Source organism: Panicum virgatum, chromosome 9N (assembly GCF_016808335.1).
Source record: "Panicum virgatum strain AP13 chromosome 9N, P.virgatum_v5, whole genome shotgun sequence".
Taxonomy (NCBI): Eukaryota; Viridiplantae; Streptophyta; class Magnoliopsida; order Poales; family Poaceae; genus Panicum; species Panicum virgatum.
Window position 1 is genome coordinate 63,718,226 of NC_053153.1, and position 65,730 is coordinate 63,783,955.

The 65,730-nt window shown below is 43.6% G+C and overlaps 6 protein-coding genes across 6 annotated transcripts in view; 3 read left to right on the forward strand and 3 right to left on the reverse strand.

The window, feature by feature from the left end:
- Positions 1–18,962: 18,962 nt before the first annotated feature.
- Positions 18,963–19,502, forward strand: LOC120689247 (translation initiation factor IF-2-like). Its single transcript, XM_039971559.1, has one exon. It carries the CDS (start codon positions 18,963–18,965, stop codon positions 19,500–19,502), a length of 540 nt encoding a protein of 179 aa, XP_039827493.1.
- A 3,205-nt stretch (positions 19,503–22,707) lies between these two features.
- LOC120692135 (chromatin-remodeling ATPase INO80-like) lies at positions 22,708–35,764 on the reverse strand. Its single transcript, XM_039975369.1, has 22 exons — positions 35,422–35,764; positions 34,000–34,084; positions 33,052–33,839; positions 32,758–32,958; positions 32,552–32,662; positions 31,893–32,278; positions 31,706–31,814; positions 31,546–31,626; positions 31,143–31,309; positions 30,916–31,041; positions 30,591–30,752; positions 30,454–30,511; positions 30,125–30,355; positions 29,820–29,966; positions 29,154–29,702; positions 28,694–28,951; positions 28,245–28,352; positions 27,052–27,146; positions 26,452–26,608; positions 25,090–25,290; positions 24,196–24,324; positions 22,708–23,536 (listed from the first exon to the last, which is right to left on the reverse strand). Exons 1-22 carry the CDS (start codon positions 35,509–35,511, stop codon positions 23,258–23,260), a joined length of 4,518 nt encoding a protein of 1,505 aa, XP_039831303.1. The 5' UTR covers positions 35,512–35,764; the 3' UTR covers positions 22,708–23,257.
- A 5,995-nt stretch (positions 35,765–41,759) lies between these two features.
- On the reverse strand, positions 41,760–45,974 carry LOC120690503 (nuclear/nucleolar GTPase 2). Its single transcript, XM_039973176.1, has 11 exons — positions 45,626–45,974; positions 45,258–45,391; positions 44,849–44,978; positions 44,396–44,556; positions 44,204–44,305; positions 43,996–44,100; positions 43,781–43,909; positions 43,556–43,696; positions 42,890–42,990; positions 42,608–42,665; positions 41,760–42,355 (listed from the first exon to the last, which is right to left on the reverse strand). Exons 1-11 carry the CDS (start codon positions 45,876–45,878, stop codon positions 42,044–42,046), a joined length of 1,626 nt encoding a protein of 541 aa, XP_039829110.1. The 5' UTR covers positions 45,879–45,974; the 3' UTR covers positions 41,760–42,043.
- Positions 45,975–49,709: 3,735 nt separating this feature from the next.
- On the forward strand, positions 49,710–52,570 carry LOC120690222 (nucleolar protein 56-like). Its single transcript, XM_039972808.1, has 8 exons — positions 49,710–50,036; positions 50,119–50,333; positions 50,519–50,676; positions 50,849–51,036; positions 51,125–51,377; positions 51,489–51,637; positions 51,735–51,887; positions 52,009–52,570. The coding sequence occupies exons 1-8, from the start codon at positions 49,832–49,834 to the stop codon at positions 52,341–52,343; spliced, it is 1,656 nt and encodes a 551-aa protein (XP_039828742.1). The 5' UTR covers positions 49,710–49,831; the 3' UTR covers positions 52,344–52,570.
- A 4,770-nt stretch (positions 52,571–57,340) lies between these two features.
- LOC120690246 (probable E3 ubiquitin-protein ligase RHC1A) lies at positions 57,341–59,638 on the forward strand. Its single transcript, XM_039972836.1, has 2 exons — positions 57,341–57,571; positions 58,495–59,638. Exon 2 carries the CDS (start codon positions 58,555–58,557, stop codon positions 59,410–59,412), a length of 858 nt encoding a protein of 285 aa, XP_039828770.1. The 5' UTR covers positions 57,341–57,571; positions 58,495–58,554; the 3' UTR covers positions 59,413–59,638.
- A 4,266-nt stretch (positions 59,639–63,904) lies between these two features.
- The window catches only part of LOC120691149 (nascent polypeptide-associated complex subunit alpha-like protein 1), a 2,461-nt gene continuing 635 nt past the window's right edge, over positions 63,905–65,730 (reverse strand). Inside the window, exons 2-4 of the mRNA XM_039974140.1 lie at positions 65,696–65,730; positions 64,517–64,647; positions 63,905–64,445 (exon numbers count right to left, since the gene is read on the reverse strand). The exon at positions 65,696–65,730 is cut by the window's right edge and continues 41 nt beyond it. Of these exons, the coding sequence (XP_039830074.1) occupies positions 64,107–64,445; positions 64,517–64,647; positions 65,696–65,730 (505 nt within the window). The 3' untranslated portion in view covers positions 63,905–64,106. The remainder of the gene's footprint in view (positions 64,446–64,516; positions 64,648–65,695) is intronic.

The window sequence follows — 65,730 nt, forward strand, 5'->3', positions numbered from 1 at the left end:
AGCCCCAGCGGCAATGTATTCTGCCTCCGCGGTGGACAAGGCCATGAAATTTTTCTTCTTTGAGGACCAAGAGACCAAAGAATGCCCTAGCAAGTGGTACCCACCCGAAGTACTCTTACGGTCAACCCGACATCCGGCAAAGTCCGAATCCGAGTACCCTAAGAGAGTAAAGCTAGCACCTTTGGGGTACCACAAACCTATGCTAGGCGTGTGCTTGAGATATCAAAGGATCCACTTCACGGCACTACGGTGAGACTCCTTGGGATTAGCTTGAAAGCGAGCGCACATACAAACACTAAACATGATATCAGGTCTAGATGCGGTAAGGTAAAGAAGCGACCCAATCATAGAACGATAAAGAGTTCGGTCTACCGATTTACCTCCCTCATCAAGGTCGAGATGGCCATTAGTTGGCATTGGAGTCTTGATCGGCTTGCAATCATCCATCTTGAACTTTTTGAGAATGTCTCTTGTATACTTTTCTTGATGGATGAAGATTCCTTCCTTCAATTGCTTAACTTGAAAACCAAGGAAGAAGTTGAGCTCACCGATCATAGACTTCTCCAATTCCCTAGCCATCATGTCTCCAAATTCTTTGCAAACAGTAGGGTTAGTTGAACCAAGTATGATATCATCAACATAGATTTGACATACGAAGAGTTCCTTGTTGATGATCTTGGTGAAGAGAGTTGTATCCACCCTCCTGATCTTGAAGCCTTTGTTGATGAGGAAGTCACGAAGGCGTTTATACCAAGCCCTAGGTGCTTGCTTGAGCCCGTAGAGTGCCTTGTGCAACCTATAAACATGATTAGGATATCTAGGGTCCTCAAACCTGGGAGGTTGTTCAACATAAAACAACTCATTAATGAAGCCATTTAAGAACGCACTCTTCACATCCATGTGAAAGAGTTTCATGTTGTGATGTAAAGCGTACACTAAAAGGATACGGATGGCTTCAAGTCTTGCAACGGGGGCGAATGTCTCTCCAAAGTCCAAGCCTTCAACTTGAGCGAAGTCCTTAGCCACAAGTCTTGCCTTGTTTCGAACCACCACCCCATGTTCATCTTGCTTGTTGCGGAAGACCCACTTGGTGCCGATGATGTTCTTTTCATGAGGACGTTCTTCAAGAATCCAAAGTTCATTGCGGGTGAAGTTGTTGAGCTCTTCTTGCATTGTCATCACCCAATCCGGGTCCTCAAGAGCTTCATCTACATTAGAGGGCTCCAAACAAGAAACAAACGAGTAATGTTCACAAAAAGAGGCATATTGACATCTACGAGTTCTTGTACCACCCGTAGGATCACCCATGACCAAGTCAATGGGATGGTTCCTTGAAGTTCTTGTAAGCCTCTCTTGTGGTTGAGATATTGAATCTTCTTGTGGTTCGACATTTTGTGCTTGAGCTTGGGTTTGTTCACTTGAGATGTGGGTGTCATCAAAGTGGAGTTGTTCTTGTTCTTGAACCACTTGCTCATCTTGGACATCTTGAGGAGGAGGAGGAGGTTGTGGAGCTTCATCTTCTTCATTGGATGACTCATCATGATGAATTGTTGTTGAAGCTTCTTCTTTGGAGTCATCCTTCGAAGGGACTACATCTTGAGTAGATGGTGTGATGTTCACTTCATCCTCCTCCTTTGGCTTGACTTGTCCAATGTCAATGTTCTTCATGACTTCCCATAGTGGTTCATCACTGTAACACCCCGGTGTTAGTTTTGGCGTTAATACCGTGCTTAATAGCTAATTAAGGTTAATCACAATCGTTAGCATTAACCGAGTTCACGCGGTAAATGTCGTTTTAGTAGTGTTCGATCGCGTTTTTGTCTCTGATCCGAGCTTCAAATCAACTTTCGCCCAAAACAAAAGTTGTAGCTCTTATCGTTCTCTACAACTTCTATTTTGGCCAAATTTCACATTCCAATGTAAAAATTGGAGTTTTGGATGGTCAAAGTCAGCTGAAAACCACTCAATCTCGGTCAACGGTGACTGCCCTGTTTTGCTCAGTGCACCGCCGGCCCTCGACGTTGGCATCGCCACGCGTCGGCCGTCGCGGCGAACCTCGTTTCCCGTGAGCCGTCTTATCCACTTCTAGTGCCCGTCCCTATCCGAACCATTCCCTTCTCCAACCTTCCTCGCGTGCACGCCGAGCTGAGCTCGAGCTCAGTGTCGTCGCCGGCGTTCTCCGGCCATCTTCCGCCGCTGTTCTTCGCGCCCCTTCTCGATTCCCCACACCCTAACCCTCTTCGCCTCACCCCGCACCTCCAACGCCTCTTCCCCGAGCCGACTGACCCGCTCTGCGGCCGAATCGGCCTTCCAACCGCCGGCCGTCATCACCGAGCCCGCCGAACTTCGCCCTCGCCGTCGAACTCCCCTCTCCGGCCTCCTTCCGCTCAAATCGAGTCGCCGGTGAGCTTCTCCGCGCTCTCCTCTCCCTTCCCAACCTCATCCCCGCTTGAATCCCGCACCGCCGGAGCCGGAGCGCCGCCGCGCCGCCGCGGAAACCCTGCTGCACCACCGGCGCACGCCGCGCGCCGCCCTCACGCGAGCCTGCTCGCCGCCGCCGCGCGCCCTGAAGTCGCCGAGGACCCCTCTCCGTCGCGCCGCCCCATTCCGCGGTCCTCCTGCCCCGCCACGGCCGGAACGGCGCCGCCGCCGCACGCCACCGTGGGCTGCCGCCGCCACCGCCTGCGCACGCCCTTGCGCCGCTCCGCGGGCGCTCGGGCCCCCCTGAGCACGCGCCGCCCGCGGCCGCCCGGCTGGCCAGCCGGCCCCATTCCCGGCCGCCGCGTGCGCGCTCAGCGCGCCACCGGCGCGCGTGCGGGGCAGAGCAGGGGAGCTCCCCTTTCCCCTCTCTGTTCCCCTGCCGGGTGGGACCCGCGGTCAGGGAGAGTGGGGGAGGTTAGAGTAGATTTAGTTTTCTTTTTTTTATTTCGGCTGAAGCTTTGTAAATACATAATAAATCACAGGAAAATGCTATAAATGCAAACTCAATTTTGTTAGCTTCGTGAGGTTCAGAACTTTAGAGGAAAATTATCCTTGCTTGTGTTACATCAGTGTTGCTTGTGCTATATTTTGCTTTGTGCTTAAGCTTGTTTAATTTATTTCTACAGCTATAGTTGTCAAAAATTTATGAAATTTATTCAGTAGATTACTCTTTGTATGTGTAGTCCACTGAAAAATTTCCAGGTGCATGGCCTATGTGTAGGTTTGTGGATCTATTGTTGTTTGATTTGTTTTCTAGGGTTAAAATAAATACTTTCTGTCGTCAATAAATATTGGAAAATTTATGTGGCATGCTTATCAAAATCATGTTATTTTGGTAACTTCTTGTGGCTTGATCATATCTGCATGTCGAGTCCTTGCTTTTATTTGGCTCCTAGCTACACTTTTCTTTTATAAGTGTGGTTATTTGATTATTGTTTCATGCATGTGTAACCTCAACAAAACAAACTCCTGTCTTATTCCGTGCTGCCCTAAGCAAACTTAGTAGTTGATGTTTTGAAGGAAACACTTCAGGCTAAAATGTTTTAACTTTTTGAATCGCATCAGCAGCACTCATGCATTACTCTGTGTCCTAATTGTTGCATGGCATATTTTTATTCGTGTAGACGCCGCGAACGCAGCTGTCCACGAGCTAGATGCTGAGCCGGTCCAGGAGCCACGAGCAGAAGAGCAGCTGGAGAACGCCGTTGAGCACGCTCCAGTAGACTTTGTTAACCCCGCTGACATGCAAGGCAAGCCCCGGAGCATATCCCTTATTTTAATTACTCCATGTTATATTTAAATTATTGTGCATTTACGTTCAAGGAATTGATTGGAACCATAGAGGCATAATCTTGAATACCCAGTGTCCTTACTAGTGTAGGTATCGCTAGCACTGCTAGGCTTAAGTAAACTCGGTAGAAGACGGGTGATTTCCTGTCACCCGCGAGATATAGGGTTGTTACTTCAGGCAGTGTTGTCAGGAATAAGGCAATGAGAAGGAAATTGGAGACCGGGCGGAGGGAAAGTTGGGCATGATAATTGCATAAAGAAAGTTGAGTCTCCGCCTGTGTCGATTGAGGACCGTTCCGTTGTTGGCCCTTTGACTGAGGATTGAACAGTACTAACCACATACCAGAAGTAGGAGGTAGTCGAAACCGGTGAGCTGTGTACCACTTTACAACGGTGATTTGAATTCCGTCATGCTACGCTGGGCGTGGGAGTTGGCGGGTGTTGGATAGGATGCCGCCTCCGGGTTCTCCGGGAGTTCACTGCGAGGGGCCCATCACCTGGGTTTTAGCAGGCGTAGTTCAGATGCCGTGGTAATGATGGAAACAGTTGACGCGCGTGACCCAACGGGGTTTACCCGCGTCATGTGAGTTAGGTCCACCTTGCAAGGTTAAATCGGATCGATTCGCCGTGACTCGCGGATATGAGAGCCTTGGTCAATGCGTCGCATCGTAGTAAGGATTGAAAGGCAGAAAGAGAAAAGATGAATTTATGTTGATGTTCTTGAAAAGATAATATGATTAACCATGTGTGCTTTAGAGAATTAGGCAAACCTAGTTTCTAGCTATCAACACAATTGGAGCTAAAATATTGAAAGTAAGGATCCAATGTTAGTAGCTTTTCAGCAAAACAAACTCCAGAGCCAAAAAGCTTTGCATGTCTAGATAATGGGCTAAGTATACCCATAGTCGGGTAAGCCTTGCTGAGTATTAGTATACTCAGGGTTTGGTTGTAACCTGTAACACCCCGGTGTTAATTTTGACGCTAACATCGTGCTTAATAGCTAATTAAGGTTAATCACAATCGTTAGCGTTAACCGAGTTCACGCGGTAAACGTCGTTTTAGCAGTGTTCGATCGCGTTTTTGTCTCTGATCCGAGCTTCAAATCAACTTTCGCCCAAAACAAAAGTTGTAGCTCTTATCGTTCTCTACAACTTCTATTTTGGCCAAATTTCACATTCCAATGTAAAATTTGGAGTTTTGGTTGGTCAAAGTCAGCTGAAAACCACTCAATCTCGGTCAACGGTGACCTCCCTGTTTTGCTCAGTGCACCGCCGGCCCTCGACGTTGGCGTCGCCACGCGTCGGCCGTCGCGGCGAACCTCGTTTCCCGTGAGCCATCTTATCCACTTCCAGTGCCCGTCCCTATCCGAACCATTCCCTTCTCCAACCTTCCTCGCGTGCACGCCGAGCTGAGCTCGAGCTCAGTGTCGTCGCCGGCGTCCTCCGGCCGTCCTCCGCCGCTGTTCTTCGCGCCCCTTCTCGATTCCCCGCACCCCAACCCTCTTCGCCTCACCCCGCACCTCCAACGCCTCTTCCCCGAGCCGACTGACCCGCTCCGCGGCCGAATCGGCCTTCCAACCGCCGGCCGTCATCACCGAGCCCGCCGAACTTCGCCCTCGCCGTCGAACTTCCCTCTCCGGCCTCCTTCCGCTCAAATCGAGTCGCCGGTGAGCTTCTCCGCGCTCTCCTCTCCCTTCCCAACCCCATCCCCGCTTGAATCCCGCACCGCCGGAGCCGGAGCGCCGCCGCGCCGCCGCGGAAGCCCTGCTGCGCCACCGGCGCATGCCGCGCGCCGCCCTCACGCGAGCCTGCTCGCCGCCGCCGCGCGCCCCGAGGTCGCCGAGCACCCCTCGCCGTCGCGCCGCCCTATTCCACGGTCGTCCTGCCCCGCCACGGCCGGAACGGCGCCGCCGCCGCACGCCGCCGCGGGCTGCTGCCGTCCTGCTGCCGCCACCGCCTGCGCGCGCCCTTGCGCCGCCCCGCGGGCGCTCGGGTCCCCCCCCCCCCCGAGCACGCGCCGCCCGCGCCCGCCCGGCTGGCCAGCCGGCCCCCTTTCCGGCCGCCGCGTGCGCGCTCAGCGCGCCGCCGGCGCGCGTGCGGGGCAGAGCAGGGGAGCTCCCCTTTCCCCTCTCTATTCCCCTGCCGGGTGGGACCCGCGGTCAGGGAGAGTGGGGGAGGTTAGAGTAGATTTAGGTTTTTTTTTATTTCAGCTGAAGCTTTGTAAATGCATAATAAATTGCAGGAAAATGCTATAAATGCAAACTCAATTTTGTTAGCTTCGTGAGGTTCAGAACTTTAGAGGAAAATTATCCTTGCTTGTGTTACATCAGTGTTGCTTGTGCTATATTTTGTTTTGTGCTTAAGCTTGTTTAATTTATTTCTACAGCTATAGTTGTCGAAAAATTTTGAAATTTATTCAGTAGATTACTCTTTGTATGTGTAGTCCACTGAAAAATTTCCAGGTGCATGGCCTATGTGTAGGTTTGTGGATCTATTGTTGTTTGATTTCCTTTTCTAGAGTTAAAGTAAATGCTTTTATATATCAGTAATTGTTGGAAATTTATTTATGCACTCCTTATCAGTAGTGTTTCATGATAGAAAAGTTGTGCTACTAGATCGTTGCGGTTTGTTAAGTTTTTGTGTTTAGCTAGTTCCTAGCTTTAGTCTTTCTTTATTTTCACCGTGGTTAAGCAATGCCTGATTGCTTCTTTTTGTTTGTGGTGCACCTAGCCTTCTTAATGCAAGTTTAAGTAGTGTTGTTGAAAGGAAACACTTCAGGCTAAGCGCCGTTGGAAATTAAACCTGCCAAGCAGCACCAAGTCGTTTCCTTTATCGCTAGTTTTCAGGGTTGTTCGTTAAATGATTGCCGTCATATCTTCTTTTACTCGCATTGCATTGCCTCCTGAGTACCTTGCACCGTTGTAACTCCTGCATGTCATCTTTTTATTCGTGTAGACGCCACGAACGACGCTGTCCACGAGCTAGTTGCTGAGCCGGTCCAGGAGCCACGAGCAGGAGCGCAGCAGGAGGACACCGTTGAGCAAGCCCCGGAGACCTAGTTAACTCCGCTGACCTGCAAGGCAAGCCCCGGAGCATAACCATAATTTAAAAATTATTCAATGTTTATTTAAGTATTGTGCATTTTTGTTCTAGGAGTTGAATGGAACCATAGTATGCATGTTTTCCCTAGGTACCGTGGGCCTATACTAGTATGCAGGTGTCGATAGAAATGCTTTGCTAAATAGGATTTCGATAGAAGTCGAGTGATTGCTGTCACTCGCGAGTTTAGGATCTTGAACCCTTAGCTTTGGCTTGGAAATGCGTTGATGAGTAAAAAGAATTGGAGACCGGGCAGGAGTGAGTTAGAATAGATGAGAAAATGAACTCCCGCCTGTGTCGATTGAGGACCGTACCGTTGTTGGCCCTGATGACCGAGTTTGAACAGTACTAACCACATACCGGAAGTAGGAGGTAGTCGAAACCGGTAAGCTGTGTACCACATTACAGCGGTGATTTGAATTCCGCCATGCTACGCTGGGCGTGGGAGTTGGCGGGTGTTGGATAGGATGCCGCCTCCGGGTTCTCCGGGAGTTCACCGCGAGGGGCCCATCACCTGGGTTTTAGCAGGCGTAGTTCAGATGCCGTGGTAATGTGGAAACAGTTGACGCGCATGGCCCGGCGGGGCTTACATGTGTCGTGTGAGTTAGGTCCACCTTTCAAGGTTAAATCGGATCGATTCGCCGTCTCTCTCGGTTAAGAGAACCTTGGTCACTGCGTCACATCGTAGTAAGAAGTGAAATAAGTATTGAAAGGTAGCAATGGAATGTTGTATCTGTTGTTCTAAAAGATAATCTGTTCTACCATGTGTGTTTTAGATGAATAGGCGAACTTAGTAATACTTGGTATACTAAATGGAGCTAAAATATTGAAAGTAAGGATTCACTTCTAGCAGCTTTTCAGCAAAAGAACTTCAGAGCCAAAAATCTTTGCATGTCTAGGTAATGGGCTAAGTATACCCAGAGTCGGGTAAGCCTTGCTGAGTATTAGTATACTCAGGGTTGTTGTTGTAACCCTTCTGAGCAGGTTGTGTCCCTGCGGACTTCGAGGAGATCTGTGCGTCCTGGATTGGACAGCCGCTTCCTCCAGGTTGGACCGTTGAGTGGGCCCCGTCTTCCCCGTGAAGATTGGGCAGGTTGGCGTCACATCGGTGGGCAGGATGTGGAGCTCACCTTTTATCGTCGTTGTAGCTATCGTATTGTATTTCGAACTCAGTTTTAAACTTCCGCTGTGCGTTTGAACTCTGTTGTTTGTATTTAAGACTTTTATGTAAAACTGGTGTTGTAAATTAATTTGAAGATTTCTGTATGCTGGTAACACCTGTGCTCGTCTTCGTACGGGTCTAAGTGCAATTGTGATCCTGGAGTACAGTAGTTTAATCGGGATTTTACCCGACAGCCTGTCAGGTTACACCGTTTTAAGTGCACAGTAACTTGATTAAGTATTAAGATGATGGTTAGTGCATTTAAGCCGGTTTAATTTGGACGGTGCTGCTACAGCTGGCATCAGAGCTCTAAATTGCACTGGGGTGATTACCTTGCAACGATTTCGGGTTTTCGAAAAGTTGACGCTAGATGCGCTAAAGAATAGAATAGATAGTTCGTATGCCCTAATTATGTATATAAGTTAGGTGGCAACTAAGTATCTATTTTATTCCAGCACTTCTAGCTTTTACTTTTTGTTAAACCTTACTTCGGTAACGACGCACCTACGCTGAGGTAAGCAAGGTAAGCATTCTGGTAGTCCTTAGAATAGCCCACGTGTTTCATACGTGCGCGGGTCCCGTATGATGAGCATACGAGGAGGTGATAAGGCTCAATTCAAATGAGCCTGTCGCTATCTGCCGCCTGATATGGAGTGCGGATTTCATGCCGTGTGATTGTGATCACGGCCATTTCGTAAGGCAATGTTACGAGATGTAAACCTGTCATGCGGTTGGCCATGACCGTGACCCTTGGGACACGTCTACCCTTGGATGTTCCGTAAGGCGAGTGTACGGGAAGTGAATACGTTGTTATGACGTATGCAGCGCTGCCCATTCAGCGTCGAACGTCTGGAGTGGTCAGCCTCTTCCTCCAGGTTGGACGGTCGAGTGGGTTCCGTCTCCTCCATGAAGTGAAGGCAGGTGAGCCTCACATCAGTGGGCAAGATGTGAAGCTCGTCTTTTGCCATCGACGTTATCTACCGTACGGTATTTTGAAGTTTGTTTCAAACTGTTTGTATTTTCCGCTGCGTTTGAACTCTGTATTCGAAATGTAACTCTGGCTTGTAAAACTTTATTGTAAATTAATTTGGAGACTTTTATTTAACTCTGGTTGTAAGTTAAGTTTGAAAACTTTTGTTGCTTGTAATCACCTGTGCTCGTCTTTTGGCGAGAGTTCCTGTGCAATCGATCCTGGTTAAAGCAGGCAGTCTGAGAGTACTGGTAAAGTGCAGTATCAGAGGAGTAAGTTTAATGGTTATTTAGTGCACTTGATCGGTATTATTTGGACTGTTCTGTGACAATCACCTACATCATCACAAGCAAAGACTTTCCCTTGGGAGCCATTAGTCTCATCAAACTCCACATCACAAGTTTCTTCAATCATGCGGGAGGCATTATTGAATACTCGATATGATTTGGAGTTTGATGAATAACCAACTAAGAAACCAACGTCACACCTACTCTCGAACTTACCTAGGTGCTTCCTCTTCTTGTAGATGTAGCATTTGCACCCAAAAACTCGAAAATAGGAGATGTTGGGCTTCCTCCCAACAAGAAGTTCATACGGGGTCTTCTTCAAGAACTTGTGGAGATATACCCGATTGGCTGCATGGCAAGCGGTGTTGATAGTTTCGGCCCAAAACCTTTGCGAAATCCCATAGTCATCTAGCATTGCTCTTGCAAGGGTAATTAAGGTCTTGTTCTTCCTCTCCACAACCCCATTTTGTTGAGGTGTATAGGTTGTGGAGAATTCATGCTTGATCCCGATTTCGTTGCATAGCTCCTCAACTTGAGTATTCCGAAACTCGGAACCATTGTCACTTCTAACCTTGACCACACTTGACTTGAACTCGTTTTGGGCTTGCTTGATGAATATCTTGAAGATCCCGACGGTTTTGCTCTTGTCCTCTAGAAAAAATGTCCAAGCATATCTAGAGTAATCATCAACAATGACTAAGCAATAAAGATTACCTCCAAGGCTCTTGTAGGTGGTTGGTCCAAATAAGTCCATGTGTAGCAACTCTAGACACCTTGATGTGGATAGGTACGCCTTCATGGGATGTGGTGAAGCAAATTGCTTCCCGGCTTGACATGCACTACACAACTTATTTTTGCCAAATATAATATCTTTAATACCAACCACCATACCTCTTTTGAGTGCCTTGTTTAGTTGACTCATCCCAATGTGAGCAATCCGTCGATGCCATAGCCATCCCATAGAGTTCTTTGAAAAGAGACAAGTAGCCAAATTTGCATCGTTAGAGGAAAAATCCACAAGGTAGATATTACCATGCCGAAAGCCTTTGAAGATCAAACTCTTGTCCTCCTTACTTGTGACAACTACACCATTATCACTAAAGGTACATATCAAACCAAGATCACAAAGTTGTGCAATTGAGAGCAAATTAAAGCTTACCGACTCCACAAGCAACACATTTGAAATAGAGAGATCTTTGGAGATAGCAATCTTACCCAAACCTACCACTTTTCCTTTAGAATTATCACCAAAGGTGACATGCTCGTGATCGCCCACTTCTTCATCTAGTGAGGTGAATATCTTTACATAGCCGGTCATGTGTTGTGTACATCCGCTATCAAGCACCCAATGCTTTCCACCGGCTTTATAGTTCACCTACACACAAATGAATTAAGCTTGAGGTTTGGTAACCCAAGCAAATTTGGATCCTTTGATGTGAGTAACTAAAACTTTGGGAACTCATAGTTGACGGGGCAGCTTCTTCTTCTCTTGTGTGCCAATGAACTTGGCCTTCACCTTGCCATTCTTAAGTTTGCTCAACAAAAAGTGATGGTTATCAAATTGAGACTTATAGTTGAAAGGCAAGCTAGAAAAAGGGCGATTAGGAAGAGGACACTCCCTTGTGTGATGTCCAACATCTTGGCAATGTTGACAATAGGAGCCTACTTCCTTGTTGAAGCAATCCTTGAGCTCCGGAGACCTTGGAACATTCTCCGGTGGCTTTGGGAAGGATCCAAGACCCTTAGTTACAAAGTGCCTTGCATTGTTGAAGAGAATCTCCTTGTGCAAGTATTCTCCTCTCGTCACATTGAACATGTACTTGGTCAATCTTTGGAGCTCCTCCTCAAGTTCCCTTTCCCTATCATGGTTAGTCTTGGAAGAACTAGGGACATCATGATTAATAAAAACTTTGGAAGACTCCACATGTGTTTCACAAGAAGTTGATGCATTGATGTTCTTAGTTTTTAGAGTTTCAAGGTCATCATCAATAGCATCAAAAGCAAACTCAAGTTTGTTCATAGTCAAGCTTAAGTTTCTTGTTGGACTCTTCAAGCGACTTGTTGAGCACAACTACTTCATCATATTTTTCAACTAGTTCATTTGTGCTTAACAAGCAACTTATCATGATCCTCTCTAAGTTGCTTGCTAGATACAACACATTTTTCATGAGTCTCTACTACTTCATTGTGTCTAACAAGTAACTCATCATGTGAAGACTTAAGCTCAACATGCATATTTTTTAAACACTTGAGTTTGGACTTAAGCTTCTTGATCAAGTCATTATATTCATCTAGGAGCAACTTAAGATCACTAGGAGATAACTCATTATCACTATCATCATCACTAGAGCATGAGTCATCGGAATTCACCTTGGTGTTACCTCTAGCCATGAGGCACATGGGAGGTGGAGGTAGCGCCATAGCGGTGGTTCATCATCATGGATGGTGATTCCCACAACGACGTTCTTGGAGTCATCGTCGTCGTCGTCGCTTGAGGTCTCACCATCGGTGATCCACTCCCCAAGGAAAGCCTTGATCTTCTCTTTCTTCTTGAAAGACCTCTTCTTCTTGTACTCTTTCTTGTCATGGTCTTTCTTGTGATCATGATCTTTCTTGTGCCTTGGTTGATTGTCCTCATCTTGCTTCTTGTTAGATTCTTGAGGGCAATCATATGAAAGATGACCATACTTGCCACAAACATAGCATATCTTCTTGATGACATCTTTGGGCTTCCTTGTACGGAACTTGTTTTTCTTGGGGTCAAAGTTGTACCCCTTCTTGTTAAATCTTGACATGAGCTTTGTGGTCTTCCTCATGAGGAGAGCAAGCTTGGTGTCTTCATCACCATCCTCATCATTTGAGTCATCACTAGCTTCACTTGAACTTGACATATGTGCCTTGCCCTTGCTTTTCTTGCTTGACTTGTTTTCGCCTTTAGCTTTGAGAGCAAGATCACCATTGGCTTGAGGAGGATCAATTTCACCCAAGAGAAACATCTCATGTGACCGAATTTTCCCAACCACTTCACTCACTTGTAATGTTGAAAGATCTTTCTCATATAGCAAGGATGTCACAATGTTGTACTTGGGCTTGTGCAATGAGTGAAGAATATTCCGGATGATGTCACTAGAAGACAAAGGAGAAATTTCAAGTGCATTAATGTCTTCAACAAGAATATTCAACCTAACATACATTTGTTCAACTAGTTCACTAGGATGCATCTTAAATTCATTGAGTTTTTCTTTAAGCACTTGGTACTTAAACCCAACATGAATGTTCTCAAGCTCTTTCCACACTTCATGAGCGGTTTTCTTGCTATACACACGTGCAAAGATATCTACACTAATAGCATCAAACATAGCATTTTTTGCTCTAGCATTCCATTTTGTTTGGTCCTCATCCATAACACCCATAGCTTTGTCGGTAACCTCCTAAGCAAGAGGGTTAAGAGCCTCAAGGTAACTCGCCATGCAGGCTTTCTAATAGCTATAGTTTCGCTCATCGAGCTTGGGTGGTACACTACTCCCCGTGGCCATTTCTCTAGGTTGTTAGACCTTAAAAAGAGAACCTAAGCTCTGATACTAATTGAAAGGATCGTGGCCCAAGAAGGAGGGGATGAATTGGGACTTTTTAAATTTCTACCAAGTTCTTAACCTACTTCTAGTGTTGCCCAAACCTATAGTTCAAAGACCTAAGATCTAGAGCACACTAACATGATGAAACTAAGTAGGCAAGCACACTAACAAAACCATTTTCCTTAAGGGATCACACTATCATGCAAAGACTAGCCCGATTGAAGCAAACTATCAAGAGCAAGCCCTAGTCTCAAACAAACAAGCAAAGAGCAAGAACTGAAAAACAACTAAATAAATTGCTTGAAAGTAAATGAAAATGGACAAGAGACAACCGGATTTTTTTCCCGTGGTATCGAGGAGTTGACGCTCCCCCCTAGTCCACGTTGGAGCACCCACAAAGGGTATCGCTCCCTTGCATCACGAAGAGCAAGTATCCACTAAGAACACCCTTTCTCTATCTCCGGAACGGCGGGCATCAAACCGTGTACAACTTTTCCTTCTTGGGGCTCCCACAAACTTTCTGGAAAAAGTTGGTAACGTCGGATAGTCCGACCCAACCCCAGGCAGGAGCTCGGATCATCCGACCCCTCTGCATTTTTCATTTAGCCGTTAACATTTAAACCTTTGCTGATGTAATCACTCTGACGTGTTTATCCGATGTAGACTTGATCAACGCGTCGGATCATCCGGCCTTATATGAATTTTGAATTCCAAAACCAATGGCCACTGATCATTACTCCTGTTGATTTGTCCGAAGCTTAGCATCGAATCATCCGACTCTGAAGCATGAATTCTAACCAAGAAAATAGGCTCTCTGGTACATCATCCGAGTCTTTGTCTGACTCCCTTTTTCTTAGCGTCGGATAATCCGACCCAACTGGCAATTTTTCATCCCAGAAAACATGCTCTCTGAGTAATGCTACCACTCATAATCCGACAAGCAATATAATGCGTCGGTTAATCCGGCTTCTTGGGTGTGTTTATCCGACCCCACTGAACATTTTCTGTTTTCTGTTTTCTGACTTGGGTTGATTCGAACGTCGATCTTTTCTGCTTCCAAGTGTTTTTCTGAGTTTCCTTGGCTGTCTAGAGTTGATCTTGAGCAAGTGTGCTTGAAATCTAAGGCCAACTCTTGAACGGTCAAGCTACTAACTTCGAACCCCCCCTTAATAGTACGGTCACTAACTCAAAGCTATAAAACCTACACTAAATCAAGTGTCCTTCATCTCCTTGTGACACTTGAGTCTAGAAAGGTCCTTAATCTTGTGAATTTGAGTCCATGACTTTGTATGTTGATTTTGAGGGGTCTCCTTTCATTTGCGACTTTAACAAATAAATGATAATCGCTACAAAACACACGTTAGTCACAAACGTCGTCACTAATCGCCGAAACTTACCGATTAGCATCTACGGGCCTAGATGTTTTCACGATCCCAATGCCGCGTGGCAGTCCACGCCTACGGCGGCCCGCCAATCCAACACGAGCAGTGTCGGCGGCGAGAGCGAGCGACAAGAGACGAGGTGACGCTTGTGAGGGAGGAGTTTGTTGGGTGCGGCACGGCATTTTAGATCTTTTTCCATTGTTACGAACCCTACTTATCCAATGTCACTTTTAGAAGGGGCGTGCTAATCCGCGCGCGCGGCGCGCGATCTCCGACAGGAGATTTCTTTCCCTTTTGGGAAATATGTTTTCTGCACAATTTGCTATTTATGGAAAATTATAATTTATAAACATAATTTTTATGTATAACTTTTTATGATCTTCTTTGATGATAAAATTCTCATCATAACTTTTTACGATGTACATAACTTTTTTTCTTAGCAACTTGAAGAATAATTTTTAGCACAACTTTCAGGATACATACAAACTTAATGCATACTTTTTTCAAATATTAATTTTTTGAAATGACTTATGGAGGACAACTTAATGCATAATTTTTTGAAATGACTTTCAGGATACATACAAACTTGCTAATACGTGCGCTCACCAGCAGCGCTGCTCGCGCACGATTTCAGACAGGGGATCACTTTCCTTGTTAGGAAAACAAATTATTCCACACAACTTTCCAATTTTAGAAAATTATAACTTATAAATATAATTTGCAAGTATAATTTTTTGCACATCTTCACTGAAACCAGATTCGTATTATAACTTTTTATGCTGTACATAACTTTTACATATAATTTTTTCGTAATAACTTGAAATTAATATTTTTTTAGCACAACTTTCACAGTGCATACAAAATTTTATGTGTAGTTTTCTAAAATAACTTATAGAGGATAACTTTTCAGCACAAATTGTACGAAGATGTTATCTGGAAAATTTCTCATACAACTTTTGTACACACAAATTTATCATGCAACTTCTAAGCATAAGTCTTGGTATAATTTTTTAGTACGATTTTTATATAAAAGTTGTCAGGAAAACTTCAAACATATAGATGGTAAAAGGAAAAACTGGAAAAGAAAAAAAATAACAACACTTATGCGTGAAAAAAGGAAAAACAAAAAAATGAAAAGAAAAAATAAATACTTGTGACGTCACTCACATGGAGGTGGGTGAAAAAAATCACAACTCACGTGGGTGCGTGGAGTCTCACGTCACGTGGAGACCGGACTGCGGAGAGCGCGGACCGCTCATCGCGCGCCACAAACCGTCCTAACGCGCGATCGCCATAATGGAATCGCGCTTTTAGAATTTACCACGGGAGAGAAATTTTACTCTTGCATTTGTTATTTTTACCCAGTTAGCACGCTACACAGGCAGGACGTATGTGCGAAATGTCCTTCCTCTAGGAGACGAAGCTGACGAGTTGTGCGCCACACGAGAAGACGGGGCCCTGGAGCGGGTTCGGCAGCGGGGGCAGTTTGGTTCGCGGGCACTATTTCTAATGCACACAAATCGAGAAAAAAATCTTTTATGCATAAAGTTTAGAATAAAGTTTATTTGCAAAATATTTTTAGAGATGAGTGTAACTTTTTCGATAAATCTAATGACGGTAACTAATCGATGATTGACTACAGTGATGCTATAGTAATCATTCTCTAATTACGCGGTCAAAGACCTCATTAGATTCTTCAGAATTCCTAGCATAGAGATTCTCGAGTTGATTTTGTAAACTGACTTAGTTTGACACTGTAATTAGCGGTCAAAGTTAGCTACAGTTCCTAGTGCTAGAGAACCAAACAGGACCAAGAGAGAGGGGCTAGGACATCAAGAGAAGCGTGCGGGAATTTGGGTCTCAATCTAAGTCATTGATACGTGGATTAGAGTGTTGAATTCTAAAAAGCTTGTGAATTGAGATCCAATTTTTGAAATTTTTCAAGCGTGGTCGTGACAAAATGGAGGAGGACACCAAAGCTGAGAGACATCGATCTTTGTTCCTCCACACCATCAGCGTTGACTATTGGTTAGTTTAGTAGTGAAAAATTTAGTGCTACAACTTTGTGTTACAATGTGTGCTAGCTCTCTGGCTTAATTACACACATGCGTGCATCATCGCTAGCGTCCCCGCGGCCGTCAATGGATCCATCCATGCGGGAACACGAGCTCAAGAGAGCGGGTCTGAGGTGTCGCTTTGCTGTTCATGTGTAGGTGTTGTAGCTGCTGCTCCAGCATTTCTGCGCCAACCACTGCATGGGCAATTCTGCTGGACGGCGGCTGCATGCCCCCCGTCCTGCTGCCTTCCTCCTCCCGGCACCGCCGCCATTGCCGCCGCTCGCCGGCACTTCTGCTCTGCCGTCCTTGGAGGGATGGTTTGCCTGGTGGCGTGGTGGCTGTGGCTCCCATCGGAGAACGGCAGGAAAACTCCGGTGCCTCTGCTGCCCCGCTTCGCCACCAATTGATGATGCGGGACGACGGTGCCAAATACCGGCGGTCTCGCCGGGGCCGGAGCAAACCTCGGCAGCAAAAGGGTTAGGTCCTGCTGCCACCTCCCCTACACCTTGCATCCAGCATCAAAAATTCATGAGGGGGGCTTCATGGCTCCGGCGGCGGTAGGGGAGGCTGAAGCCCCCCCTGACCCACCGCCAGCTCCGCCCCTGCCTGCTGCCGTTAGGAGACGGCGACGATTGCCGCATCTGCATCTGCGTGTTGCTGCCGCCGGGGAAGCCGCCGCCCTGGCCGTGCGGCAGCCCATTGACCTGCGGGTGTGGGCGGCGGCGGCGCTGGTGTGAGAGTTGGCCGTCGCCCTCGTCGGCGGGACAGCGTGGCATTGGGCTGCGTTAGCCGTGCTTGTGCTACCGAGGACGGTGGCTAGGCGAGCGGCGAGCTCCTCGACGACAGCCAGATGTTGCAGCTCGCCGGCTTTCACAACGCCGATGTCCTCGAGGATCTCCGGTGGCAGCAGCCGGTGGACATCGTCGTGGTCCGCTACGTGGCAGCGAGCCATTGTAAGAACTAAGAACTCAAGGGAGGGAGGGAGGGAGGGAGGGAGGGAGGTGGATTGCTGCGGGGAGGCTTGAGGAGGTGGAGGCCAAGGGAGACGAGGCGGCTCTGATCGAGTGCGGCTTGGGGTCCACAGTGGCGGACCTGGATTGTAATTAGGGTATGTCATATCAAAATTTCAACATACAATTTGGTATTCGGTATAATCTAAAAAAATTTGGTACACAACAAAAAGTTCCACGAGCAATTCGGTATATAAGCAATTAGGTTCAATACTTTCATAGATTACAGTATAAATAGTAGAAGCATATTGAATCCTAAAAATGTATAAAATAAGCTTATACATCTACAATAATTCAAAGAGGTTACCTTATTTGTTCTTATCAGGCCTACACTTCTTAAATATTGAGTTGCATGCACTAACCAATTCAACCCAGAAACTTAAAGCTAATGGGAAGAGGTGGGCAATTAACTTATACTGCAACATTAAAATTCATGAAAATATTATTTATATCATCTTCATCCACTTGAAAGAAAATATCTCGCTCGTGTAGACAATAATCCAAAACACTATCTCCCATATTATTTCTTAGCTTAATTTTCACTAAAGTCGTCAGTGACCCTTTCAACACTTGTCATTGCCATCGGTAAAAGCAAGACCAATTTTAAAAGATTATAAACCATATCATAAATCTTATACCTCCCAGTTTGAACTGGCTTAACTGAGATGTCAACAAGATTGGTAAGACCTTTAGCGTTGTTCTCATGTCTAATGTCGTCAATATAATTACCAAATTACAATTCAAATTTGGCCAAATCCAAATTAAAGAAATCACTAGGGTAGAGGAGGGCTGGCTTAGGGTATGCCAGGGCATACCCTGGCCACCCTGTAGGTCCGCCAGTGCTTGGGGATGGACGGAGAACTAGTGGGAATAAATACCTGGAGACGGTGGAGGAATTTGGCATGTTTTTGTTCTTCCTTGGCTGCTCCTATTCTGGGGTTGCTGCTAGCTTGGATATGAGCTCTTTTTTCGCGACCGTGCCTGAGCACGTATTTCATTAAAAAGAAAGCAGTTTACAGACAATTCTTGATGTGGCCAAACAGTGCTTGACCAACACAAGATCACAAAAGACTAAAAATAGAGAAAAAACTGAAGAAACACAACCAAAACACCCAGCAACTACAACAGACACCCAGCAGCAGAACACCTCCAACCCTGCAGCCCAAACCAAGGCCAACCTAACAACTGGACCTGCAAAAGAGGTACAACGTCGCCAAAGATGCCTAGAGAGGAACCATCCAACAATCAACACTACCACGGCGGCAAAGCATCCGCCAGAAGGAGCACGGCGGCAAAGCATCCGCCAGACGAAGAGCCATGGCGGTAAAGCATCCGCCCAAACCAAGACGCGGTGGCAAAGAATCCACCCGACCACCACAATGGGACGACAAAGCATTCGCCACGACCTAGGCAACAGAGGCAACGGTGTGCAACAACAAGGCGAAGCAGGTGCAGAAGTTGAACCATCCCCAGCAGCTTCCAAGACGACGCCTTCAGCAAGGAAATGACGCCACATGTGCCATCGACGCCCGACTAACAAAGTCTAGGTTTTCACCTAGGAAGCACAGAGGGGAAGGGGCACACAGATGATGCCTCCAACGAGGAAAACGGCGCCCTAAAGCGTCGCCATCATCGGCCCGCAAGCGAGCAATGGTTTTCGCCTCGACCCCATCCCCAAAGCCCCGCAACACCAGCCAAGGTGCAAAGAGGGTAAACCGACCACGGCAACCCCACACAGATCTGGCATCTCCCGACGAGGAACCGACGAACCCGCGGCCCACCCCGGCGAGCGAGGGCGTCGGCAGCGGGGACGCCGACCCCCACCCGGAGTGGCGCCAGGACGTGGCGGAGGCCAGCCCCCACAACCCAAAGGAGGGCACGGACGGGAGGCAGCGGCCCGCGCCAGTGAAGGGAGCCCAGATCCGGGCCCCAGCACCTGTCCCCGGCGAAAGGCGGTGGCGGCCGGCGGGCACCGAGGATGTCGGAAGGTGCGGAGGCAACGCCCCAAGCCGGAGGCGGAGCAGCAGACGACGGCCAGCCCCGCCCGGAGCCCATGGCGCCGCCGCCCCCGACGACAAGGCCCACCCGGCCAGGAAGGCACAGATCCGCGGCATGGGGAGGTGGATCCGGCGAACGGTGGCCGGATGCCGGCGCACGGCGGCCGGACCCCAGAGGAAGACGACGACCTAGGGTTGGGAGAAGGGCGGGATGGGAGAGAGGAGGGAAGGGGAGGGAGAGGGCGCGACACAGGGGGCGGCTTCGGCACCGCCGTTGGCCGCCGGCGCAGCCGGCCGCGGCCGCTGTGGTCGGGCCGGCGGGCTGCTGTGGTGGGTGGGGGGAGTTGCCCCCCGAGCCGCCCTGGGGAGCGACGCGGGGGCGGGGAGCTTTTTTCAGAATAGGTGTAGCCTTCCTTGGATATGAGCTCTCTCCTTTGTGTTATGTAAAATGTGTTCTCTGTGGATGTAAAAGGCAGCCAACGTTAGCTGTGCAACCGAGGTTCGTCTTTATGCGTAATTGGACGTCCAGATGCAGGAAAGATGCTCATTCACACAAAGTCAGATTGTGACGGTGGTGTCTAGTGGATTAGATAATAGTTTGTAAAAGCCCGTCAACACAATATAACTAATGAATATATTTCATTCAGAATAGAAGCACAATATGTTTGCACAATAGTGTGTTGAACAGGGGCACTTACAAACATATGAATTTAAAATCTATTCCGGTTCTAAAAAGGGGTTAAAAACTATCAGCGAGCAAATATATTGACCTCTGCGAAGCAAAAAATAATTTGATTGCGAACTTCATTTTCACTAAGTTTGTTTCCGTATATTTTACTAAACTAACGCCTAAAGTTACCAATTTGGCATTCCAACAAACTATATGTACGTCCAAAGCGGTGCGTGTGATTAGTGTTTACTCATATAGAATGTCAATAACGTCCCCCATGGCCCATGCATTTCTTAATTTTCTTGCACTCTTTGGAGGACATGTGTCCAGTATCCACGCTCCATGGTCTTACATGTCGTTGATAATTCCCGAGCAGCTACGTGCCCATTACACTAGAGTATTGTATGTCTACTAATTTCTAATAAGCAAACCCATCCAAGCAAATTATACTTTAAATAAATTATATTCTCGCAGAAATCAAGTATGGCGAGGTGTGGGATGTGGAGGAGGCTAAAAGCAGCCAAGGCCCAAGGCTTCCGCTCTCTTCCTCTGCACATGGATCTTCGGCGGCGTGGCCGAGCCGAGCCGAGGACGCTGGCAAGACTAGCAACGAGCACCTCGACTGTATCCAGGGTCCAGGCTGCGCAGCTCGTTAATTGTGGCTGTGATGCTGATGGCCTCGAGGATCTCCGGTAGCAGCAACCCAGCCACTAAGAGCAAGTTTTATGATCCCGCCGGTAGCGGGCTGCAAGTCAGGGGTGAGATGGCGCATGTGGTGGTGGGTCCCGTGGAGATTTAATGCCGAGCAGCTCCGTCAACCAATAGCAACAGCGATAGCAGCTCTCCGCTAGCGCCGAGCGGGCGTATTGCCAGACGCCCGCCTCCCTCTCTCTCCTCGTTTCTCTCTCTTCCACGTAGACTCTCAGCCACCCATAATACTTACTCTAATGCTGAGACAGCAGCAGAGGCTGCTGTAATGGTGATTGGTAGCTTGGAGAGGCCGGGACAGGGCTCCTCTGCATGGGAATGGACAATGGAGGGGGAGAATTGGGGAATATGCTGGGCCTTTCCAGCACTCTGTTTGGAAAGGAAGTTGTATTTGGCGCCACTGGCGCCTTGTAAACTCTCTATTCCTGCTTATTAATGAATGCTGGGCAATATGTCCATGTCTTTCAAAAAAAAGAATTGGGGAATCAATTCCAGGAGAGACAGGCAAGGAATTTGGCATGTTTTCACTGTTTTTCCTTTGTCGTTTCTATTTTGAGGCTTTGCACATGTGCCTGTGTTTTTATGTGATCTTTGATGAGTTGTATGCGCATTAACAAGTACAGAGTATTGCGGTGTATCGGTAACTTATTTTTAGAAACTTACGCACTGTACATGTGCACGCTTGCACTAGTGCGCCAGCTTTTTCGATCTAGGCTAGTGTTTCACCTATCAAGTGAGGAAGTATCGCAAAGTGTTTTGATGTATAAAGCACATGCTAGCCTTCTTCACCGTGTCGATCAACTAAAACCCAAAATGCTATTTGCTCATACATGCACTTTAAACCACCTATGTGAGCACCTCCAAGAGATTGGGTAGAAAATCACCATAGGTGTGTCATTCACTACTACTAAAAAAAACTTCACTAAAATAGGCAAAAGTGATTAACAGAGACGATTTTCACAACCGCCTCAAAACAAATATCACAATAAATAACATATTTTATTTGAGGCGGTTGTGTACCCGGCTCAGTTAAACAAATAAAAAAATTAAAAAGAAAAAGCCCACCGAGCCCATCGGTCGTGCTCCTCCTCCTCTGCCGCCGCCGTCGTGCTTCTCCGCCGTTGTCGTCGCCGTTGCCGGATCCTGCCTCCCCAGCCTCCTGCCGCCATTGGATCCAGCCTCCCGAGCCGCGCGCCGCAGATCCGGCCTCGAGCAGCTGGATGGGTCTAACTGAGCTCTGCTCACTTCACAATGAAGAATCCATTTGACTGCAAGAAAAGTATGAACTGGTTTTTCACAATTATAGTTTGCTATCTCCAAAGATATTGAGGTCTAAGTGGGATGGTAGGGGCTTCAATTAATGCGTCTAAGTTATTCTGGCAGTCTGTTGGCTCAAAAGTAGCCTAAAAGAAATAATGAACTAAAAATCAATTTGGATTTCAAAACCAGTTTTCAGGACATCAACATCAATTTATTCAAACATGTTTAGCTTAAAGTTAAAATTTCCGTTATGTTATAATGAGTCAACTCACAAGATTGAACCAAACACACAACTCTTTCAAGTTGAAACAAAGAAAAAAAGAACCAAATTTCATTTGGGGTGCTTGGGAACATTAAGGCGACATTTAGAATCAAGCCTCGCTTTGGAACCCCTCCCATTCACTTGGAAAGTACTCGCATTTGTAAATATAGGTAATTTTATTTGATATATTTAAAAGAAGAGAAAGTACTCACTCCTTCCCATAATATGACTACGTTTAGACTTTTTCAAAGTCAAATATTCTCAATTTTAACTATAAATAGCAAAATAACTAAAGAGACTAACAATAATATAAAAACTATATTAGTAGATTTATCGTAAACCATCAGTTCATGTCCACAAGTAGGTAACGCCAACAATCACGTTGCGGGCTCCACACTGCGATTTAGCTTAGGCGTTTTGACAGAAGAAGCACAATCACAGAATGTATGTTCGACGAGAATTGCCCATCTTGCTTAGGCGTAAAAAGATAGATGGACATGCACACAACTGTCTGCTCGACAAAAACACAGGCACTATGCGCTTCATCATCTTTCAGATACAAATATCTATGCGCTACAGAAATCTACCATTAGCATACTACACGGTCAGAAATGATCAGACACGTTTTGACTCCACGGCAGCTGTTACCAGCCGTGTTCCTTTAATCTAGTTATCAACACCAAATCTATGATCAATACAGATAGCTACACTCTTTACACAAAATTATTCCTATATATGCTGGTTATTGGATCATCTCTTCATGGTTATGTACACAATGGCCACAGCCAGCACAATGAATACTGCAGACGTGGACTGCATGCCTCTGGAGGATAACCCTCCCTGCCTTTAAAAGGCAACCCGCATGAGCTTATTGCCACCACACTGACTTCGAAATCACCGATTTTGCTGATTTCCTCAAGAGGTGCGGTTAAATACTTTTTTCACCTAGAAAACTCCAGGTCTGCAACCATCTCTGATGCCCAGCCTCAGCGTAATAAATTGTTCTCATCTTGCCATTTAGCATCCTAGGTTATCATCTCTCAGTAGATTAAGATGGAGTGCCGTCTTGCACCTCTTCTGTCTCATCATCATGTCCTGTGAGATTTTCCGCTTCATCTGCAGGTTTCTCAAGATCAGCAGCAGCTGGTTCCTTATCATCACTCGTGTCCTTCATCAGCCTTTTTGATCTTTTAGGCCTTGGTTCGGCGATCTGTTCATTTTCTGTGTGACCACCCCCCGTAAGATCACCTCCTGAAGGGGCCTCTCCGTTCTTGTCCACATTGTCATTATCATGCATCTTCGAATGTTTCTTGTGCGAGCTCTTCTTCTAGAAATATTTAAGAAACACTTAGGTAAGTGAGCAGGACTCATACAGCACAAGACCAAACAAATAATCTAAGTGGTGGATAAACAAGGTGGCAAAGGAAAAAATATGAAGACAAATTTGAGGTTAGTTGCTTTGCACAATCTCAGTTACCAATACAAAATGTTTATAAGCAGTGTGTAGAACAGTAGTATTGAATTGCAAGCTAATCCAGCCCAATATGACATCAAGATGCAAGATCATGAAGGCAAATACAAGAAATTCGAAGTAGCAGATTTCAGTTTAGTGCTATCAATTTGCATTAATATTGCACTAATATAGCAATCATATGTTATCATATGGACTAAAATGCAAGTCAAGTTCAACAGATATAGCCCAAAACAAAACCTCATATCAGGTTTCCAACCATAGAAATTGTATTCACACAAAATTGAATTTTGAATGTTTTCCTTTTACTCAAAGTTTGAATTTTCAAGCTTGCATGTTGATTTATTGTCTCAGTGATTTGCATCACGTGTGTGAACAAATGAAGAATGCTCAAGAGACTGCAGGACAGGTACACACATCGAAAAAGAATAATGACCGTTCAGAGGTTCGTGATGTAGTCCTATTACAAATATAAACAGGTAAATCAATAGGTCAAATGTATTTCACAGATGTACCTTTTTGTTGGTTGTGTTATCTTGATCTACAGCTTCCGCAGTAGCATCATCCAAGTCCTCGAGCGTTAAATCTCCTTCTTTGTCAACCTTGATGCCCTTCGCTCGTCTTTTCTTTTGCCGATCCTTTGCCTAAAATGGTAAATTAACAGGAAAAAAACAATATTCTCACGAGACTTTCCAATTGAATTAAATATAACATTTTCTGAAAAAGACAAATGACATTATATAATAATAAGAAATTGATTCTAGAAGCCAGCATTCCAGGGGGGAGGACCAGTATTTTCATAAATAAGTCTAACGGAGGTAGAGTTTATGTTGACGTATAATATTCAGACTCCAGCCTACCAGCAGTAACATTAAATTTCAGGACAATTGAACAATACAGGCCACAATATAAAGACACAGAACCTAATAGCCCAAACACATGATTGATATAGGTTCCCTACGATCCTACCAACAGTAAAAGCTAAACTATGTTGTCTCTGTGTGTTTGACTTTGACCCCTCCCTCCCTCTCCCCCACTAACAAATGAGTTTTCCCCAATTTACACAAGGACCCTGTAACTCCCAGTTGTCTGTCTCTGGCTCGACCTGCCTTTTCCTGTGCAGCTGACCACTAAGGATGCAATCTGAGAAACGTATTGCTAAATCGCGAAGGTGTCATTAGGATTGGGGATGATCAGAAAAATCACAATTGTCCCGATACTTGCTAATATGTATCCCTACATATCGATGCCATAAAAACATTGGACTCCATTACGTGTACAACTATGTGCCACATCATAGCAATTGCTACAAGTTCGAATACAGACATGGTAAAATGCATATTGTTTGGGTATGGGCTAAGAGTGTCAGACAAGTGACCAAAAAAATGGAAATGATACTGTAAAGTTACCTGCATGGATATTTCTTTCAACTTATGTGCAATCTGTGTGTCATCAAGAAGTAACGAAACAACATCCTCTTGTCTCATCAAATGATCGTCCTGGACATGTTTCCCCTTCATGACCAACTCTTGCACTGCATTTTTCTGCTTTGCTCTTTGCAATATTTTCTCCTCAATAGTATCTTTGCATATAAGTCTGTACACAGTTACCTAAAATTGCACATTTCAAGAAAATTTAAGGAATCGAGCTATTATAAAATGCATTCCAACAAACAACAAAGAATTTTGATTCCAAAAACAGTCGAGAATACAAATGACACAATCAACAGTTTGCCAGGTAGCACCAACAGACTTGCTGCTTCCATGTTACCGGTTGATTTGTAGAAGTTTCTGGAGCAGACCCCCTAACAAGCTAAGCAGATTTTGATTAGGATGATTGCTCTGAGGAATTATATCATGGGGGTCTGAATACAAATCCTCTGTCTAAAGTCCGAACAGGCCCTAGATTCAGAATTACAGTTTGCAACATTGCGATGTTATATCCCAAATTGGAAATTAAACAATTACAATATTGCTGATAGCAAAACAAGCACTATACCTAGATATTGAATCCACTATGCTAATACTGCTGTTATTATAGGATAAAATGAAGGAAACCTACTGATGGACTAATGAGTAACAACAAACAACACTATGTTCTCTTTCAAATGTTCAATTCCTACATAACTGATCTTTTATACAATGCAATGCTTACCAACTGAATTAAACAAGATATTGGTACTTCAGTTAATCAAAGCCCCTATATAAAGTTTAGTACAGCTACTGGTCGCAAATACTTGTTGCTTTGAACATACAGCAGTTACTTCCAAAAATTGAACATATATATCCTTTGAAACATATATACATTGGAAACCATCAAAATCACGTGCAGATTTGCCTCGTGAAGTACCTTCATCACCAACAAATATTTGCGACCAGATACACTTTGCGATGCTATTGTCAGATTTGACACGTTGACCCTTGACAGATAAGTCTGACTTTGTTGTAGAACAATGCACCCTAGGGCAAAAACAACAAGATAGGGTGGTGGTCTGGTGGATACTTTCAATCTAAACTGAATGGAAGGAATGATGACTAGAAGTGGACACAAAAGAGTCAAACAACTCACTAGTTTTTTTCGTAACAAGCGATCTAACTTTTTAAATGTCAAACAAGCTAATCACAAAAAATATCATACAGAGGTTAGTCGAATTTCTGAAGCACATATGTTTTTCATAGTAAGAGTGTCCTCAAGAAAGTTCAATGATCACTCAAAAACATAATAATGATAGTCAAGGAAATAAAGTTAGCAAAAACTGATGTTTCACCTACCTCTTTTGTCTGACCAAGCCTGTGTGTTCTATCCATTGCCTGCTGGTCTTGTGTTGGATTCCAGTCAATTTCGTAAAAAATAACTGTATCAGCAGCGGTCAAATTAATACCAAGTCCGCCAGCTCTTGTGCTTAACAAGAAAACAAATACATCATTCCTACAAAAAGAAAATATCGGTTAAGGACATGTTTCAACAGAGTTATATCATTTTATTGTAGCAGCTCAAACTCTGCCTATTGAGTCGCATTCACCAACTAGTTCAACCCAAAAGCTTAAGCTGATAGGAAGCGGTGGGTAGTTCACTTATACTTCAACACTACCACCTACTCCATCCGTCCTGAAACGTAAGGCATTTTGGTTTGTCCTAAGTTAAACTGTTCCAAGTTTGACCAAGTTTATAGAAAAAAGTAATAACATTTTGAATGTCAAATGAGAATAATTGGATTCATTATGAAATATACTTTCTAAATTTACTTATTTGATGTGTTAGATGTTAGTATTTTTCTCTACAAATTTGGTCAAACTTAGACTACTTTGACTTAGGACAAAGCAAAATGACTTACATTTCAGGACGGAGAGAGTAACTATTAATATGCTTACCTATTCTGGAAATCTCGGACCATGTCACGGCGGTCCGAGATAGCAGAAGACCCATCAAGTCTGAAGTACTTGAATTTTCTGAAATTCATGTAATCCTGAAAAAAACATATGATGATCACAATTATAAGGATGAAAATTTTAGTATACCACTCTCAGAAGTACATTCTTCATGAATAATGGACAGAGTTCATTTTACTGGTAAGGTTTTCAACTTTGCTTAAATATCTAGTAGTCTATTTTCAGCTCCTTCACCAAATACAAAATGTAGGTATAGAAATAGTGGAAACAAAAACTGCTACCATGCTTCTAAAGATCATTAGGTACCAAGGCTTTGTAACCTTTAGCTACAAAAGGAATATGAATTTTCCCCCTAATAAGTTTGTTTTCACATTTTTCCCAAATCACCAAAAGGCATTAGTAGATTTTGTAAAAATTACGTGTTATATCTTCACCTATTTCTAAAGCAAGTAACGTTTCCACAGGAAACTTTGGTTTGGTCCAAAAGCGTCACCAACAGGTGGACCGAAGCATATATAATGAGAATTGAACAACACTATATTGTAACCTAAACGGACTCGAATACAAAGAGAACGTGAAAACATAACAAAATCCGTATCAAAGAAAACCCATCGCAGAGAAAGAAAAAATCAGCCGCGATCGGTATGGGGTCTTCGACCATGGCAACGCATGGGCATATTACAACATGTATTTACGACAAATGGCTCTCCATAATTAAAATTTAAACTGCCGTCGATAACACAAAATATTTGGTTGTTTGCTACCTTGTGCATCCCAAAAGGAAACACAAATTAAAAATCTTGTTACAAGCTGAGCACAGATCTATTCAAGTAATACAAAAACCTTCTGGATCAACATAGTTCCCATGATAACGTAACGTCTAAAGGTATACAACTAGGTTAGTTTACAAATCATGGTACAGTTTCTTCATAGAGTTGAGTATCTCATGTCAATTTTCCTTAAAGGTTGGTACTGATTTCTGTTAGAGTCCTAGCAACATGGAATTGATCCCAATAAATACAATTTTCATGACTATCAATTAAATGTATCAAGACTTAGTTGTCATTCAATTTATTCAAGTGAACTACTCTTTGGAATTCTATCTGCAATTTTGTCCGAAGAGTTGTACTTCAAGTCTTCAGCAAGAATTGGAATGCATGAAGAAAAAGTAATACCTCAAGGATGTCCAACATTTTAGTCATCTGAGCGAAAAGGAGCACACGATGACCTTCAGCTCGAAGGCGCCGTAACAGCATATCTAAGGTGTGGAGCTTCCCAGAATCCTATCATCAGAAACTCCACATTAGTAACAAGGTACCGAAACAACTAAAGTAAGGTGCAACAAATACCGAAATGATTTGGCATTTATGTTAAGGAATTCACACTAAATGTTCGAACAATCAAGTCATGCTGTACAAAGACATATTTGAGCACTTCCGAGCTTAAAGGAACCTCAGATCCACATTCTTCTAAAGATTTTCAACGTTTTGTTCAAATTCAAATAATATAAGGAAATTGAACCAAATATTCAAACAGGCCCTAAAAGGGTGATGAAATTATACAGGTAAAAAATAAACATGAACACAATATGCAGCATAACACAACAGAAGTGATGAAGACTTACAGTGAGCATTTTAGCTGGATCAAAATTACTCATAGGCGGAGAAGACCCAAAAATCCTATAAGGTAGCTGCAACATCGGCTCAAGGATGGGCAAATCAGTATGTACTTCTTGTATCAAAGGATGAAGACCAACTGGTTTTTTAGGACCATTGAACTCAGAAGTACGAGCAAATCCCAGGAACAGTTTCTTGGCCCAAGGATCATGCATCTCATCAGTGAACTTGTAGGCAAAATTTCTATCGGCGCACCAAACATTTACCTGGTGAAGGAGAGACGGGTGTTAACGAACACTGGAAATACTTGATAAAACAGATAAATTTAATAAGAACTACTACTTGGAGGAGGTTCCAAACTTTTAACATTAGAGCTAAAATGTACTCAGAGATGACCAGATGCACTGATTGCCTCATGCAATGCACTATCCAAAAATAAACCAACATGCATAAGAAAAATGGACTCACAGGCGGTGCTCTAGCTGGCGGAATAAAAGCATATGCTGAACGAAGAAGCCTTATGTTTGAGGCAAGCCTGTCATGATGAGAAAGCACCAGTGCTTCATATGGGCAATCACCTGGGCCAGTTCCAATCTTTGTTCTAAGCAAACTGGGTTTGTCCTTTGTAGAAGAAAGCAACAACCGAGCAACTGCACGATTGCTTGTGGCATCATTCTGACTGAACTTGGGACCTTCTAAATCAATGAATGCATCCATAATTTCATCAGTGTACTTCATATTCAATTGCATTGCTAAAAATGCTAGTCTCTCAAACAATGATGAAGTGGCCAAGAAGGAAGCTTCAACTGGGGACAGATTCGATAACCGTGTAAAGCCGAATGCACCAGATGATAGAACAGACTCATTCGATGACTTAGCTTCCGGAATGGCTGAACAATGGATATTGCTGGGCAAAAATATATTAAACAGCCTGTTCAAATATCCACTCCGAAATGCACAGCCGTTTCCAGAAATTTCCATGTTGCAGATGATTCCCTCATAAACTAACTTTGGAATCTGAGAAATTTATGGTAGATATATATTAACGTATTGTTTGTGCTCATGGACATATGCAGGAGGTTGTAAACCGCATGCCCAATAAAAAAACAAAGGCAAAGATAACAGAAACTATACCTCAAACGTTATAGGGTTTCTCTTGCCGGCATAATGTACATCTTGTAATTCCCCAAATGGGGGAGAGAGAAGTGAGTTTGGGATATCAGCAAAGTAAAAGTAAGAACTTCCCTCATTGCGCTCGAACAGCTCCGGGTGATTGCAGACCTAAAGGTGTTTCAGAGAAAGAACAAGTTACAAACATAAAAAAAGAGAACCAAATTAACTTAACTTACAATAGAGAAGGAACAACTTTTGGACAGTTGAGTTCTTATAAATGATTTTCCACATGATCAAAAGTGAAACATATTGTAAAGATATACTACCTTCCGTAGCTGCATGACAATATTCATCAGGCTAAGTAACTTCTTATCATTTAGATTGCCGCGACTTCCATCAAGCAACTCATTAAGAGATATCTTATTTTTTATGGCTTGATAGAAGACTTGCTGACGAGAACTCAATTTGCAGGGTACAATTTCTTCTTTCTTTTTTGTCATTTCAGCAATGACATCAATCTTAACCCGGCGCAGCATAAAGGGCTTCAAAATAGCATGCTGTAGAAATGGAGAAGAGCCATTATAATTTTAGAAGGATAACAAATTGTACCAAACCCCACAAAATATTCAATAGAAACAGTATGGCCACATCTTACCAGTCGGCTAAGCTGATGTTCATTCAAAGCTCCCCCATGCTCAGCATGACCCTCGATACTGGCAAGCCAAAAATATCATCAGCAACTCTTAAGGACGGACAAAATAAAGAAGGTAGAACTACAGCAAAGAGAAGTACCCCTTTGAGAACCACTCATTAAATTGTTCATGGCTGTCAAATAGAGTGGGCATGATGAAATGAAGAAGTGCCCATAACTCAGCCATATTATTCTGTATCGGTGTCCCAGTTAGCAGTAAACGATTTCTACAGTTAAAGCCCAGCAATGTCTTCCAACGCTGGCTGCAGCAGAGCGACGCAATTTGTCAAGCAAGGGAAGGTAAGAATTCTAGAATAAATAAATGAAGATTGCCACAAATGAGAGGATTTTTTTTGGGGGGGGTGGGGTGGGGGGGGACTAAACAAAATAACTCTTCATTCACAAGTTTCCAATGTGTAACGTCACCTGCTTGAACTTTTTATGGCCTGGGCCTCATCCAGTACCATGTATTGCCACTTAACACGTCTCAAAAGCTTCTCTTCATTCACAAGTATCTGATAGTTTGTAATAAGAATGTGAAAGCTAGCATCTCTGTACAGTAGAGAGAACAAGTCACATGATTAGGCATTAATGTTTGGACCTTGGAGGAAAAGTGCGACATGCACAAGTTTGTGCCCGGGCCAGCAACTTACTTGCGATAGAGACGCTTGGGGTTGATATTCTTACGCAGAATCATCCTCTCTGGGCCCCAGTAAGGAAGTATCTTTAGGTCAGGACAGAATCTAATCAACTCCTCAGCCCAATTATTCACAACAGATGCAGGAGCCACCACTAGAAAGGGGCCCCATATGTTTTTGTCCTGCGTGATATACCAATGTCCATAGTGAATGGTTAGTGCGCTACAATTAGGTTTAAATTATATACTCCATTCTAAAATTACTGAGATAACTTGAGGAAAGAAATAAAAATAAATTGTGGAAAAAACAACATAGCTCAGTCACAAACACCAAATAAATTATAGTGTAGTATAATAATGGAGCACTGGCTAGACTAATAAAAAGATAATTTTTAGGTTAAAAAAACAAATTCACCAACCTCAGCCAAATGAGCCAGGAATGCCATAGCCTGAACAGTTTTCCCAAGACCCATCTCATCAGCAAGAATGCCATTCAACCCCTGCAAGAATTCCAACTTTAAGTGAATCAAACGCACTCATACCAAACAGTCAAAAAGGTATCAGCCTTTAACAGTTTACCTGTTCATAACAATTAACCAGCCACTGCAAGCCCTTTAGCTGATACTCTTTTAATACACCCTTAAACAACTCTGGTGTCTGCACAGATGACTTCTCAGGCATTGTTGAGCTAAAAATAAGATAGTACAAAGTAATCAGTTCTAGAGAACTTATTCATTTTAAATATTCAAAATTTTCAAGAACTTACGGGTGCAATAGATCAATCTTGTTCGGATCCATGCTACATGAATCATCAGTTGGAAGACCAGACTCAGAAGTTTGACGAAGCCTCACAACTTCACTATCAAATGCATTTGTCCTCATCTTCTGTTGAGAGACGGCATGCTGAGCTGCTCTCAAAGCCTCTCTCTTTAATTGAGCTTCCTCAGGATCTTCCTCCCCATCTTCATCAGGGACATCTTCCTCATCAGGCGGTGCTGAGGCACCAGCCTTGTTTTGCATGAAATGACTATAAAGCTCTGTTTGTGAAAGCAGAAAGTTTAGCCTCTGTTGCTGTCTTTTTGCTTCACGCAGCTCCTCCTCACGCTTCAAAGCTTCAGCAGCTTCTCTTTCTTCCTTTTTCCTCAACTCATACTGATAAGATGGGGAAAACATTACTACATTAGTGTCGTAAATCTGAACATGTCCTGTGTTTGAAAACAACTAAAGGGAAAGCAACCATGTGCAAAACTGACCTAAACAAATAATGTTTATGCAAGAGAAAGGGGGGAGAGATAATATTGAACTTGAAAAAATTGTATTGATGCAGATAATGAACAAATTAAAAAAGAATGAAATGAAAAGTTTAAATTTAAAATCAGCCTCAGCAGAATTACTTTATAGTAAGTGTAAGGGATAAAGGAAAACCTGCTCTTTGTCTACTCTTTTCCAAAATATCAGCATGTCCCTAGCCAGCTTCCTTGTACGTATTGCAGCGCATCTCATCAGTTTCAGTGACCGGCTTACTTTGAGCTTTACCTGGATATTTCAGACATGCATAACAACAACACTGTAAACAAGAGCACACGAAAATTGTACAGTACATGGCAACAACATGCATGGGTGTGCAATACCTCCCGTTGGCAACTATCAGAGAAGCGCTTAGCATCTACTTGCCGTTTCTTTACCAAAGCATTGAAATTCCTGTGATGCTTTGGGATGCTTTTGGTAGCAAGAGACTGCCATAGTCTGTAAGTTTTTTCCGCCTCTTCTTTCACTATTACAGAAGGTTCCTTCTTTATTATTTGCTTCTTCGGTAAGCTACGCTCGATAATCTGCATTCAGAATTTGCCACGGTTGCTAAATACAATGAATTGGGTGTACGAAATTTCAACTAAAGTTAAATCAGCTAAGAACCTAAGAACAACCTCATACGTATCTCCTTTTTCCAAGACTTTAACATAATGAACCTGCAAATTTCCAGCTTCTGATATAATAGACCTCCGTATCCTCCCAGCTGCTCCTTCCGGAATTGCAAAGGGGTCCTCAGTAACTTGAAGAGAGAATTTCTGCACCTTTACCCTTTCTTGGAGGGATTCGGACTGTGGCAGAGGTTCTGATAATCCACCACGATTGGAAGCCTCAAACTTTTGGTCAGAACCAAGCATTGCTGCTAGGGTGCGCAAATCTAGCATTCCCTTCAAGAAGTGTTCCTCGACACGTATATCAGAAGAAACAGGCAGATTAAGGGATGATGCTAACTTATCATAACCCTCAGGAACTAAGTAGCGTATATTATCCCCCATATCTAAGTAGGTGGAATCAAGGGTCGCTACAAGCTTATTAAAACCACCATGGGTTTTAATACATTCTATCCCACTGTACACATGTGAGGCTTCTACTTCATCCGATGTTGCAGCATTCCTAGAATCACTTCTGTGCTTCATAGTTTTTTTACCACCACTTTTGTCTTTTAATTGGGGGCTTGCAACACAAGGAGGATCAGAACCAATAGTGACCTCCCTGAACTTTGACCTCCTGTACTTCTGGACGTGTTCACTGAGCATTGTACGGTAGTGCTCCTCCGTTATTTGGTTACTATAGGGATCTGCCTCATCATCATCGCTGGCACCATCAAGATGCCTTTTTCTCTTCCGATGCAGGCCATGCGAAGCATCATTTATACCGTTGTACTGATCCAACAAGGATCCTTGACCTAAAAAGGAAAGTTGAATAAGAAAAATGATGCACATAGAAGCATGGCAAATGGGTAAGAGCTACCTAAGTTGCGCAATGGATTTTGACAATAAGCAACACAACTCTTAAACAGAAAACATCAAAATAAAGGTCAAAATGTAAACATGAAGGTAGCCAACCTTCGCTGCTTGCACTCCCATTCGGGCTGCTATGCCCATAGCAGGCAAGATCTTCTGGTACAGGAACCCTGAAGTTCAACAAGGGCTGCAACAGTATTTTCAGTACAACCCCATCATCAGAATGGCATTGGTAAGATAAACAGCCCAGAAAGACATAAGAGTAGATAAAAACATATCTGCTTCACGAGTTCAAAACAATAAGAGAACGACAAATATACTCTACGCATTTCTACACTACCTCATATTACAAGGTTTAAAGAGCCTACACGGATCAAATAGATAGATCCATAGATATGGAACAATTACACTACATGAGTAATAAAATGATGGATCAATAGCTCAAAAATGCAAACGACTAAACAACTCTGGCATGACGACACAAAATTCCTTAGCAGGCACACATCGTTAGAATACCAAACTGCATAAAATCAAACCCACTAAGAACTTTGCTGATAAATACTATGTAAAAGATAGCACTTAAAAGACCTGTCAGAAGACATTCATGTGGGCAAAAAAAAATGTTTACCACAAATGATTGCAAATGCTTAGAAGAATGGAATACAAAGCTCTATTGGTGTGAGTTTATACAGTACAAGAACGTCAATAGTGATGATTATTGACACACTGAAACTAAGCAGGCCACAATGACAAAATGCATAGAAAAAGAGCATGGTTAGATCCCAGCAGCTAACAAACGGAGACTGTAAATCAAAACATAGTACAACTACATTAAGGCCAATGACTTATGCGAGCGATTGTGCTAAAAAAGCATGAAGATGCATGAAATAGTATAAATTTTGACAAAAATGATGGTCGCAAACAAACAACGGCAGTTGACATAAGTTAAACAAGACGATAAGCACACCACGGCCCCGATTGATCATATCCCTTTTGGTTTGAATCTTCTCTTGACAATCTTGCTCCCACATGTCAAGCCTTCACTCTTTCCCAACCATCCAACTCACGAATCATTAATGCGCAAATACCCATGATTACACTACAAATAGACCAATACCGTGCCAACTAACTTAGTCCAGCGAATAACAATGCAGTAATTGATTGATATAATACAAACCAAATAAACAGTAACATTGAGTATCAGTCACTACAACTATTGGAACAGCACCGCCAAACAACATGCATTAATCCAATTCTTGCCAGCCCTTAACACCTGAGCTAAAAGCGGGTCTCCAGCCCAAAATGATCACTAAATTACACAAACAAAAGGCAACAAAAGTAAGCAGCCCTCCGGAGGGGAATTAACCCAAAACCGCGCAACAAACAAGCTCGGCAGCCCAACAATTGGATCCGCCACGCAGCACTTTCGATCCAACACAACCCCTAAAGCGCAGAGAAACCCCTTTGCGAGCGCGAGAGAGAGGAATATAGATAGCAGAACTACACAGCGAGCAAAGCGCCTACCTCGAGGTTGAATAGCGTGGAGTAGGAGAGCCCGCCGCCGCCGCCGCCGTTGGCGCCCCCGCCGCGTGGGGGGGCGCGGCGAGTGTCCATGACGAAAACCCTAGTGCCCCCGCGTGCCGCGCGAGGGGAGACGAGAGCCGAGCCCGAAGAGGACGCAGAAAGCGCAGCGCGGGCAGCGGCCGGGTCGGTCCCGCGGCGTCGGCGGCGAAGGGATTAGGGTTAGGGTTCGTGGGACGGGAGGGGAAGGAGGCGGAGGGGGAGAGAGGCGGTGGGGTGGGGTGGAGGCGTTGTTGTGACGTGGTGTGGGAAGTAGTAGGAGGCATGGCTTTGGCTTGGCCGTGAGGGGGAGAGAGGAGAAGAGAGGGGAGCAGGGAAAGCGAAACGGGATTTCCGGCTCGGGGTTTCCGCTCCGCTCGCTCGCCCAGCGCCCCAGCGTACGTGCGCCCACATGAGAGGTCTTGGATTTTGGAGCATGGCCTTCGTTATCTATTTTTTTTTTTTGGACAAACCTTCGTTATCTTGTCCTTTCGAGCGAAATTTGGGCAACGGAATTGATATTTTCAAAAAAAAAAATATACTCATAATTTTGAACATGTTGAGAAATAGATTTTTTTAATTATACAATACAACTCAGATACTCACAACGCACGCATATTCACCTCTATAAGCATAGGTACACAAATACATCTTGAGAAGTGGAGCTGACTAATAATTTTGTCAATATCAAAATATACCAACAGATATTCATTAGGATTAAATGTATATGCATGTGTTTAAAGATGTGAGTATATATGTGTGTATAATAAGTGTCTATATACGTATTCTATAAAAATATGTATCCATTATACATTAAAAAAGACACGGAAAATACAATATCCATATATTAGAGTGTGAATGATATTTCTCATAGATAGACTATGTTCATCTTACTTGTCAGCCAACCAGTCAGCAGAATATTTCTTTCACACCAAATCAGCATCAACCAACAGCCAGTATTTTCCTCTTACAACAAATCAGCACCAGCCACCAGCCACAGCCAGCCGAACAGAGTTTAATTGCTCAAGAAACATGATCTCCTCACAATCACGGTTCCCTACTGACGATTAAAAGGGGATTGAGGGAGTAGGTTGTAGCTGCTTTGTATTAGCATTGTGCTATTGTTGTGGCTTGAAACGCATCTTTTTCTTCATACATGCAACGCCATTTTAGCTACCACCATAAGCACTTCACGCCAACACGGTCACATGGCACCTGTTAGGGCCGGACGTCGAGCCGAAAATTCGCGAACAGGCTCGGCTTGATTGTTGCTCGGCTCGACTCGATAAATTTTTTAACGAGCTAAGCAGCTATTTTTGCTCATTTTGTTAACGAGCTAGCTCGAGCCACCTCGTGAGCTGCTCGCGAGCTAACCGAGCTTTAGTAGAGCTTAGGGGAGCCAGAGGGTCTAATTGTGTTTCTCTTTTCAGAAAATAGATGATGGGGATTATGTTGAGTGGTTGGAATTTCAACCAAATGTGTAGAAAAAACTAATAAAGTATCTATTCATTTTATCTTCACTTCGATTGGATTAATACAGTTCTTTATAAAATTAATTCAATATTTGCTTGCTTGTGGCTGAAACTTAACATGTGCCTTCAATTTTCCAGATGAGAGATGGTCATATGGATATGGAGTCCTTTGCAAGTTGCAATAGAACTGAGATCAAAGGGACAAGAGTGCATCCTTAGTCTTTTTTTAAGATATGCATACTGCTACAACAGTACTTATAGGCTATGGCCAAGCTAATGTAATTAGTAAACTATTGATCGATTATGGTTCATGCATAAGTTTGTTTACGATAGCTATACTTTTATATTTCACATATATTATGGTTATAATACCAAATTTACATATGACTTTCGAGCCTAATGTGCTGGCTCGAGCTATTAACGAGCCGAGCCGAGCATTTAGTTTTGCTTATTTTGTTAACAAGCCGAGCCGAGTTGGCTCGTTTGGCTAACGAGCTAGACCAAGTTGAGCCGAGCCGAACCGAGCTAGCTCGGCGTCCAACCCTAACACCCGTACATTTTAGAATGTGAAAAGTGTTTATTTTATAGGTGTAATATTTCCACTTATAAAAAGATCTTTGTATTGATATAACTCTTTATATTTTCTATCTTTAAATTCAAATTGTCTGAATTTTTTCTAAAATGTACGCACCACATTATTCAATCTATTACTTAGATAAAGTAACAACTAACCCAATATATTTGCTCTAGAAACATTGGTACTTGTCTCAATTTTACTTACAACTTTGTGAACACGAGCAACATCTGGCTACTACATATATACACTTTACTTTTAGTAGTTTGAAATAAATGTGAACAATTACACGTCCTTTCGTGCATGTTGTTTGCTTGCTCTAACCTATTTTCTCTCAAATTAATGTTAGGAATAAAAATAAATGATCCTTTAGATGCAAGCTATTTCTATGTTCTAGTTGTTTTTCTCATCTTCAGAACATGTTTGTTTCTTCCTATACGTCTCTTTCTAACTTCAGGCCATCAATTGTTGTTTTTAAAATGAGTTGAAATGTATCCATTAGTTTCATGCATAAGTTTTTTTACTCTCATAATTTGTAATGATTCTCTGATGTTCCATTTTCCCTTAACATAGTTTGAGGTGTCTTGACATAAAAATGGAATCCACCATATGCCTGGCATTGTATAGATATAAGTAAAGATGGTTGTTACAAAAAGATTTATTTTCATGTACTAGTATTTGTTTTTTAGGCTTTGCATTTTATCTTTCCAATGCTTTACTTGCTATTTGTAATCACCAATTTGCCGTATCATGATCCATCTCAATGGAACTTGGTTAATGTTTATTGATGTTCTTAACTTTAGGCCAATTGGTTGGATAGTACATGCATCTACATTTGGGTTTTGAGTTGTATATCCTTGAAAAGTATATGTTTCAACACTTGAGGTAAAATATTTTTCCGTTCTAGCAAAGATTTAAAAACAAATTAACAAATATCTAAAATAAAACATAAAGATACCAAAGTATAATTCAAAAGACATCAAATGTAGGATACTCTACCAAATTTATTTTAAAGTTTTCATGTATACATAACGCCAAGCTACTGTTCACATTCTCACCTTTTTCACATTAAAAATCTCACCTTTTTCATCATCTAATGTATGCATCTTCGTGGTTCTAGAATATTTCATGCATTATATGTTCTTATTCCCATTCTTCTAGACTATTCTACTCTTTTAAGCATAATTTTTTGATATGTGAAAGAGTCCATAACTTTTAGACAACTTTGCATTTTCACTGAGCAAAAGGGTACATTTCATAAGTTTGACCCAAGAAAATGAACGACCACCAAGAAAGGAAGCACATTGTTTTGTATCTGGCATGATAATTGTACGCGGCTCTAAAAAAATGTGACATGAAAAGTAAGAATCTAAGCAAGAAATGGTGGTTAGATAAAAAGTAGCTAATATTCCAAAGTTATACCTTTATATTAGCCGAAGAACAAATCAGCACTGTCGTGGAACCTTTTGTAATTTGTGTTTTTGTGTTTCTGATTCTTAATTATTACTTTCTAAGAACCAAAGATTGGTAACTTTAACGAACATTTAAGTCTAATAAAGTTGCACATGCAAAATGATTGAATATGATGTAGAAGTACGTGGGATTTTTCTCGTGGTTCGAAAAAAAATAAGAATTGACTCACAATGTTTGTTGGTAAATTGCTAAATATATTAAATTTTTTCACTCCATAACAACTCAACATAAATCATGATCCACTCATATGGTATTTAGCACATAAAACAACAACAACAAAATCTTATTTTGAAAAAATAATAGCTAAATTGCATCACTACCATGTTCTTTTCTTCGTAATGATGATATATATGGTGCGTACCTACTAAGGATTGTGGTATAAGAATATGATCAGATCAGTAGCTATCATATAATTACAACCCAAGGCAACGTGATGATGTCCTCTAATTTATTTTGTTGTTATGTATTCATACAACATATAAGTTGTATAAAAGAGTGTAACATGCATACCTTTTGTAAGTTGGGACAAGCGTAGTACTTTATAATTTTATATTGAAGCTCAATATAAAGTATAGATTATTGTCATAGATGGATGAAGCATGACATCAATGGTTGTGGATTACATGTGAGAAGTGAATAGTATACACATGTTATGTTTAACTTTTTAATTTTTCGTGTACGAGTGTTTATCAATCTCAAATTTTGCATGATCTCCGTTCATATTTTTATCGTGTTGTTACTTTTTATGTGCATTTCATGTTCCTCCTCCCTTTCTAGGGGAGAAAACAATGAATGAGTGAAATCCAAAATAAAAATCCATCTTAACCTTGAGGGAAAAAAAACTCCAATAGAAAAAGGCAACAATATGGCCATTGGCCAAGCTAACACACTTTTCGATACAGTAGATTAACATGTCATATGTTGCCTATAAAATAGTCTATAGACAGTAAATAATTGTTGAACCTACCCAGATGTATTGTACAACTGGTCCATAATATCAAAATAGTTACGAGCACCATAGCACTACGTGATCCATCTAGAAAAAAATATGTATTCTTGCTCGCCTCTTATCACTATGACCTTTATTTGTTAGTGGGACTATTGCTACATCTAGATCTTTAACATTGTGTAGATTGCCACAGGAAAAGCCAACTGATATGGACTCCATCTACGATCCATATACACTAGGGGTTATCCTAAGTGAAACACAACAACCCCATCAATTCGGAGGGATTTATTTATTATTTTAAGCAATTTCTACCGATTCAATCGCAGAAGGCTTCGATCGATCATCTTCTTCCTCCTTTCTCCGCCCCGCCCTCCCAACCTATGCCCTGGCTGGTGGCTGTCCACCTTTTTCCCCCGCCGTCGTGCCAACTGCCTGTCCACCCACCCATCCCGCCCTTCTTTCCCCCGCCGCCGGTCACCACCCAACGGGGGGCTAACCCCGTCCGGCCAGCGGCGCTCCCGCACTGCCTCACCTCCGCCGCCGGCTGAACCGCAACCACCATCGGGCCGCCGCCAACATCTCCTCTAGGTCCGGTGATCATGGAGCCGCCCCCACCCTAGCAATCTAGGGACAATAAGGTCCGTCGACATCCTCCAACACCCCGACCGCTGGCGACCTCACCAGCGGCCGCTCCCCCACCAACCATCCCTCGTCGGCCACTCCCTCACCCTCCCCCTCTCCTAGCTCGCCGGCTGCCACCCTTCCTCCCCTGGCTCAAGAAGAAGACGAACAGGGTGTGGAGGGCTTGTGCAACAGCTCGCGCGCCAGCCGCGTGACCGATGAATAGTTTTCCACATTAATTCGGGCTTTTGCGCATATCTGAGTTTAATCTTGTTAAGTGGGTATAAAATAAAAATGACATTACACGAGGAGCCTTAAAAACAAAATAACATTTTCACTTGACAACATGGGTAAAAAAACGAAACCCACCACTGACCTATTCTACGCCAAGCATGTATTGCCCAAAATTACTTGTATGGTAGCTAAAAAGCCTTTACAGAAGAGCTTCAGCTCCAGAGAAGCTCGAGCCTGAGCTGTTCGAGAGAAGCTAGAGGCCTCAGAATAAGGTTTTGTTTGGCATAGCTTAAGCTTATCTTGAAATAGTTGGTGAAGCAATTTTTCTGGTGAAGTTAAAGCTATTTTGAAAAATGTTTGGCGAAAGAGTTTCTTCCTAGTGAAGCTACATTTTTGTGGCTTCACTCCGCTAGTGGAAATACATGGATAGCTTCAAACTTGAAGCTAGTTTTAAAAAATCATTTGGGATAGCTTCATGTGAAGTTGTTCATAAAGCCTCCTAAGAAATTATACCAAAGGGGCCCTAAGAGCATCTCCACTAGTTGAAGTATATAGATAGCTTCAAATTTGAAGCTAGTCCAAAAATAAATTCGTTTCGCATGGCTTCATGTGAAGCTGTTTATGAAGCCTCCTAAGAAGCAATGCCAAAGAGGCACTAAAAGCATCTCCAACAGATTACTCTTATCTCATATCCAAAATATATTCTCGCTCCATTACCAATACCTACTTTTGTGTTTTAGGTAATAGTTGATGCAGCAGAATATCAAAATGCAATCACAAAAAATGAGATAGAGGAAAAACTATCTACATTTAGGGGAGAGTGAGGTGTGTTTTGATGATTACAAAAACTTATAAGTAATGAAGATTGGATTGGCAAACTGCTAGATCTCCATCACCAAAACATTAATTTTTTAGTATCTGTTGGAGATGCTCTATCTTAATGTTGAAAGAAACAGTAAGTTCAGAATAGATAACACTATATGAAAAATAAGTACGACTTGACCATTTTTAAGATGTATATGACTGTATTTGTAGTACAGATAAACACTGCGATCCAACGAGGTAGCTAGCAAAACTGCTCTACCTGCCTATTACAAGAAGTTACGATCAAAGATTACAAGAAAGGAGGCGAGTGGCTAAGCAAATCACCATCCTTTGAGGCAGCTAAATCAACATGAATCCTTTTCTGGCACTACAGTGATAATGAGGTACACACTCCTGAGCCCTGACATTGTCAATTTTAGTCCATATCTGTACCCAAAATTACTCTGATTGCTCTGGAAGCTCGATATCCTCGTTATCTTCACTTTCAATGTCTTCATTATTTGCATCATGTTCCTTATGGCAGGGTACATCCTTGTTCTGCTGAGATGAAATTATCCCTGCAATGGCTTTCATGGCGGCAGCAGTCCTGTCACTGCTTACTCCATCCTCTTCGGTTTTCTCAACAGGCTCAACACTTCCAGATGCACCATCGGCACTCTGCTGCGGAGGGGGTACAAAAAAGGGAATTTTACCCCTCTGCCAGTCATGAAGAACCATCTTGGCTGCTGTTGTCAGGTCAGGCTCCCCACCCTGAGAACCAAAAGCATAATCATTAGGGTAAACAATATAACGGGTATTGTTTAAATCACACTGTCTTTGTAACACATAGTACTGTACAAAATCGTAATAAGCAGGTACAATATATACAAAATATCAATTTGCCTACAAATTAGCTGGGAGAAACACTTGGTAGAAATATAGCAAGACTCAATAGATATGAAGAACACATGCATACCTTGAGAATATAGCAAGACTCAATAGATATGAAGAACACATGCATACCTTGAGAAGTTTTCCAGTAGTCCTGCACAGCTGGAGAAGAAAATCGTTATCATCAGTCCTGCAGAGAACATATTAATTCAGCATAAGACCGTGCCATGGGTTTTAATTGTATCAAACTCTAAAAATCAGTGTTCATACAAAGGAATATACTGAAAAGGTGGTTAGCATCTTTATTCATCATGGATCACACAGTATACAAATAATGCTTGATGTGTTTTCCTACCAACATGAAAGATGCAACCAGGATAATACTAAACTACTACATTCTTGAAAGTAGCATACCAATCTTGAATTTTGTAAGCTCTTTGCAGATGCTCCTTTTTAACACGCCTCAGAACTTCACCAATATGCTCAGCAGCATCCTCTAAATTTGTTACTCGTACCTAGTGACAAGTACATAAATTAGAAAAAAATACCTGTATTGATAAGGGGATGACAAGAAAACTATATTTCTAATATGGTTGAAATTCCAATAAAACATAGATACAGGAATATGCAATAGGACATGTCAACATTATTCTCCTCAAAGTGTATAGCCCACGTCATGGTGAACTATACGGTGTCTCCAATAGTAAAGATAGCTTGCCAGCTATAAGGTTGCCCACGTCATTTAGCATAACCAATCCGATGGTCTAGTTATAACACGTTCTTCAAAACTAGCATGGGTCCGCATGGGTAGTTAAATGCTTCATGTGTATGAAATGCCATTATAGACTGACTACTAACTACTAGTTAGCTTTTTATCTCTCTTCATTATTCTCTTCACCACGCAAGCAAAAAATCAGATGTGGGTCTCCCGTAGCTAACTGGCAATACATTGTTCGAGATGCCCTTAGACACTTGTTCTATGCACAATAGCAACTATAGAGGGAAGTCACTAGATGCTTGAATAAATCTTTTGTTCAATCCAACTAAAAAAGATCAGATTGCGCAGCTGAAGAAACATACCACACCCTTTAGAACAATATCAGTTTCGGAATCATTATTTTGATACACAACACCAGGACAATCGATCAAAAAGATCTTTTTAGTGAGAGTGATGTACTGCCACACTTTTGTCTCTCCAGGAATGGGTGCGACCTTGCAAACCTGCAGGCATAACACAATAATCAGAATAACCTGAAAGATCACTAGAAAATGACATCTTGAAAACATTGGAGAGGAGAGAATTACACTCTTTGACCGTAACGTGTTAATAACTGATGACTTCCCAACATTAGGGTACCCAACAAATCCAACAGATATAGCTTGTTTGTCATTCTTCAAACGAGCAAACTGCCTCAATACTGACAGAAGAGATCCCTGGACGTGTTCAGAAAAATTAAGGGGTCAGATCTAATAGAACAGAGATGATACACTGAAAAAGATCCTGCAAAATGCAAACTTACTTTGCCAAATGACTTGTTGATGCTAGCATGGAATGCTAGGGTGGGATAGTCCTTTGACAAGGTCCTTAACCATCCTTTTGTAGCCCAAGCTGGGATTAGATCACACTAAATGAAAAATGGGACAAACAATCATTACGCCATCAGACATCACAACAGGAAAGTGACAAAGCTTTTGTACAGGGATAAGTTGCAGAGACTAAATTGATACCTTATTTAGTAAGAACACCAAGTGTTTGTGTTTGCAATTCTCCTTTAGATGTTTCTCTAGATGATAGCATCGAGTGCCCATTGGATCCCTAGCATCCAACACCTGCAGGATAGAAAAGGTGTAAATATTTAGCACACCTTTGGTTGAGTTCAAGCTGCAATTTTCGCATGGACAAAAGAACTGTATACTAACTTGCACAACAACATCTGAAGAGTCAATAACTTTGTACAGTTCACCCCAGATTCTTTTGCTCTGTCCCTTCTCAAACATTGTATGCCTCACTAGATCCCGTAAGCCATCTTCTTCTTCCTCCTTTGGCAACTTTGAGGAAGCATACTTTTGCTCAAATGCATCTGAAGAAGAAAAAACAACATACATGTTGTTTTAGTTGTTCACGCAACTAAAACTAAAACAGAAAGTACACCAAGCAAGGATGTGTGCAACTAACTATCCAATGAACTTTAAAGTAGCATGTTCTACAAGAGCAGTTATGGAAAATCAATAACTGACTGCATTGGTTGACTAATAATAGTTAAGTCACCTTATTACCTTAAAAAGTTAAATGAAACCAATCAAATTGCTATATTCTAAAGTGAAATGCACTAGTTGGAATCCTAATTATTCAGAAGCAAAATATTGACTCACCTTGGGAATCATCAGCTTTCTTCAGCAAGGATTCATAGTCAAGAGCAGTTAGTTTCGGGCGTTTCCTCTTGCCCTTTGGCCCAAAAGCATGCTCAAAAGGTTCAACATCAAGCAAATGTGCTCTCGCTTGCTGCATGAAGACAAACAAACTTACATAAGAACATTTCTGCATGAAGTAGGGTAATTTACAGTGAGTCGAATGAAAGGGTGTATGTGTCCTTTTTATTAAACATCCAACTGAGACAACACCTTAACAGCTCAACCAACTAGAAAGAGGAACAATATTGACACCAGTTGCTTCAATCAAACTAATAAAGTTACACGCATGTTATGTTTGCCCCTTTCACCAACATTTTAACAGGATGATGACCATCATGGCATATGATAATGATATACGCAAGAGTAGCACCTTTTGATGATCCTGCAGGAGTGATAGTGGTAGCTTCCGTTCTTTCAGGATGACACTGAAGTTGTCAGAAAGACGATTCTGGAGTTCCTCCCGAAACAATTCAAGCTGTGGCTGGCCCACAACCCGGGTGTTGCCTGCAATTATCAAGAACCACCAGCATAAGATAGGTACAAGCAATCAGCATCCATCAACGGACATAACGTGTAGCAAACATCGGAACAAGCAACGCTTGTACGCAGCAATTCATCCTGGAGCAACCGTGCAGCATTTGACAATTTAATTGGCGCACCAGCTAAGCTTATATAGAGGCCAATCGAAAGCAAATAGGCACAGAGAGGATCGGGTTGGTCATGGGGCGATGCGCTCACCGAACCACCGGGGGTCGGGCTCGATGCGGGTGTTGGGGAGCTCCTTGGACTGGAAGTCGTTCCTGAGCACCTTCCCGGAGCGGTCCCTCTTGGGCCGCGTCTTGTACATCTTTAGCCGCCGGACGGTCGCCGCGGACCGGGCCCCGCCGCCGGCGCCACCGCCCGCGCCCTTCTTGTCATTGGGACGGTTGACGTCGTTCGAGTGCCGCGGCTTGCCCGACACGTTCACCGCCTTCTCCTTTTTCTTCGCCATCTCCCTCTCCTTGATTCTCTTGTGGTGGGTTCGCGAGGGAGAGGAGGGGGGAACGGAGAGGAGTCGCAGGAGGCGGTGGGGGACACTAGAGAGGAGGCCACGATGTGGGCGAAGCTAGGGTTTTGAGAGGACACGGGCGGATGGCGCGTGCGTCGCACGTGCTGCGCGTAAGGCAGATGGGCCTTTTCTGGGCTGGGCTTTGCGTGAGGTACGACGCGGAAGCAAACCGTTAGCTTGTTAGCCCATTACTCGTGCGACGGGCCGCCGGCGGCCGGAAAGACTATGCCTCGCTCGTGCTACAAATTTTGTATCCATCAACTGAAAGAGCAAAATAGTCTCAGTGGAGCAAATCGGCTCAACATAGAAATTATAGTTCTGACATACTAGCTGGGCTGCCTATCATGATTACATACGTGAGCTAGACAATATGCAACTAGCGACTTATTAGCCGCAGTAGCATGTGGCCGCTGGCCGCGTGATTAACACACATGGTGTTTGCTACCCAAAAGCTGAGGTGCATCTTTTTATTACTGTTTTTCTTTTCTTTCGTCTATTTCTTTTGGGTTCTAATTTTCTATTTTTCTTTTTTCTTTCTATTTTATTTTTTTTCCCTTTGTATATTAACTTCTTTTAGTTGAACACAGTAGCTCATGTGGTGCTGGATGATGGGATTTTTGTTACCAACATTGTGGGTCCAATACAACTTGCTAGGTTGCTACGGGGTTTGCTTCCTAATGTTTCTGCTAGCGGACTAGTGAGTAGCTAGGATGGCAGAGAGACAGTACAACTCTTTGTACTATATATTCATACCACTAGATTTTTACGTACAATTTTCTTTTCATCGTTATTTTCTTTTTCTCATTCTATTATTTTATTCTAAGCCTACATTTATAAAAATTATGTCTTTTTCTCCATTTATTTATACTTATTTTTCTTTTGTATTCTTATCTTAATTTATCCTTTTCCTTTTAAACTAGTTTTTTACTTTTTTCTTCTTGTGTATTCTTATTCTATTCTATATTTTCTTTCTTTGATTTTATTCCATTCTTTTTACCTATTCTTCTTATATTTCTTTGATATGTTTCTATTACTCTCTGTCATAATATAAAAATTCGAGGCGTATAATTTATTTGTTCACTCTATAGATTAAATTGTTCTGCCATGTTAGCTCATTTGTTCGTGATGTTTAATATTTTGTTCATTCTACATTACTATTTGTTTGTTATGTGTAAAAAAATTGTTCATAAAAATAATTATTTGTTCATGTTGTTAAATTATTTGTTCCCAGTATTCGAAACTAATTATTTAGTATTAACAAAATGATTTTTTAAAAAATATTGTGCAAATATAGTCAAGTGTGGTCTTGTTTTGAAGATCTTGTCATGAAAAAGATAATGATGAAATCCAAATTTAATATAGATGCTCAGTTTAATATTTATAGTTTTTTTATTTCCCAAATCTGTGTGCATTGGCTAAAGTGAGCATCGTATCTTTTCCTGCATGCATGTATCCTTTGATTAGCTGGCAATATGCCCATCACAACAGTTAAACCATCTAATGGGCCGGCCCAAATCAATACTCTACAAGATAATTATCGTTGGAGCCCTTCAGGTGATGGGTTGTGAAACCATCACCCGAAGTGATGCATAGTCGCGCCCGACTGCGGCTACGCTTTCAAAGTGTTGGCACCAAATTGTAGCTAAATCTACTTTTTTAACAAAATAAATCTATAATTTTTTACACTCGTTTGATTGAAGGTTAAAATCTTTTTAACCAAGTCCTATTCTAAACTTGCTAAAAATTTTAAGAAAAAACTTTGGCATGCTCATATTTTGGCACGCCAACATTTTTGCATCCAGTCAAGTAGGCCCGTAGAGTTGAGCATGAGTTGGATTTTCTTATTGTGGTGAACTGGTGGCGATAGCATGTGCATGAGTAGAGCAGTATTTTTTTATGCTACTACATTAAGAAATACTCGTAATGTACGATTAATTGGCAACTAGAGAAAATTTAAAAGAATTTGTGCACCAGGTTTGCATTTTCTCAATGCAAACCGCCGCGTCAAGCCTTTTCATCTCACTCTCTTCTTTGACATCGTGTAAAACGAGAGACATGGTCCTTCTCGCTCAAAGAATAATCTGGTGTTAAGTTAGGAACAAGATGATGATGAACACATAAACGGTGAAGAAAAATTTCCATATGCAAACAAGCACGAGACAAGAATATAGCTCTTATTTAAAAAAAGTTTTTTATTTGCTGTGGATATGGTATTTTCTCCATATGCTCTTTTAAAGTTCTTTTAGTGAGGTCCAAAAGAAAGTAAGGGCGCATTTAGTTCCTAAAAAATTTTGGGCAAATTTTTTTGGAAACCTTTACAACACTAATTTGGAGTATTAAATGTAGACTAATTATAAAAATAATTACACAGATGGAAGGTAAATCGCGAGGTGAGTCTATTAAGCCTAATTAATTCATCATTAGACATTATTTACTGTAGCACGACATTGTCTAATCATTGCATAATTAGGTTCATTAGATTCGTCTCGTGATTTTACCCGAGGTTATGGAATGGGTTTTGTCAATTGTACACATTTAATACTACCAATTAGTGGTCAAATATTCGAAGTTAGTGTAGTGCGGAAAAATTTTGGGAACTCATTAGCCCAAAGTACTAACTTTTTTTTTTTTTTGAGAAACCGGGCTTACATTCATAGATGTATCATAAAGTTTACATTCCAAATCTTGCAAGGACACCCTTGAAGAAAGTAAAAAATACAACACAATCCTAGCAAGATCGTCCTCCCGGTCGTCCCCGTCGCTGGTGGTCGGAGCAGCCACACGACGCATCGAAGAAATACGTCGAGTCTGGAGCTTGAAGCCGACATCCTTCCCGACGATGGATCACAAGTTTTTGTTGGCACTTCGAGCAGCATATCGAAAACATCGACATACTTTGTTACCGATGAACGCACAAGCCGAAATAGATGGCCACTGGCCACCACATCGCCGGAGCACAAGGAATCTGGCGCCTCAATCGCTACCAAGATCTCCAGCACACCGGACGACGACGAACCCCGAAGGGGAATGAAACCACTAAAACAAGTGGTAGACAAAATCCAACCCAGTTTCTCCCTAAGTTGGCAAACATACCTCCCAAAGTCATCGCCAGCAGCAGCTTCAACGACGACGAGGAAGGGAGCAGAACATCGCCGAACACTGGAACCCCCAGATCCAGCGAATCGCAACTCCACAGGCCTCCCGTCAGCACCGGAGCGCTTGACGGCAAGATGAAAGACGGCCAGGAGAAGCTTATTCCACGGTGACCGTGCCTCCTCCACCAAGCACACGCCACCAGGACACCGACTCCTCTCGCCACCGACTCCAACGAAGACCGGGAATCCGACAGAGATGTCCAAGAAGGCCTCCCTGGAAGCCTCCTCAATGCATCTTCGCCATCGCCCGCCGGAGGAGCAGCAGCAGGAGAAAACGAACCCGAGCCGAACAGTCGACAAGGGTAAACCTAACCCTAATCTACAAAGCCTACTAGTAGCATCGGGTATATACACCGGCCGCCCCATCCGCGGATCCCCCAACCTCCGGCGCCGGCTAGGCCACCGGAGGCGGAGAGGATCCGGCGGATTCGACGCCGGATCGGAAGTCGCCCGCGATTCGCCCTCTTGGAACTGTAGAAGAGGAGAAGACGGGAGTAGAGGGTAAATCCCAAAGTACTAACTAATACACGAATGGAGAAATAAGAAATTAGAGGAGGGTGAGAAGGAAAAAGGGTTATCTGACGGCCCACAAGAGCCCAGCCTGAGCCCATAAATCTGCTCCCCGCGCCAATCCCTTCTTCCTTGTCCAACTAAAACCCTAACCCCTCCGCCGCCCCCCAAACCCCAGCCAGCAGCCGCCGCCGCCGCCGCCGCCGCCGCCATCCGCCATCCGCCGGCGAGATGGCGCTGTACCTGCTGTTCGAGTCTGCCTCCGGCTACGGCCTCTTCCACGCGTACGGCATCGATGAGATCGGCCAGAGCGTGGAAGCCGTGCGGTCCTCCGTCCTGGACCTCGAACGCTTCGGCAAGGCCGTCAAGCTCACTGCCTTCAACCCCTTCTCCTCCGCCGTCGACGCGCTCAATCAGTGCAACGCCATCTCCGAAGGTCCGCTTCCCCCCACCTCTTGATGAGCCTCACTGCGAGACGCGTGCGTTTTGACGCGGGGTTTGGTCGTAATTTTGGGCAGGGATCATGACCGATGAGCTGAGGAGCTTCTTGGAGTTGAATCTGCCCAAGCCCAAGGAGGGGAAGAAGGCCAAGTACAGCCTCGGCGTCGTCGAGCCAAAGGTCGGCTCCCATATCGCCGAGGTCACCGGCATCCCCTGCCAGAGCAACGAGTTCGTCCAGGAGCTGCTCCGCGGCGTCCGTCTCCACTTCGACCGCTTCATCAAGGAGCTCAAGGTGACTTTTTCCCATCATATATCCGCACAGGATCATAATATGCTTTGTACGCTTCCGTTGTGCCTCTGAGTTGCGTGAACATGCTTGTGAAGCTTTTCCTGCTGGGCAGATATAGGAAATCACAGGCTAGCTTTGTGGTAAAGGTGGACGCATGGTTATGCTTAATTCTGTTACCTGTTGTTTAGGAGTCGGACTTAGAGAAGGCCCAACTCGGCCTGGGGCATAGCTACAGCAGGGCCAAGGTGAAGTTCAATGTGAACCGTGTTGACAACATGGTGATTCAGGCAATCTTTCTGTTGGATACACTTGACAAGGACATCAACTCCTTCTCCATGAGAGTTAGGTCTGTTCCATTGTTTCTTCTGTCACATTTCTTGTTAACTGTTTGTAGCCTGGAGTCTGTATTTGTATCTGAGTTTATCTGCTCTGGTTAGTTACTTTGGGAGTTTCAATATGGTGGTAGGGTGAATATTGAATGCTTGGCATAATAAAAATGGGGCGTAACTAAAATGCAGGGAATGGTTCTCGTGGCACTTCCCTGAGCTTGTCAAGATTGTCAATGACAACTACCTTTATGCCAAGCTTGCTAAGTTTATCGTGAACAAATCTGATTTGGCGGAAAAAGATATTCCTGCTTTGGCGGATATAGTTGGTGATGAGGACAAGGCTAAAGAAATTGTTGAAGCAGCAAAGGCCTCAATGGGTAATGCGATATGGTTCTGTTGACTTAATTTGACTGTAGTGGTCATAGTAACTTCACTTATGGTTTGTTTGTTCTTGTTTGTTTTCAGGCCAAGATCTCTCACCAGTTGATTTGATTAATGTCCAGCAATTTGCCCAAAGGGTTATGAATCTGTCTGAATACCGTAAAAACCTTTATGAATATCTTGTTACTAAGATGAATGATATTGCACCAAATCTGACGTCATTGATTGGTGAAGTTGTTGGAGCTCGTCTAATCTCTCATGCTGGCAGTCTTTCAAATCTTGCCAAGTGTCCTGCCTCCACTCTCCAAATTCTTGGTGCTGAGAAGGCACTCTTCAGGTTTGCTGCTGTCCACATCATATGATTTCCAGTTTTTCTGTAATTCTGATTTTCACTTTGTCAAGTGGTCGCAACAATACGGCTCTTACGCTTCTCTTCTTTGTCCACCAGAGCACTGAAAACTCGAGGGAACACACCTAAGTATGGCCTTATATTCCACTCCTCCTTCATTGGTCGTGCTTCAACCAAGAACAAGGGCAGAATGGCTCGTTACCTTGCAAACAAATGCTCGATTGCGTCACGCATTGATTGTTACTCAGGTTAGTTTCAGAGGTTTCTGTTACCAGACTCTTTGTTATGCATATTCTCATTCTGAAAGCTCCCTCTTGATTGTTTGCCACTGTAATCTGACTCCAGAGGCAAGTACATCTGTCTTTGGCCAAAAATTGCGTGAGCAAGTTGAGGAGAGACTGGACTTCTATGACAAGGGTATTGCGCCTCGTAAAAACCTTGATGTTATGAAAGCTGCTATTAACAGTATGGTCAATGGAGCCTCAATTGATGATGATGGTAAGCATAGGCTAATTCCATCTATCAGAAATGCAAGCTCTTTTAATTTTTGTTTCCTCTGGGACAATGGATTACCCATCCCATGTTCGATGATGTCTGCACTGTTCTTCAATATTTGCAGATAATGAGAGGACTGATGCATCTGCCAAGAAAAGCAAGAAAAAGAAGTCCAAAACTGAGGCTGATGGCGATGCAATGGAACTGGATAAGCCTTCCAATGCTGATGACGGTGAAGCCGAGCCTGGAACTGAGAAGAAGAAGAAGAAAAAGAAGCATAAGCTAGAGGAGACCCAGGAGCAGGAGAATGTGGCAACCAATGGTGATGCTGAAGTTTCCGAAACTCCTAAGAAGAAGAAGAAGAAGAGCCGTGAAGTTTCGGAGGATGCTGAACCTAAGACAGCCACTGAAGGGAAGAAGAAAAAGAAGAAGAAAGCCATGGCTGAGGATGATGAGTAGTTTATTTGTTGTATGGGGGATGAATTAGAATATTTGTTGAAAACAGAGATGAACATCTAGGTTCTAGTTCATGGAGAGCTTGAAATCATGTTCAACTATCAAGTTTACTTCTCCATATGTATTTTTGATTCCCTGATGAAGGGTGTGGGATCTTGTCTAGCCTGCATGGATTTTTTGTTTGTTGAAGAGGCTAATTTTAAAAATCGTGATCGATGATCTGCTGATCAGGGTTAAGCCTCCGTGTGGTAGTAGTTTGGTAGTTCCGTTTTGAAGCGTGTGGTGGTTTGGTGTCTTCGGTGTGTTACGGTTTCTGTTTGACAGGACAGGTAAAGCCTGAATTGAAGTGATCCGATCGTTAAATGCGAAGACGAGAGCATCTTCCCATACAAGATTCGAAACTAGACAGCATGTGAAGCTAGGATTGAATTGGTGGCTGCATGACTGTCGAGCATCGTCTGCCCATGCTCACTGAACCCGTAGAAAGCACTGAACCGAGACCCAGCATTCGTGAATCTCAAGTACAGACGAATACCAATCAGCAGAGATGAGCTGCACCAGAATACGCGAAACCTAGTTGGGAAGCAACGAACCGAGAGTTTTTTTCCTTCGGGAGGACTTGACCAACTCCTTGTTAACTCTTCTTTTTTTTTTACTCCTGCTTAATGAGACACGTGCATTTGCAGGTTTTTGAAAAAAAGCTGTGCATAAAGAACAAAGTGCTAACTCCTCACGTTCTATTCCTGAAGCTGAAATGACAGTAGATTATTAGTCCATTCCCAGTAGCCGGTTTCATTTCAGCGTTTCTAGGACTGCTGTGAAATGAAATCTTGAAAGCAGCCCACATGCAGAAGCACATAGAAGGAAAATATTCGGCCCCTCTTTTGTTGTGGGAATCACTCTCATGGATTGCGTGATACAAACCAAATGAGAAAGCAGGCATTAAGTACATATACTAAAGGGCCAAGATTTGGGGCCTCCTCATGAGTCGTGGCCCCACGGGGGCCCGATTACTGTTCATGCGGGTCCCACATACTATTCACGTGGAAATCACGTGGGGCCCACGTACTATTCAGGCGGGACCCACGTGGGCCCACATACTATTCAGACGGGGCCCACGTGGGACCCATGTACTATTTGGGCGGGGCCCATATGGGGCCCACGATTCTATTAAGTTAGTCTCTTTATCTTAAAAAATATTTTTCTTCTATTATTTGACAATACAAAATATATTTAACTACTTCCTACCTACAAAAATAATAACTAAACTTTGTATACTACATTTACATATGGTAGTTGTACTATTTCTTGGGTTTTGATTTCCCTCCGTAAATCCACAAAATATAATTAAAATGTTCATTCATTTCTAATCCTACTTTTTTTCCTACTAAAGTAATTAAACTATACCTACTGACCCAAAAAAAATTCCTAAGGAAAAATTACATGTACCTCTATACTACAATGCTTGAGATTGACGCGCTCTCAGACACAAAACTACTATGCCGCTTTACTGTAACTTTTAGATCTAACTCAATATATCGATACGATGTTGCTTCGAACATAGTAACGGATAATATTTTTCTATTAATATTTTAGATCCACGTTTTTTTGTATAGGCGCGCGTAGCGCGCCAACCTAACTAGTTTTGTTAACTTCTCCAAGTCTAGGAAATACAATGAAGATGCATCTGAATCCTGGCAAGACTGAGCAAGTCTTTGATGGGACCTAATGTGAAATGTTACCTGGGAAGTGAGCAGGTATTAGATAAAGCTTTGATTGATGTGGCATGCTTCAATATAAGTTTACACTGGAAGCATGATATTCCTCCAGCTGAAAAAAAGGTATGCCAGCAACACAAATAAATTAACAGTGCAAAAAAAAAAAGACCACCAAGTGGGTAAAAACTGATGGCGAAAATGCCTGACAGAATTATCACCCATTAAACAATAGTTCAGAGAAAAAAAACATTCTCTTCCAAATTAGGAAACAAAAGAGAAACCTAAACAATCATTTGAGCATGTCTAGTTATCCTGCCTGATACCATGAGCACAGAGTGATCATTTGGTCAACATAATTAAAAAACTGCAACATTCCTTCAAGGAAAGAAAAGATAGATTAAGATTGCTTTGCAGAGTGCAGAAAATCTAACTTAAACTGAATGAAATATGGTTTTTGAATTAAGAGAAACTGCAATCTGACATCCCCAAACTTAGCTTCAAGGGTAATCATATTGAACTCTATAAGTTCAATTTCAAAATTGAAGCTTCAATAAGAACAAGACAATCAAGAATTATAAAATATGGTGGATGCAATAAAGGGAGTTCACAAGGACTGTATCACATCCTCACGTATTTGAACTGCTTTGAGTATACACTATATTCTGCATTGTCTTATAGACCTGCCCTATCAAAGATGAAATCCATACTGATCCTCTGAAGAACCAGTAAATGCAATAGATAGTTCATTTTTTATCACAAAACCAGCAGAGAGCGTATATCTGATGCCATTACATTTGTGGAAGATATAGTTCTGCAGGACTAGCATGAAAGCAGGGGTTATGAAAAAGGGAATTCACAGAATACTTAGTGGTTATTTCATTCTTTTATCATAGTATATACAAAGTTCAAGCGGTCATTCAGACAAATACGAAAGCATAAATAGCTGCCTGAAACAATGTTTTACAATTGATAAATCAGCTATACCATGTGATTCATAAGTGGGACCTTCCGTTTGGGCCATTCAAGAACACAGGATTGTCTTTTATCCGGAAACTTACTAGAAAAAGAGGGAATCCCAAGCAAAAAGGAAACGCCGGTCTAACTAAAATGTAGGGCCAACATCTGCAATACGCTCTCATCAATAATAACAATCCAGCTCCGTTTTGCCCTGGAAATGATCCGGCATTAAGAATGCACATGAAGGCAGATTCTGACATTGGTGGCATATGCATATGCAGCAATGGCTCGCATATCGCAACTAACCTGAAGAGCTCGCCAGTTCCGTCCAGCTAGCACACCTGACGGACTGACCGAATCACGGAACTCCCTCTAAGCAAAAGTACATGTACAGTTCATGAACATATGCATCCAATAAACAAACATCCACACAGAGCAGGCGCTAACCCAACAACCACATTGAAGGGCCAAGCTAGTAGCTAGTCATCAGGCCATTTGAATTGGGAGAAGGCTGGCTACAAGCAGTCAAGTCAAGCACATACAGGCAGAAGGGACCAGCAAGCAAGGAGGCAGAAACCTCACACATCGGCACGAACAAACGCGGGGCCAATCGCAAAAGGGACGGCACACCATCTTGACGGCGAGGGAATTGAAGGAGACGTGCGCGCGGGGTCGCCGCCCACCCGCTCCAGCACGGCGGGCGAGGTCCCTCTGCGCCCGTTCCCTTCCTGGTCTGCCGTCTGCAACGGGAACCACGGTAGCCATGAGATGAGCTCAAGCGCCACGCGAACGAGTGATTTTCGTCGAACAGGTGGTGCGCGTTGGCGCCACGGGGGCATCGACCCGGCTCCGGCTGACGCGAGCACGGGGAGGGTGGCAGGTGCCAATGTTCAGGTTAGCGTCGTCCTCGCTAGCCTCGGCAGCGGGACTGCGGGAGGAGCTCTGGCCCCGGTGGGTCGCCTCGCCGCGGCGGTGCATGGCTGCCCGGCTCCGCGGCCTGGAAGTTCGGTGGGTGGACTTCGATCTTGAGCTCCTGGGGCAGTTTCGATCTTGACAAATGTGCAACAGCGCATGTCATCCCCCGGAAACATGTTGCCTGGCTTCATCTTTTATGAAACAGCGTATGGTGGTTCTGGTTCGTGAACGATTTTTGTTAAAGGGGAAAAAGAGATTTGTTATTTTTGGTAACACTAGTGAGGCAAAAAGCACCAAAACGTTGAGGCAGCCCTGAAAAGAAAAAAAAAAGAAACGTTGACGCATGGATTGCAATGCAAACACTCGTCTACTACTGATTCGGGAATAAGTTCACTGTGACTGTGCCTGAGTACTTCAACTTTCTTTTGGTTAGTGAATGCCACCTGTTAGCTTCTTGATTTGGAATATGGAATTTCATAATTGCAGTACATGTTCTTAGGATGCGAACCTAAACGACACAACGATACTATGTGGATATATATGGCATCTCTTCAAATCTTATTGTATTTCAGACCAGGCACTCTGCTAGATAAAAAAAGTAACTGATGTATTTTGTCTTTTATTGTCTTCAAAGTGTGACCTTGACCACCTTTTCATTAATAAAACAATACATATAAAACCTAATAAATTCATAATACTATAAAAGCATATTTCGTTTCCCCAAAAAAATAGCGTCTTTCGTAATAAAATCAGCATATATTATATTTCTATTAAATATTTAAATTAGATTTTAAAAGTTCAGCCGCATCACTTCACCCACGACAAAATATTTAGTCGTAGTAGTAGTTTTTGTGGTAGCGAGGCCCACATGGAAGCGACCTAGCAGATTGGCGCGTCCTCCCAGCGTGACCAGCACGGAGGAACCTTATCATACTACTCCACCCCCCGACACATGATGCAGCACCACGTGAGAGGACCTCCCCATCCGTCCGTCCGTTCCTCCCACCGACGGTCGATCCAGGCATCCAGCCTCGTATCGCGTGGCCCGCGGGACATTTAACGTGGGCCCCACCGCATGACACTTCCAGCTCCACCCGGCCCATGCCGTCCCGGACGCCGACGGGTGGCCCCGGCTCCCCGGTCGGGCCCACATGTCGGCAGGGCGCGCGGCACACACGGCCCGCCAGCCCGGGCCCGGCCACTAGCGGAAGCATCTCACGGAAAGCGAGGGGAGCCGCGCGGCCAGGGGCTCGGGACCCGATGAGAGAGGATCGCATCGATGCGTTCCTTCCCTACCCGCCGGACCCACCGTGCCGGGCCCGCCGCTGCCAGGCGGGGCCCGCGTGGGGACAGCGACTGCTGCACTGGGTGGGTCCCGGCGGAGTCAAGCCGGGTGTAAATCGCGGTCTCTGGCGGCCCCCCGTGCTTGCTCCCTCTCCATCATTCCGCTCCCCACACACCCTGCCTCTTCGGGTCGTGGCGGAGTTCCTGGCTGCGGCCTCCCCGCTCCTCCTCCTCCTCTACCGCCTGGTGGCCGCGCGCCGCTCCTCCTCCTCCTCCTCCTCGTCTACCGCCTGGTGGCCGCGCGCCGCTCCTCCCTCGGTTTGGGTGGCGCGGGCTCGACGGCTTTCTTCGTCCCTGGTGAGTAATCCGAGACGGATACCCTTGTCGCGAGAGCCGGTCTGGTGCCCGGCCTGATCCACGCATTTCTTCCTCCCCCTCTTTGTCCGTCGCGGGGTTCGTGTGCCAGGCGGTACCCCAAAGGCCTAGAGATCCAACCCGTGCCTCTATCTGCGGTTGGGTTGGGTTCTCTTGGTGGCGTTCATCAGCGTCGATCCTCCGATCTCAGTGGTGCAGCGCCGTAGAACACCTTGGTGCCCAATTGAGCTGACAGGCGTAGTTTCTTTCTCAAAAAGAAATGATGTTTATGTTCCAGTTCGGTGTTTCCAGTTTGTTAATGTATTTGGGACACATCGAGCGCATGTATTCTAGAACCAAAATAGAGGATGCCCATTCACGTTTCGAATAAATTTACCTTGCCTCTCCCCCGTTTTCCCTTGCCTCCTATTGAAGAAAAATTAGTTCGAGGCGACGCTGGAGATTTGTTTGGAAAGTGGGTTGGAGAAAAGCTATTGTCTCCGGCGAAGTTATATAATTTGATCCATTGGAATTCACATCCTAATCTTACAGGTTTAGAGTTGAGACAAGTTAAGAGTTTACTTGATTGACGCATTAGAAACAGTTGCAAGAACAATCTAGTCTTGAGCTTATGTGTATATGTTTCTTGGAACAATCTGTTGGTTCTAAAGCGAATTATTATATATGCTTATCTGTAAAGCATTATTTTTTTTGAAATCTTGGGTATTCAATTAAATCTTTTCAGTCTTTTATCTTTTTATAGTTGTGATCATAGTTACTTATTGACTTTGTTATATTGGATCTTTGTGGAAGCTTGTGTACTTGGTCTAGTAGGATCACGTAACTTGCGTTTGAATTTTAATATGCTTATATGCCCTGTTGAACTTTGTGCTCAGATCTTGAACATCTTTGTCATTTTTTTGCAGTGCCAACGAGGTTCAGATTCAACTTTGAATTTTCACGAGGCAGTGCATTAACTGGGGAAAATGTCAGGTGGCAGGCAATCATACTGGTGTTACCAATGCCGACAGCGGGTAAGGCCTCGTGGCCGGGAGATGGTTTGTCCTTACTGCGATTCTGGTTTTGTGGCTGAAATGGATGATGTAGATGCACTCATGAGCCACTTCGTTGGGATGGATCCTGATTTCCATCGTGACCCAAGGTTTGGGATCATGGAGGCCATCTCTGCCGTGATGCGGCATGGTATGGCTGGGATGAACAGGGAGGTTGATGTCAGAGGAAGACCAAACATCTTTTCGGACTTAGAGATGGAGTTTGGCTCAGGGCCATGGTTGCTCTTCCGTGGTCAGCTCCCTGGTCATCTCACTGAGGATAATGGTTTTGATGTGTTCATCAATGGACGGCGCGGTGTTGGCATGAGGAGGGCAAACATTGCAGACTACTTCGTTGGGCCTGGATTAGATGATCTCATTGAGCAATTGACTCAGAATGATCGTCGTGGACCGCCCCCTGCCGCACAGTCCTCGATTGATGCTATGCCCACTGTTAAGATCACTCAGAGGCATCTAAGTGGAGACTCACACTGCCCTGTCTGTAAAGAGAAGTTCGAGTTGGGATCAGAAGCAAGAGAGATGCCATGCAAGCATTTGTATCACTCGGATTGCATAGTTCCTTGGCTAGAGCAGCATAATTCCTGCCCTGTTTGCCGTTATGAGCTTCCAACACAGGGTTCTACTACTGGTGCTAGCTGCTCACGCACAAGTTCAACAAACCAAAGCCAGAGCTCAAGTAGTTCAAGCAGCAGCGGAAGAACCAATGGGCGTCAAAGGAGAAGGAACCCGTTCTCGTTCCTATGGCCTTTCCGCTCATCAAGTTCTCGCTAGATTAGCGTGGTAATCTCGCCCCAAGTTCACTATACTGCTTTAGTCAATACACTGGCCTAATGTGCTTTAATATGTGGGATCTTATTACTCAATCAGTACTGTATGGCTAATGGCTTGTTATAATTGCCACATGATGTTTCTCCTTGCAAGTATATTATTTTGCATAGCTACTCGGTTTTGTCTACTTGTGAGTTTCCAAGCAATTATAAGCCTAATGGCTTTTCTACTCCTCTTTTCAAAAGGGACTAGAGTTATGGTTGCCCATATTCCACTAATTATTTGTTGTGACTGTAGAATACATGCCTGGCTAATTATTCACAAGCACTAAAAAAGCTGCAAATTACTAGAAAAACAAAAGAGATCTGATAATAGTGAGGCCAAACACCTGACCCGGCATTTAGATCTGTGTTTGTTCATTCAAGGCCACTGCATCAGCTCTAGCACATATTTGCTAGGTAATATGCTTCCACTTCAACATTTGTCCAGTGAGAAAAAAATATGGACATAATTGACTGGAAATATACTCACTAGCCTGTGTGGCTCCATTAGAGTCAATGCGCTTTGGATGGTTTACCTACCGGCTGCTGGTTATCTGGTTCCCCTAGCTAGTTGTTTTGTTCTCACGTCATGGTACCTACCTTATGTGTGCCAACGCCCTCAGAGTGACATTATTCTGCCAATGCCATGCATTCGCGTGGTTATTTACGTTGAATTGAGCGTTTGGTGGCGATTTCTATATTAAGCCACTTGCCGCGCGTTTAAATTTTATCAAACCTGCTTCGAGTACGACCCTTCTGACTTATCTAACCAATGGAGCATGTGCTCCTGTGATGGTCTGATGGACGTCCTCATTTGAGAACTGGTAGCTGATAATCTAAAAAGCACCGAATATTTTGACGCGGTATTTGCGCTGCGTGAGATCATTTGAATTAGGCATATCAATTTTACCCGCGGGTGCGGGTACCCGCGAGTACCCGACCCGATGGGTGAGGGTATGTGTATAAAATTTTACCCGCGGGTATGGGTATAGAATTTCACCCGCGGGTAGAGCACGGGTAAAATTTTTTACCCGCGGTTACCCAACGGGTACCCGAAATATAAAAGATAATCTAGTGAACTCATATCATTCAAAAATTTTATGTCTCATTTTCTTGCGATTGTATGAACTAAATAGACGGATAGTGAGATTATGTGAACTAATAGATGTAAAAATGACATTGACATTTTGCTTATTATTTGTAGTGAAGCATATGATCATTGTTATATTTTTAGATAAAATACATAACTAGAATTGAACGCGTGTACTTACATATAACTACAAAATAGATATTAAAAATAAGAAAAAATTGTGCAAGATGATCCATTTATTTCTACTAATGTTTTGTGTTCGCTTATATGGATGATAAATTCAAAATATTCTAGTCAATACGACCAAATGATAGGTTATTTATGCTATTATTAAAATACCTGATGGATACCCAAAACCCGACTCGTACCCGATGGGTATGGGTACGGGTATAAAATTTTACCCGCTAGACTTCGCGGGTACGGGTATACCTTATAGTTTCGGGTATTATCGCGGGCGGGTATTTGCTCTACCAGCACTTTACCCAACCCGTTGCCATCCCTAATTCGAATTCATTTCTTGTTTACCTGACGCGTGGTGATTACACCATACGCCATAGATTAAATTTTAGTTTAGATATTGGCTGGCTGGTTGCTTGTGCTGATTTGGTGTGAGAAAAAATACTGCTTGCTGGTTGTCTGACAAGCCAGCCGAACAAAGTGATGGTCAGACTCTAAAAGTTCGAGCCTATCTTATATAATTTTAAGGTAAAAATATATAAAAATTACATTAGATCGTGAAGAGCGCACCATTATACGTTACCACCGGTATATGGATGGTTATCGCATACGAAAAGTTAATGGCAGATATTCAGAAGATAAGTCTGGCTGGAAAGAGATGTTTGACCGTCAGATGGGGCGACTGGTAAACTATTTTCAGCTCAAACTGATGTTAACTGATGCTGTTGATGCTTCTTTTTGTCCTTGTGACTCTCATTCTTTATCCCGCATGGTACCAGGCTAGGCTTTACGAGTCATTCGTCTTCCGACGGTTCTGCAAGATCTTATCTCCAAGCAGACTTCTGCTACCACGTGGTGCGCGTAGTGGTGTGAGGCAGCCCTGAACTTTGAACCGTGGGCAGTTGACGGATGGCGTCGATGCCATGTGTGCGTGCTGTCCTTGTCCCGAACCCTGATCTCGCTGGCTTGCGCCAAGGTCCCTGTCCTCTCATTCCTGCGAAGCTTCGCTGCTTTGCTGTCACCCCAGCCCCAGGGGACTGCGGCCGGTGACCACGAGAGCGGAGCGCGCGTTGGCGACCCGCGGGGCTGTGTGGTGTGGATGCTGCACCCTGCAGGACGCAACGCAACGCAACGCAACGCAACCGTGCTCCTGGGGCAGCGAGTGGGGCTCGGGTTCGCGCGACTCGTTGCTGCCGTGAGTTCCCGCGAGTTCCGCAGGCTCTGAACTGGGCCGAAGCCCTGGCGGCGTGGATAGCTCAGCTGCAGATCTCGAGTGAACGCTGGCGGAACGGAGTGCACCAGCAACACTATTTAGACTATCTGAACAGGGTCTAAATAAAGCATATAGTTCGCACCAGTGGTGGACGGAAGGCCCCCCCCCCCCCCCCACCGTCGCAATTTTCATGGAACCCTCTCTCTGCAAATTTGAGGAGGAAGAAGGAAAAGAGGAATGAGAGGAAGAAGAGAAAGCAGCTTCTCTTACCAGTTATTTCTGCCGTCGCCACTGGTTCGCACACAATGAAAACCTCTCAAACACCTGAATCGGCTGGAACCGAAAGCGCGCGAAGCGACAAAAGAACAAAAGTTCCACCGCATATGTGGCTATGGTATACTGGTTTAGGGCAGCCTTGACGGCCATGTGCACCTGTCATTTGCTACTCCTGCCGCACTAGTTTCTTTTTCTTTTCTCGACTTCTTTTTTGGGTGAGGCACCATGTCCATGTGCTCGATTGAATTATAAGGGAGAAGAGAGAACCATGGGCATTCTAGTTTACGGGCGACCGTAAGTTGGGAGCTCTACGGTCGATTTTCCGTCCGATTTTTTTTCTTTTTCAGTAACTTTTTGTCATTTTCTGATAAAAAAATTTTTGAAAAATTTTTCAAGGTAAAAATGAAGAGGTGGGAAAAAGTTTGATGAGACAAATTTGGAAGAAAAAATTTTAAGAAACAAATTTAAAGAAAAATGATGAGAAAATTTTTACATTCAAAACAAAAAAAGGTTGGATAAAAAAAATCATCCAAAACAAAAGAAAGGCTCGGGTAAAAATTCTTTTGCATCCAAAATAAAAAAATTCAGATGAAAAATTGTGTGGAATAAATTTTGCGACAAAAAAAAAGAAAAATCACTTACCTTGTCGCGCGAACCGCCGCACCGCCTCCCGGCCGGCCTGCGGCGCCGCTCCCACGCTCCGCCGCCGCACCACTCCGCCCAGGCGCGCCGCACTGCCGCGGATCCGGCGCGGATCTGCCGGCCGTCGGCCGCCAGAGGGAGGCAGGAGGTGTGGCGCGCGGAGGGGGAGGGAGGCCGCGGCGGGGGCAGCCGGACTTAAGCGGCGGACGCCGGGGAGAAATGAAGAGGAAAGGGAAAGGAGCCTAGGAAAAAAAAAAGAAAGGGAAAGGAGCACTCGGATCCACATATGGCACTGAGGGTCCGACTCTGAGTTTGGAAACTCACGGTCGCTTGTAGATTCAGTATTGGGAGCACCATGCTTATAAATAGTAAGTACTTCCTGAATCGTGACAGCCAGATACTTTCTTCCACGATTCCGGATTTCCGGTCCTTCACCAACCAACAATTGCCAGACCCCAACTGAATTTGCATTCTGCAACGAGTGTTGGGGCAAAGATGGTACATGCGGCAGCCACGCTGCCATATTTCTCCAAAGGCTTCTTATGACAAGACATTTCACGATGAGAAGGGAGAATTTCTTCTTATTTTGGTTTTTCCTATTCAAACAGAGCAGCAGCAACACAACACATATACGAATAGGAAAACGAAAATATACCAAAACAGTGTAGTTGCGCCAGCTCGTGCATGTGCATTTCTCCGTATGCTTAGGTTACTACATACACAGTTGGGTACCATGCATTGCAAAATTTGTGCCACGTACAGAGCAGCAGAAATCTAGGGAGCAAAAAACAGAGGACCATCTGACAGTCTCTGGTGGCCCATCAGAAGCCACACAAATGGAACTATTTACCAGTGCTGGGCAGCCGACACGAGTCGGGACCTCAAATCACACAAATATGCTGGGCAGATATTTGGCAGCCTTCTCATACATCAGGGCGATCTAGCATGACTGAAAATTTTCAATTCTCAATGAACGGCGACCATCCATCTCCAGCTCTCTAGTGACCACATCACAGCAATGAAAACAAAGAAATAAAATTCAAGAAAACAGAGGCATGGCTGAAATATAATGCCAGAGATAGCATGAGCTGTAAACTGATGCTGTAAACAAGCCAGCAAAGATAAACCATTTTGCAACCTTGACCGAAGTGCAAGCAAACATGATGAAATTATCGAAGCATTATGGTCCCACAGATAACACTCAAGCTGCAGAACACTCAGAGAGGGAAAATGTTTAGACCATGCCAAAAATAACGCTCTAAGTGGTCAGCTCCATAATGGCAGAGACAATGTCCCCATCGGCAGCCTTGAGGGCCCTGACAGCCTTGGGCCTCGATACGGATGCCTGCGTCATCACCAGCTCAATGTCCTTTGGCTCGACACCAGTCTCATCAACCTCCTCCTCATTGTCCTCCTGGCCTAGGCCAGATGTCTCAGGCTTGGAGATCATCTGGCTCAAGTCAGGAGCCTTGAACTGTTCCGCAGCCTGGGTCTGCAGCTGGGAGCTGAGGTCCTCGATCTTGGCCTCACCAAAGATGACATAGGTGTCTGAGTTTGGGCTCTTGAACACATCTGGCTTGGAGATGACAAACAGTATCTGGAAAAGCAGCTGTGTTAGCCAAACAACCAGAAACATTAGAAAACCGGTGTGACTGACAGCAAACTCACATTCTTGCTTTTCTTCACAGTGACACGGCTGACACCAGTGATCGGCTTCATGCCAAGTTTCAGCATGGCCTTGCGGCTCTTCTTCTCACTCCTGCTTTGCTTTGATTTGCCACTGGCATCGCCTTCTTGTCCTGAACATGAAAAAAATGAAACCAATACTTGTCAGGTCACAAGGTATTATGATAGATCCACACACCAAACTGAAAACGAAATAGTTAAAGGGTAAAAAGGCTTCAAATAGGAGAAACAGAAAAAAAAAAAGGGCGTACCCAGTGCCGTAGGCTTCCCGCACTGTGCGGGGTCTGGGGAAGGGTTGTCTTTAAGCCCCAAGCCTTACCCACACAAATGTGCAGAGGCTGGAGCTCGAACCCGGGACCTTCCGGTTACAGACGGTAGGCTCTACCGCTGCACCAGGCCCGCCCTTCAGAAACAGAACTCAATGCTTTTTTTTATTTGACCTCGCAGGCTTCTGAACCAATCATCAACAAATAAAAGTACCTAAGTAAGCAACACAGTTTACTTGTCTTCTGGGCATGGTGTCCAACTATGCATAGTTGTCATGCAGTTGATCTATTAAGGATATGGTTGAGATGACAGAAGAAACTATACAGAAGGGCACCAGGGCAAAGATAATCAGTGATAACCAAAATATCATTAACTACAAGAAGAATTCACAGCAAGGTAATCATGGAAACCTAAGCAGAACCTAAAACTTTATATATATGCAACTCCTGCCTTTCAGAATGATGCAAGTACCAACAGGCTAAATATAGGAATAAACTAAACATTTGCACATCGTTCAACCTTAGAAAGTGTACACATGTATCAGCTTCATTTAACACAAAATCATATTAACATATCACAAATTGAGACACTAGCAACTATACAATGCCCAACCGAAACCATAAACACACATGATCTAACATTACAACATTTCACAATAAAAAATACAGCTCCATTGACTTATAGTCGTAACATTGATTTTGGTACCTAACTGATTCTAATAAAAAAAACCAATTGTAACTGCAAACCATTTAGAGAATGAGACAAACAACAGAAGACTACAATTTAAAATAACCAACCGATTGATAACAGATTATAGGCATTGCATGCTTTAAGATGATCACAATTAATTTCAGAACGAAGGGAGCATATATCTAGACGATCGCAATAATTTACCCTCATCATCATCCTTGTCATCATCGTCATCATCC

Bases quoted from the DNA above. Each gene is read 5' to 3' on its own strand.
- LOC120689247 (XM_039971559.1), top strand. From the start codon at position 18,963: ATGGTTTTCGCCTCGACCCCATCCCCAAAGCCCCGCAACACCAGCCAA.
- LOC120692135 (XM_039975369.1), bottom strand. From the start codon at position 35,511: ATGGACACTCGCCGCGCCCCCCCACGCGGCGGGGGCGCCAACGGCGGC. The intron at 32,959-33,051 runs GTTGTTCTTAGG...TTCTGAATGCAG, and splicing joins AAAAAGGAGATACGTATGAG to ATTATCGAGCGTAGCTTACC. The intron at 28,353-28,693 runs GTAAGTCTTCAT...TTCTGATGATAG, and splicing joins ATCCAGCTAAAATGCTCACT to GATTCTGGGAAGCTCCACAC.
- LOC120690503 (XM_039973176.1), bottom strand. From the start codon at position 45,878: ATGGCGAAGAAAAAGGAGAAGGCGGTGAACGTGTCGGGCAAGCCGCGG. The intron at 44,979-45,257 runs GTGCTACTCTTG...GTCTTCATGCAG, and splicing joins TCCTGCAGGATCATCAAAAG to CAAGCGAGAGCACATTTGCT. The intron at 44,101-44,203 runs GTATCAATTTAG...TTTTTCATTTAG, and splicing joins TGGTGTTCTTACTAAATAAG to TGTGATCTAATCCCAGCTTG.
- LOC120690222 (XM_039972808.1), top strand. From the start codon at position 49,832: ATGGCGCTGTACCTGCTGTTCGAGTCTGCCTCCGGCTACGGCCTCTTC. The intron at 50,677-50,848 runs GTCTGTTCCATT...ACTAAAATGCAG, and splicing joins TCCTTCTCCATGAGAGTTAG to GGAATGGTTCTCGTGGCACT. The intron at 51,378-51,488 runs GTTTGCTGCTGT...TTTGTCCACCAG, and splicing joins GCTGAGAAGGCACTCTTCAG to AGCACTGAAAACTCGAGGGA.
- LOC120690246 (XM_039972836.1), top strand. From the start codon at position 58,555: ATGTCAGGTGGCAGGCAATCATACTGGTGTTACCAATGCCGACAGCGG.